Source organism: Hydra vulgaris, chromosome 03 (assembly GCF_038396675.1).
Source record: "Hydra vulgaris chromosome 03, alternate assembly HydraT2T_AEP".
Lineage (NCBI taxonomy): Eukaryota > Metazoa > Cnidaria > Hydrozoa > Anthoathecata > Hydridae > Hydra > Hydra vulgaris.
In genome coordinates, this window is record NC_088922.1 from 67,557,501 (window position 1) to 67,620,000 (window position 62,500).

The 62,500-nt window shown below is 28.2% G+C and overlaps 2 protein-coding genes across 2 annotated transcripts; both read left to right on the forward strand.

Moving 5' to 3' along the window:
* Positions 1-35,693: 35,693 nt before the first annotated feature.
* On the forward strand, positions 35,694-39,700 carry LOC136078356 (uncharacterized). Its single transcript, XM_065794057.1, has 3 exons — positions 35,694-39,151; positions 39,311-39,419; positions 39,564-39,700. Exon 1 carries the CDS (start codon positions 36,367-36,369, stop codon positions 38,242-38,244), a length of 1,878 nt encoding a protein of 625 aa, XP_065650129.1. The 5' UTR covers positions 35,694-36,366; the 3' UTR covers positions 38,245-39,151; positions 39,311-39,419; positions 39,564-39,700.
* Positions 38,953-40,924, forward strand: LOC136078863 (uncharacterized). The gene is made up of 5 exons (XM_065794679.1): positions 38,953-39,151; positions 39,643-39,906; positions 40,063-40,116; positions 40,209-40,432; positions 40,768-40,924. The coding sequence occupies exons 1-5, from the start codon at positions 38,953-38,955 to the stop codon at positions 40,912-40,914; spliced, it is 888 nt and encodes a 295-aa protein (XP_065650751.1). The 3' UTR covers positions 40,915-40,924.
* The last annotated feature ends 21,576 nt before the right edge of the window (positions 40,925-62,500 follow it).

Genomic DNA, 62,500 nt, shown 5'->3' on the forward strand with positions numbered 1-62,500 from the left:
ATCATAGAGCAACTGCCTCTGCTTCAATCTGTTTTTTAAATAAACAACTCAAGCCCAAGATTGTGAAGTCATTGTAATAGATCATCTAAAAAAAAGGCATCATTTGTTTTATTTACATATATATATAAATATATATAATTATAAATATATATATATATATATATATATATTTATATATACGTATTTGTTCATATTATATATATATATATATACATATATATATATATATATATATATATATATATATATATATATATATATATATATATATATATATATATATATATATGTATATATAATGTATATATTTCTGATATATGTATATATATATATATATATATATATTTATATATATATATATATATATATATATATATATATATATATTTTATATATATATATATATATATATATATATATATATATATATATATATTTATATATATATATATATATATATATATATATTCATAATTACATGCATTAATACATAATATTAAAACAAATAGAAACACATATCAAAGGTATGTGATAAATAATAAATGTTAGAATTATATATACAACACCAACTCTAAAATTAGGACTAGAAATATAAACATTATATATACATATATAAAATGTATATATTTCTTTTATATATATTCATAAATTTACCCATATATATATATATGCATAAATACATATTATTAAAATAAATAAAAATGTTTGATAAAGAATAAATGTTAGAATTAAATATATAACACCAACTCTATAATTAGGACTTAATACTTTTCCTATTAAAATTAGAAGTATTTCAAAAAAATGGAAATAAAGTTTCTTATCCAAACGTGTTTTTATATAAAAAAAACTTAATAATGCACACTTTTATTATTGGTCGAAGATTTTATACTGAGATTTATGTATATTATATACAATTTGATGCAAAATCTAAAAGTTTTAAATTAGCCGCAATAAAAAGAAGTTATAAAACATAACTTTATCAAAATATTTTTTTTATACCATCTGCATGAATTTTACTTAAGTTTTCGTTGCTTTTTCTTTACAGCAAATTATTTTTGTAATGGCTAGTTAATGAGACAACAATTTTTAATGTGTCACTTCCTCAACGTTGTCAATACAACGTAAATTAACGTTGGCAAAATAACGCTTTTTCAACGTTTTTTAACTAACACATTTTCAACGTTGGTATATGTAACGTTGAATAAGCGTTGTTTCATAAATAGCTTAAATACGTTGAAAAAGCAGCTAATGTCTAACGTTGATAAACCTTCAACTTTGCGACGTTTTTACAGTGATTATTTGCGTACTTTTATTTAACGTTGAATAAACGCGGTTTTTTGAGAAGATAATATGAGTTGATATTTATACGCTTATTCAACGTTGAAAATGTGACGTTTAAAAAGCGGTTTATTTTTAACGTTGATGAAGCATAGATTTTGAATCGTCTTTAAAATGGCTTTTTGCGTAAGTTGATTCCACGTTGAATAAACGTCTTTTTTTGAGAAGCTAAATTACGTACAATTTCAACGCTTATTCATCGTTTAAATTTACCGCGATTTGGTATACAATAACAAACATTGATTCAACGTTGAAAGCGCGTTGTTTTTGTGACTGTAACGCTTTTTCTACGCTGCGACTGGTTTACAATGTTGATTCAACGCTGACATGTTTGCTGGGATGGTTTTAAGCAACAACGTTTTACCGCAAACTTTGCGGTAAACTTTACCTAAAGCTGCAGATGCATTTATTACTTCCTGTTTTATTTTCCCCGAGTTTCGAAGCAGATAAATATTTGTATTGTAAAATTCATCAACTTTTTTTAATTTAGAGATCTCGGAAAAAACCTCTTTAACTGCCAGTTCGACTCTGTGGTTGACACAATGAACTGGAAGTAGCCATTCCCTATCTGCCTTTATTTGCCCTGTGACAACGCGATATTTTCCAAACTTTACAATTGCATCATCGGATGTTATACTGACTAATTTATTTTTGTAATCATTGGAGTCTAGTTTGAGTTCCCCGGTTTTTAAAATGTTATTGATTTCCTTGACAATGAAGTCTGCTTCTCCTCCGCCAAACCTATTAATATCAACTAGATCCAGAATCACATAAAAAGGAGAACTATATAAAAAGGAGAAGCGCATCTTTCAATTCTTGCCAAAACTAACTCTTTTTCTTTCTTTGTTTTTCGAGCTTGGCTAGCATCGCACAAAATTGAGAAGAATTGAGCATCTTTCAGGATAATGGCACATTTTTCACGCACAGCCATCGTAATACATTTTACGAATTCACGCCCGCTAGCGCCATTTTCGTTACATTTGATCAATTTAACACCATTGATCTTACAGCTCTTTACCTAAATATTTTTCGTAATTGATGTATTATATTTTTCAATTTAAAGTTAAATTTACAATAGATTAGTAAAATTTACAAATTTTTATTTGAACCAACTATTCAATACTTTATCTAATATATTTAAAATAGTCAACATATCGATAGTTACAATCAGAGGCGGATGCAGAAAAATATTTGGGTACAATCAAAAAAAAATAAAAAGTCCTCTAATTCTAAATTTTCTGAATTCTAAGAACATTTAGGACTGATGATAGGTCTATATTGGAAAACTGCGTTCAGAGACCTGCTCTCGTGAGGGGCGCTTCATAAAAAATTTAAGAGACCTGCCCTCGTGAGAGGCGACTAAAAAAAATTAAGAGACCTTGTTAGGAGGTCGAGAAATTTATTTAATGAAGCGCCTCGAGGGTAATAAAAAACAAATAGGTGTGAAATTTTTATTAACAAAAAAACAAATAGTGTTACAACCAAGTTATAATAAAAATTGTTTTTCTCTGAAAATAGGGTAGTCCTTTTTCACAAAATTTTCAAAAGTTATGTTAGGTACAAATCGTTTTCCAATGACGATATAGTGATGATAAATGTCGAGTTCGTCAACGAATGTTTTGTTATATTTTATTTCTCTTTTATATTAACGACTTATATAAATTTTCTAACATTTTAAACTTAATTTTGTTTGCAGATGATACAAACTTGTTTTATTCTAGTAAAGATATCAGTAAATTATTTCAAACAGTAAACAAAGAACTTGAAAAATTAAACCAATGGTTCAAATCAAACAAACTATCTTTGAACATCAATAAATCCAAATACACTTTGTTCCATCGTCTTCATAAAAAACAAGATATTCCATTAAAACTTCCTGATCTTTTTATTGATAACGCATTATTAAAAAGAGAGCAATCAATAAAATTTTTAGGTGTGGTTCTGGATGAAAATTTAACCTGGAGGGACCACATAGGTCTAATTGAAAATAAAATATCAAAAAATATAGGTGTTTTGTATAAAGCCAAGCAGTTTTTAAATCTATCTTGTTTAAAAAACTTATATTTTTCTTTAATTCATTGCTACTTAAATTATGCAAACGTTGCTTGGTGCAGCACAAACGCAACAAAAGTAAAAAAACTGTTTAGTAAACAAAAACAGGCTATAAGGATAATTACAAACGTAGACCGTTTCTCTCACACTCAAACATTATTTAATAAACTTAATATTCTAAATGTATATAAACTAAACCTTTACCATATTCTTATCTTCATGTTTAAACTTGATAAAAAAATATCACCAATGTTATTTAATTCACTTTTTGAAAAAATAAACCACATATACCCTACCAGATTTTCAAAAAACAATTGCATTCAATCCAAAACACATTATTCAGCAACCAAATTCTCAATTGCTAACCGAGGTCCTAAGCTGTGGAATACAATATTAAATAATGAGCTGAAATCTAATTATTCTTTAAACCAGTTTAAAACAAAACTTAAGCAATTACTGATGATACATGAAAATGAATTAAAGTTCTTCTAAAAAGCTTTTTAAACTAGCAAACAAAAACAAAAATTAACCTACTAATTACTCTTTAATATTATATTTAATATTCTAAACAACAGTCTGCTATTGTAAATGTATTTCTTATCTTATAAGTTTTGAATTTACAAACGATTTTTTTAAGTTTTATTATTTGAAATACTAATTACTAAAAATATTGTAAAATTTTATAATTTCAATTTTTATTAAAAAAAGTTATTGTAAATTCTTTTTGTAATATTATTACTTATATATCATCTTATTTTACTAATCAGTTCTTAAATATAAATACTCTTTGAATTACTAAATATTTTAAACGTTATATATTTTATTTTTTGCATTTTGTTAAAACATTTTATTTGATGAATATGCATTTTTTTAGGGGGGGGGGGCTTAATGATAAGATGAATTTTGTCTTCTTCAAGCCCCAGTCATGTAAATATTTGTTTTTATAAATTACGAGTGTAAATTATTTTCAATCGGCAAATACGATACTAAAATAAAATAAAAAAAAATAAAAAAATAAAAAAAATTATATTGTTGTGCCATTTCCAAGACAAAAAGTGCTTCTTTCACGGTTAAAACGATTAATTTTTTAACTTGACAATGAGAATTTCCACACATTGTATTAGTTAGCTAAAAAATAAAAAACATTTTATTCATAGAAAATTTACAATTTAATTCAAATGGTGGCGTGATGCATATCCATTCTTTTTCTTTATTTGCTTCTTCTACTTTTTCTGGTTGTTTTATATTTAAGAACTTTAATTTAAGTTTATTTGGATTAGCAAATTATGAAGTTTCTGTAAAAAGTAAATGAAATAATCTGTGGAAGTAGCGTCTTTGAAGATAAAAAAATAACAAATGTTTCTTTTTTTCTATAATGTATTCATAAAAAATGTGATTTCGATAACCATCATATAATTTTCTAATAACATCTCTATTTTTCTATTTGGTGAGTGGTAGTTTGGTTCTATCAAATATAGAGAAGATTTTATTTTGTAATTGTTTAAATTCAAATAGGATTCTCTGATGTGCCAGGTCCTTTTACATAAATCTTTCAAGGTTAATTTAGTTTTACTTTCGTTAGTTAATTTTTTCATGTTATCTAATCTATTATCGTATTGAAAAAGATAATAAGAAAAATGTCGTTCGCGTGGTTCAAACCAAATCAGTGTTTCGTGTTCAAAGTTTTCAATGTGAGAATGAGCGTTTTCCAAATAAGTGTAACGATTTTCAGTTTTTTTGTCAATCTTTTTGATTCTTTTTTCTTGTTTCATTTTTTTCCTACGTTTATAAAAAAAGTAGTAAAATGAACAAAATTTATCTTCAATTATTCTGCCAATGTTACAGCAGTTGCTTCCCATGATCAATTTTTTAAAATTAGTAATCTAAAAAAAAAATATAAATAAAAAAGATAACAAAAAAAATACTAGTTGAAATCAGGTTCTTGAGCACATTCAGGTGCTTCAGGTGGTTTAGGTAAAGGGTTATAAAAATTCAACGCGAACGAAGGTGTTTATGCAGTGTGGTTGTTTTGAAGTTTTAAATTAATTTTTTTTTTATATTCAAAATTTTTGATTGTATGGAATTATTTAAAAATGTATACATAAATATACTCGCATAAATATTCTTAAATAAAAACGTATTGGTATTTACCTTGTTAATGGATAAAAATAATAAAATGGATAAAAATAAAAATACTGATAAAAACGAAATGCAATCAAATACAGAAGCTACAGAAATATCTGTGAAATTAGTTCGTGAAATATTCTCTGAGATGTTTAGGAAACAACAAAAAGACATTCTTAAACTTATAAGTGGAAATTTAAAAATTGCAAATGACAGAATCGATGGACTTTTGAAATAAATTAACGAAATTAAAGAAACGTGCAAAGCTTTGCAAGCTGAAAGTAATTTGAGGAAATTTGAAACGGGAAAAAGAAATGACAGACTCTCAAAATTAGAACAGACTCAAAAAGATATTGAAAACAGTATCACTTTTACACAAGATACACAGGAAGAAAAAATTAATAAAATTGAAGAAAAAATTGTTACAAAAGTAGCATTTAATGCGGAAGAAAAAAATAAGCTGCGACAACTGGAAGATCGACTGAGAAGAAATAATTTGCGTCTCGAAGGAATAGCAGTAAGTGAAAATGAAAGTTGGAATGTATCTGAAGAAAAAGTTCTTAATATCTTTGAAAACAATCTAAATGTAAGTGGCGTAGTTATTGAAAGGGCACATAGAACCGGAAAAACTGGGCTAAGCAGACCAAGATCAATCGTGATAAAAATCCTGAACTATAAAGATAAAATTAGCATATTAAAGAATTCAAAAAAGTTAAAAAGAACAGGAATATTTATAAATGAGGACTACTCCTTAGATACCCTAACCATATGGAAAAATCTCTTTGAAGAAATGAGAACTCACAGGAACAACGGTAAATATTCTGTTGTTATTTATGATAAATTAGTAGTTAAAGATTTTAAAAAATCACATAAGAATGCTTAAAGTATATTTATTTATTATATTTTTATGTCTTAAATAATATTCTTAGTTTTTATAGTTAAAATGACGGAAGCCAACAGTTTTAATGTTTTTGACATATCAGAAAGAAAAAACGCTCTAAACCGAATTAATGACGATGATAAAAACATGAACTTTTTTGACGAAATTTCAGTAGATACGACTTATTACAATGTTGACGATGTTAAACATATTCTTAATTCTTCATCATCTTATTTTTCATTATTACATATAAACATCAGAAGCATAAATAAAAACTTTGAAAATTTAAAATTGATGTTAAATAATATAAGTAACAAGTTTAGTATTATCTGTCTGACAGAAACTTGGTGTCATCGAGACGCGATAAATTCTAACTTTCAATTATCAGGGTATAAACCTATTCATCAACCGAGAGAAAACGGCAATGGCGGGGGCGTATCTATTTTCGTCCTAAACTCATTGGTTTTTAAACATGTTGAAAACCTCAAAGTAAATGACGCTAATTGTGAGTCATTAACTATTGAAATACTTAATAAAACAAATAAAAATACATTTATAACTGCAATATATAGACCGCCAAACGGTAATTACAATCAATTTAAAAACCACTTAAACTATTTGCTACCAAAGCTTATTAAAAAAAATGTGTAATTATTAGGTGATTTTAATTTGAATTTATTGAATAATAAAGCTAATAACCAAGTCGTGAATTTTATAAATACACTTTTGCAATACAGCGTTTTTCCCATGATTAATAAGCCAACACGTGTGACTAAAACAACTGCATCTATTATCGATAATATTATTACTAATAATTACACAAGGACTGAAATCCAAAGTGGTATTATTAAAACAGATTTAACTGATCACTTTCCAGTTTTTCTGATAATAAATTCTGCAACCCTAGAGAATAAAATAAAAACAAAAACGGTATACGTAAGGAAAATAAATAATGAATCAATCGCCACGTTTCGTGATCTCTTACATGAAGTAAACTGGGAACTTTTAACTGATTCCAATGACGTTAATGATGGCTACAATTTTTTTATTCGCATGTTTACAAGACAATACGAAAAGGCCTTTCCAAAAATAAAAAAAATTGTTAATTCTAAAAATTTGTTAAGTCCGTGGATGACGAGAGGACTCATTAAGTCGTCAAAAAGGAAATAAAAACTTTACCAAAAATTTTTAAAAAAAAGAACTACAAAAATGAAATCAAATACAAAAAATATAAAAATTCTTTTGAAAAATTAAAAAAGCAATCCAAAAAACATTACTACTCTTCGTTACTTAATAAAACATTTGGAAATGCAAGGAAAACATGGAATGTAATTAAAGAAATAACAGGAGTGGGAATTGTGAAAAGTGATAATCTTCCAAAAAGCTTGCAAAGAGATGATAATAGAGGAGATGCTTTTGTTAATAAAGAAATTGCTGAAACATTTAATAGCTTTTTTATAAATATAGGAAAAGAGCTTGCTGGTGCAATTCCTGAGGGAAAATAATCATTTCAATTTTTTTTGAAAAAATCTGATTCCTTCATGGAGGAGTCGGAGCTTTTAATTGATGAACTTCGACTAGCAATTAGTATGCTGAAAACAAATAAAAGTGCGGGTCTGGATGAAGTTAACCTTGATGTTGTAAAAGCGGTCTCAGATATTATAGAGAAACCTCTTTTTAAAATTTTTATTCTTTCCCTAAAAAACGGCATTTTTCCTAACCAACTAAAATTAGCAAAAGTAATTCCGATATACAAAGGCGGTGATGACTCAATAAAATCTAACTACAGACCAATTTCCATACTTTCTTGTTTTTCCAAAATACTAGAGCGTATTATGCACAACAGACTGTACAATTATCTTGAAAAAAACAACATTCTTTATCATAAATAGTTTGGATTTCGCAACAACCATTCCACGGAACATGCAGTAATTGATCTTGCCAACCAAATTTTAAATGGTTTTGATAACGACAGTTACACACTCGGAATTTTTCTAGATCTATCAAAAGCATTTGATACTGTCAACCACAAGATTCTAATTTATAAACTACACAATTATGGAGTAGTTCACTCCAATTTAGAGTGGCTGCAATGTTATTTACAAAATCGTAAACAAGGAGTACCATATGACTTAACATGTTCCCCAATTTGAATCAATAAATTGTGGAGTTCCCGAAGGATCAATACTTGGACCCCTGCTGTTTTTAATTTATATTAATGATATTTATTTGTCTTCAAAAATACTTAATTATATTATTTTTGCTGATGACACAAGTGTTTTCTTTTCTGACTCAAATTTAAAAAATATTTTTATATTGTAAACACAGAATTAATATATCTTAATGAGTGGTTTGAAGCAAATAAACTTTCATTAAATATTGAAAATACGAAATATATTTTGTTTGCTAAGTCATCTAATACCGAGAACCTTCCACTCAAATTACCTGAACTAACAATTAACAATATTAAAATAAAAAGAGTTTTTTTAATCAAAATACAAGGAATAATTTTCGATGAGAATTTAAATTGGAAAAGCCAAATAAAGCTAGTCGAGAACAAAGTTTCAAAGACCCTGGGGATTATGTGCAAGACAAAACATCTTTTAAATAATTTATGTTTAAAAAATTTATACTTTTCATTTATACATAGTCATATTAACTATTGTAATATTGCCTAGGCAAACAATCATTTATCTTTCCTAAAAATTATTTATACAAAACAAAAGCAAGCAAGTAGATTAGTTTTGGGCGCAAGTAGATACAAAAGTGCCGAGCCGTTACTCAAGGAAAAAAAGCTTATACAGAAATTTACTTCCTCTAAATCTTAAATTTAATAACAAACAAATTGTAAATAAATCCTAAGTCGCTGAAACACTTAACCAGTTTTTTGTAAATATAGGTCCTACTTTATCATCTAATATAGCAACTACTCAATCACACTTTAGTTCGTACTTAACCTCAACCAACCTTAATGTTATGTCTAATTATAAACTTACAGAAAAAGAATTACTAGACGCAGTCTCTTTATTAAAACCCAATAAAAGTTTAGGATTTGATGATATAAGTAGTAATGTCATTATCAAATCAATAAAACAAATTACAATTCCATTACTACATATTTTTAATTTATCTCTAAAACAAGGCGTTTTTCCAGATAACCTAAAAATTGCAAAAGTCATTCCAGTGTTAAAATCAGGTGATCCTTCCGATGTTACGAATTATAGACCAATCTCAATTCTTTCTTGTTTTTCTAAAATATTAGAGCGGGTTATGTATAATAGACTATATTCCTTTTTAAATGTTAACAATATTCTTTTTCATAAACAGTTTGGATTTAAATCTGGTCATTCAACTGATCATGCAATCACTCACCTTGTTCATGATATATTTAAAGGGTTTGATGAAGACAAGTATACCCTAGGTGTATTTATCGATTTAAGTAAAGCTTTTGACACTGTCAATCATCAAATCCTTCTATCCAAACTGAAAAGTTATGGTATAATAAATACTAATTTGTCCTGGTTTGATAGTTACTTGTCTAATAGAAAGCAGTTTATTTCATATGATAGCGGAAAAACGGAATATAAGTCAATCACCTGTGGTGTTCCTCAAGGATCAATTTTAGGACCACTTTTATTTCTCGTTTATATTAACGACTTATATAAATTTTCTAACATTTTAAACTTAATTTTGTTTGCAGATGATACAAACTTGTTTTATTCTAGTAAAGATATCAGTAAATTATTTCAAACAGTAAACAAAGAACTTGAAAAATTAAACCAATGGTTCAAATCAAACAAACTATCTTTGAACATCAATAAATCCAAATACACTTTGTTCCATCGTCTTCATAAAAAACAAGATATTCCATTAAAACTTCCTGATCTTTTTATTGATAACGCATTATTAAAAAGAGAGCAATCAATAAAATTTTTAGGTGTGGTTCTGGATGAAAATTTAACCTGGAGGGACCACATAGGTCTAATTGAAAATAAAATATCAAAAAATATAGGTGTTTTGTATAAAGCCAAGCAGTTTTTAAATCTATCTTGTTTAAAAAACTTATATTTTTCTTTAATTCATTGCTACTTAAATTATGCAAACGTTGCTTGGTGCAGCACAAACGCAACAAAAGTAAAAAAACTGTTTAGTAAACAAAAACAGGCTATAAGGATAATTACAAACGTAGACCGTTTCTCTCACACTCAAACATTATTTAATAAACTTAATATTCTAAATGTATATAAACTAAACCTTTACCATATTCTTATCTTCATGTTTAAACTTGATAAAAAAATATCACCAATGTTATTTAATTCACTTTTTGAAAAAATAAACCACATATACCCTACCAGATTTTCAAAAAACAATTGCATTCAATCCAAAACACATTATTCAGCAACCAAATTCTCAATTGCTAACCGAGGTCCTAAGCTGTGGAATACAATATTAAATAATGAGCTGAAATCTAATTATTCTTTAAACCAGTTTAAAACAAAACTTAAGCAATTACTGATGATACATGAAAATGAATTAAAGTTCTTCTAAAAAGCTTTTTAAACTAGCAAACAAAAACAAAAATTAACCTACTAATTACTCTTTAATATTATATTTAATATTCTAAACAACAGTCTGCTATTGTAAATGTATTTCTTATCTTATAAGTTTTGAATTTACAAACGATTTTTTTAAGTTTTATTATTTGAAATACTAATTACTAAAAATATTGTAAAATTTTATAATTTCAATTTTTATTAAAAAAAGTTATTGTAAATTCTTTTTGTAATATTATTACTTATATATCATCTTATTTTACTAATCAGTTCTTAAATATAAATACTCTTTGAATTACTAAATATTTTAAACGTTATATATTTTATTTTTTGCATTTTGTTAAAACATTTTATTTGATGAATATGCATTTTTTTAGGGGGGGGCTTAATGATAAGATGAATTTTGTCTTCTTCAAGCCCAAGTCATGTAAATATTTGTTTTTATAAATTACGAGTGTAAATTATTTTCAATCGGCAAAAAAAAAAAAGGAAATAAATGCTCTAAATGTATACAAACTAAATATATACCATAACTTGTTATTTATGTTTAAACTTCAAAATGAAATGATTCCAAAATATTTTTTAAAAGTTTCACTCGAATTAATCATAAATATGAAACAAGACATTCAATGAGTAATTACTACATCCCACTAACATCACTCAAAAAATCTGACTTCTCGACTATATGCCGGGGACCACGCTTGTGGAGTTCGGTTCTTGACGAAAATATGAAAAAAATAAAATCTATCGCTACATTTAAAAGAACTATAAAAAAACACTAACTAAATTTAAACATTACGTACATTCTCTCATTTTTTTGAAAAGAAAATCGAAATAGTTTTGTATTTTTAATTTTTTATGTACTTTATTTAATTGTAATATTGTATTGAATATGTATATGCATATGAAGCGAATTAAATTTTTTTTTTTTTGTTCATTGTCTTTAATATGTATACGAATATGTACAGATTTGTAATTTTTTATTTGTTATTTCATATTTTAACTTTATCTTAAATTTCTTCTTTTTTTAACTTTAAGTTCTTTTTTTAAGTGTAAGTTCTTCTTTAACCTTTTAAAATTTCTAACCAATTTTTTTTTTTAAACTTAATAATTTCACTCTTTTATGTAATATTGGAAAATCTAAAATTTAATTGTATTTTTTTTTTTTGTATTTTACAAAGGGGCTTGATGATAAGTCATTTTGACTTCTACTTGCCCCAGTCAGCTTGTAATTATATATATTTGTTTAAATTTATAGATAACATTGTAAAATGTGTAAAATGACAATATAAATAGAAAAAAAAAAAAAAAAAAAAAGTTCTTCTTGCTTGGCTTGAATGACTGCGCTTGGATAAAATTCGTTTGGTGGAGAAGAAACAGGTGGTACATGCTTTCTTCATAAGTAGGTAGACGTGGTATTTTATTTTTATATTTGTTAATGATGTCTATTCAATGAATAACTTCGCACATTTTAAGTAAAAATTTCAATTTGCTTTCCAAAGTTTCATAAGTATGAACCTGCTCATCTTCTATAACGTTATCTTTGATATACTCTATGATATCCATCGCATTTTTTAATTTTTCTTTGATTCCATATAGTATTTTTAGCATGAATCAAATACTTCTCACGTTGTCAGAACTGAGTTTGAGAGTGATTCGTCTAAAAATCTCTACTGAATTCATTTTTTTTTATTAGGTAATCTAAAAAAATAATGTATAAAAAAAAGTCATTATATGAAAGAAAATTTACATAAAAAAAAGAAAAATATGACAATTTTAGACATATATTACTCAATAGTAATCGTAATAAATAAATTATTGTTAATAATTAATTGTTGCAGTTTTTCTTGAGAAATGAAATTAGGTAATCCAACACCAAAATTATATTCTTCTGAAGGTTTATTAAAAGAACTTTCATTTGAACTTTGGATATAACTTTCACTAGCGATAGTGTGAGCAAAAAATTTATCTGTATTTTTTAGAGTACAAATTACTTTTTTGGTAAAAGGCCATTTTAAAGCGTCATCAAGGTCTCCTCGCAATATTGAAAGTAAATAGCTACATTGTTTACGTTTGTACTTCGAGTATAAATTTTCATACGATAACGATAACCATCCGTTGAGTAAACGGGTTGTGAATAAAAAACTTAATCTGATAGTAGTCTTAGATTCATTTGGTCGAGTTTGATGATTTGAGTACCATGACAGTTAAAGATGTGTTGAATAACTTTTGAATGATGAGTAAATTTTTTTATTGCTAAGAATTCTGTACTGTTTTCTTCGACAATTTGATTGAGTTTTATTATTTCTTGTATATTTAGATTGTAGATTCTTGTAGATTTTGTATATCTTCTTGATTTGCTAACATGGACATGTTGTCATAGGCGAGATTTTTTAATTCTAGAATTTCTTCGTTCATTTTTTTGTTAGTTTGAACTAGTTTAGTATTCTCTTCTTTCAGTTTTTTATTTTCTTGGTCGCCTTCTCTTTGCTTGTGCAAAATTTCTTTATAATCAGTGATTTGTTTTGCTATAATTTCTTGAAGATTTTTCATATTATTCATGTTGTAGTTCATTGAAAGATTTGATTAGTTTAAATTTTTTTTTCCATCTTGGATAGTTTGCTCCATATATTGATTTTGTTGTTCTTTGTAAAGAGGAAAACATATGACAGAGTATTCATAGTAGTTATCATCGACAGCAGTATTACAAAAAAAGCATATTTTAGGTCCAATTTTGAGAAATTCGTAATCAAATTCATGGTTTATTAAATCTTTCACTTTTTTCTTACATCTAAAACATTCATGACCAAAAGTGTCTGCTGCCTGTTGATCGAATTTGTCTTTAGAGCATTCTAATTGATGATTCATGAGTTGATCCATAGCAAATTTGTTTTCACAAAACCAACATTGGAATTTGTTTTCAGCCATTTTTTTTATTAGTTGCTAAAAAAAAACATTTATTTATATAAAACACCATAATAAAAAAAATATACTCTTTCTTTTTTAACATTAATGATTTAATAAATATAAAAAATTAATAACCATAACAAGTAGATCCAGTCAAAGAAAAAAATCGTCCATTTCAATGTCCAATTTTTTCATCTAGTTTTTTTATAACACGTGTTCGTTTAAATTATCGTAGAATAATTCGTTAAATATTACATTTTCAACTTCTTCTCGTACATCACCAAAACCAGGAAACATATTATCAAAATGATCATCATTATTATTCATTATTTTTTAGTTAGCTAAAAAAAAAGAATTTATATTTATTTAAAAAAAGAATAAAATTATATATACAGTTCAGGTAAATTGTCCATTTTATTGATCACTTCCATTATATATTGTTCTAAATCTATTTCATTTATAATTTCGTGTATCTCTTTTTCTACTTGTTCAATTTCTTTTTCCATTTTTTCATCTAGTTTTTTTTATTTCGTTAATGTATTCGTTTTCCTCCATCTCTTCTACATATTTTTCACAAACTTTTTGGAGTCTTTCTTCTAAATATTTTTTATAATCTTCTTCACTCATTTCTTCCATATCCATAATTTCTTCAATCTCTTTTTCTTCTTTGTCTTACAAAAATAAGTATTGATAACAAATGGTTAATTGATTTATAAATTTTCCATAACTAAGAAAATAATAAATGTATAAAAAAAATATATAAAAAAAAAGTACAAGTTAACTTACCATCCGCAAGCTTTGATACATTGAATCATTTTTTAATGTATTAGTTAGCTAAAATGTCTAATAACCAATACCAAAACATATCATGTTAAGCTTTTACTGCGTCTATTTCTGAATAATGTTTTTGAAATAACAAAGTTAATACACGATACAATCTGTCCTCTGTTGTTTGATAATCTTGACGAATAATTTCTATATCTTGTTCTTTATATTCGAGATATTCAGCTATTGTTTCCCATCGACTTTTGAAATCTTTTGTGATTTTGAGTTTGATTCGTGTAATATTCATTTTTTTTATTTTTTGCTAAAAAAATTATTATTACAAAAAAAAAACATTTAATAATAATTTAATTAAAGTAATTTATAAAATGATATACTATATAAAAGTTTATAATTCTTGCATTCTTTCTCCCATTTTGTTAAAATGAAATAGATATGATTTATTGCTCTTTTTTTGTTTGCGTGTGATATTATAAATAAGGATAAAATTTGTTTCAATTTATCAAAGTTTTTTATGTATCTAATGTCGATTTTTTTAATGTAAGTTCTTTTTAAGTTTAAATATATCGCCATTTGTTCCCATTCTCGATTATGTTGTGTTTAAAATATTGTTTATTATTTCTTTGTACATTCTTTCTCTATTATATTGTATTAAAAGATAAAAATTTGAATATAAACAAAAAAAAAAATATAAACAAAAAAAGACTATAAACAAATTTTTCTATAAAAAATATATATACAAAATTTCTAAAATATATATATATAAAATAATTATTCATTTTCTGGAACATGATCTGGACTCTCTAAAAAAAGCGAGAGAGAATATTAAAAAAAATTTACACTTTTTTTATAAATAAAAAAAAATAGTAAAGTTAAACTTACGTGGAGAATAATCCCTGTGAATAGGACCGATTTCTCTATCTCCATTCATCGTGATTTCGTGTCTTTCGCTTATAGGTTCTAAAAATCGCTCCATTCTTTCCATGTTTTTATCTATAAGAAAAAAAGCTTTCATAAAAAAAATAATTTATTATTTTTTTATAAATTATTATAAAAAAATTACCTATTGCACTCGAATAAGGTCGTAGATGTTGAAATGGCATTTTTTTTCCATTTTGGATAATGTACTGATTTTTAAAAAAACCATCATGAAATACTTCGTATTGTATTTTATTAATTGATATATATTTCATTTTTTTTACTAAAAAAATTATAAGTTGTTTTATATAAAAAATGCTATGTTATTTTTTGTAATAAGCAAAAAATATATATATAAATAAAAAATATCATTTTTTTGTAAAATGCCTAAAATAGGGTATACTCCTAGATCCTAAAATACTGTAAATATGGCACGTACAAAAACAACAGTTCCTAGAACAAAAAAACAGTTCAAACACAAACTGGTACAAAACAGAGTTCAATATCGACACAGACTGAAAGTCAGTGTTTAGCGAGCAATTGTAAAAGAATATTATCTTGTTTACGAAGAACAAATAACAGATATAGGCCTACTAGACAAAGTAAAGAATAAGTAAGGTTGTGTCAGGGTGACACCATGTTTTTTGTTTTGTAAAAAAGAAAGATATAAAAAGAAAGTAAAGTCAAAAAAAGTTAAAAAACACAAGTTAAAAAAAAGGCAAGTCTAAAAAAAAAGTTTAAGACAAAAATGAGCGCAGATGACATTGACTTTTTGCGTGCGATTGTAAGACGAAATTTATTTTCAAATCCTCCATATTATAAAAGTAGTTTAAGTCCCAAATATACATCTAAATTACCCAAATATACGGTAGATGGAAAATGGCTTTTTCATAGAGATGCTTTTTTTGAAATTTTTGATAGGATATCATTTAATGAGATCGAGTTAACAGATCCTAATAATACGGAAATAAGAGCTCTAAGACGTAGAAGACCTAAGAAAAATTTGAAAAAAATAAAGCGTCAATATTGTAGAAAAGCACTGATGTGTTATCGAAAAACAAAAAGCAAGTATATAAATAATAAACAAAATCGAGAATTGGATCAAGTAGGAAAACCGATGTATCATTTTGTTTTATTAAAAGTGGATCGTGATAAACAAAGAAATATTTAATAAAATGAGACATAGAAGACACAGGAGACATAGGGGAGCTTAGAGATATATTTTTGTCCACCGAAGACATTTACCTCACCCTAGATCTCATCATCCTTTAATTGGTAGAGGGCGAAAACGTATTTTTAGAAAGCGTGGTAAAGGTATCCTTGGTAACTTATTAGGAGGTATTCCCTTAATTGGTGGTTTATTTAAAACAATATTTTAATGGGATTAAAAAAACAACTATAAAAAAGCTAAACTCTGCAAACGTTTATTTAAAAAAATTAACTCACTGCAAGCGTGCAAACATATACATAGAAGAACGCATAACAAAAAGTACTGCAAGAGATGTTTTATCAAAAAGTTTCATAAACACGTAAAAGAAAATTGGAAGGATTATCTTCTATTGCTATCAGAAGTAAAAAAGACAAAAAGAAACGCTTTTAAAAATTTAAGAACAGATACAAGTGAATATGGAGATTATATTTTAACTATACAATATAAAGATGGAACGGCTGAAATTATCAGTGGTGATAAAAAAAAGGACATGCAAAAATATCTACTTTTTTAGGTGGACTAGTTTTAGATTATGTTGTAAATAAATTATATTCTATTTCACATGTAAAAGACGTTGTATTTTACGTCGGTAAAGAAATAACGAAAATAAATTGTTAAAAAAAAAGATTTAATAGTGTTTTTTCTGTTGTTTTTTTTTAAAAAAAAACTATAAATTTTTTTTTTTTTTTAATATTAAAAAAATTCATTTGAAAAAAAAAAATTGGATTTTAAATCTTATTTAAACGAATTTTATGGTTCACTCATTAATACAGAAGTTTCTAAATTCAATGCTAATGATGGTTTAAAAGAGGTCCAGGGAAATTTCAAATTACTATTTCGTTTGGATGGTGTGACAGAAATTAAAGTAACTCGTTCTAATGAAAACGCCAATATTGATTTTATTTTTCATGAAAAGAAACACGAATTTGAAATGTCATATGAAGGTTTTGTAAACGAAATGAAAGAAACATTTAACCTTTGGTTGCTGAAAGGAGAAGATATTGTTCAACATAGTCATCTTATGAAATGAACTAGTTTAAAATAAAGACTTGTTTTTTATATATGGAGAATAAAAAAAAATATTCAGATTTTTCACTTATATAAAAAAAACATGGTTTATCGTCGTAAAAGACGTTATAGACGAAAGTCTCGAAAAACTCGAATAAAAAGCCGTCGCGAAAGAGGATTAGCTGATTTTTTTTACCCCTAAAAATGTAACCAAAACCTGCCAACCCTTATATGGCTCCTGATAAAGTGTTTGAAGTATATTAAAAAAAGACAGTTGTAAAAAAAATATTATATAAAATCTTCTAAACAATAAAAATATACAATCAAATGATAATTTTGTTTTTCTTCAATTTTTTTCTTTTTATAACGTTTTATAAGTATAGTCTTTTTACCATTACAAGTTAAATAAGGCGAACGATGAAGATGTAATTTTGCTCTTCTTTTAGTGTTGATGTTGAAAATCCATGTTTCTTTGTTTATAATATATACAGTACAGTTTTTAACAACTCCTTATTTTTTTTTCTCGAAGAATGATAAAAAACAGTTCCCCATAACCGTTGCATGTTGCGCATTTTTCTTCTACAATTTCATGCAAAAGCGTGTGTGTTGATCGCTTCATGATTTTGTTTATAATAAATTCAGAGCAATCTGTCTTTTTATTTCTTTTTTAGTCATGATCTCATCAATAGGATTATCTAAAAATTGATTGATTGTCTTTAAGTGAGTGTATTTGTTTGCGTACATGTTATCGATTTCTTTTTGGATCGTGTAATAAATATTTTCCTCGTTCATCACAGAAGGAATAGCCTTTATATTTAATATGGATTATTTATCCCATGTAGCTTCATAATTTGTTCTTATGAATCCGGCATCTTGTAAAAATCTTTTAATTGCATTTTGAGCTAATATTTGTTTTTCATAAAAATCATAATACAAAGGAATTTCTTTTATTTTCATAGACAATAGATCTTGTTCCAGTTTTTCCTGTTTTCTCATATATAAATGCAATTGAATGTCTTTTTCAAACAGTTGTTTAGCAGTTTCATCGAGATAGTGAAATAGTTGTTTTTTACAAATTGAAAAAATGAATGCAAATTTACTTGAATTAGTTGCGAGGCATGAAGACCTGTTACTTCATAAAAATAACGATTTATCAACTGCACAATGAAGGTAAATAAATTTGTTCGCTATATAAAACATTTTCACTGCGAAATACTAGAGCAAAAAAAAAGCTGCAAATGCTCCACACAAACTACTATCATTCCATTGAAAAGGAAATTTGTTGTATGAAAAGAATACGTTTTGATTATTAGTCATTTCACTATATTTTAGAATGAATTTAGTAAACCAATAAAACTCATGATTATCTGCTGTCCATTCTGTAGGAAAATGATTTGTTTGCCGTATATAAAATATAATTTTAATTTCATTTTAGTTAATGTTAATAGTGTTGATTTGTATATTACTATTTATTTCTTCTATTGCTTCAAATAACTGTCTATTATATCTTAAATGTTTTGGAATTTGTTGTAATACACCTTCTTCTCCTAAACTATCAAAACAAAAAAAATGAGCTTTGTCTATTTTCATCAACATTCTCCAATGTTGACCTGCTTCTTTTGTGGTTTCATTGTTATAAATGATAAAAGCACCATTTTTTTCATATTATTAATAAAATGCTTATGAGTTTGCGTTTAACTCAGCTCGTCAAAAGCATAAACTCCTATAAAATAATTTTTAAATTTAGAATATTTAAAAAACTGAGACAAAGATTCATCAGCAGCCATTTTTTTTATTCTTCTTTTTCTAAACTAAAAAAACTCGTAATAAATATAGTTACAATAGCGTGTAATATATTAACAAATAAAGTTTTTTTATCGCTGGTTCCTTCCTTTATAATTCCTTTAATGTTTCTTTTAACAGATTTCTTTTTTAAAGCTCCGTCTTTTTTTTCTATCAAAGAAGAGACGGTAGGTATTACTTTTGTAGTAAGCGTATCTACGAAACCGTCTGTTTGATCCATAGTAGGTTTGGTATCTCTGTCTAATAGCAAAACAGTAAGCTTGGCTTTATATAATTCAGCTATATAGTTATCACCGAGTTGTTCTTTCAAATCATCAAAGTGGTTGAGATGAATAGGACAAAGTTGAGGATTTTCGAGTAAATTATTAAATTGACTGTTTTTAAAACATTTTTCAATACTGTAAGAATTTAATGTTATTCTTTTAGTACATTTTCATCGAGTACATTTTGTAGAAAATCAAATGATTTTTTATTCGTATAATGTTCCTCTGCTACATAAACAGATGAGGGTGAAGAATTTCCAGACTTGTTTTCGTGATGTTTATATCTTTTAGACACTTCATTAAGGGCGCATACAGCGCAATTGTTATGAATTTTTTTAATAATGCTATCAACGCGATTCATTTTTTTTTTTTTAAATTTAATATAAAAATTTTTTCTGATGATTTTTATACTTTTTTTATCATTTTATTAAAAGAATACGCTTCTTTATTAATAAATTTTACTTTTTTTAATTGTGGATGTTAGATATTGAGTACATTAGCAACAATAATAATCATCCTTTGAGAAGACATTGTATTCGGGAATTAAGATCGCTTAATGATAAAAAATATTATCACGTTCAAGTCATACTGTGTATAAAACTTGAAGAATTACCTAAAAAATACAAAAAAGCTTATTATTATTGTCTAAATAATATTCATGGGTTATCATACTATCCTACTTTTAAATATACTGAAGAGATTATATTTTGCAGTTCAGTAATTCCATATTTGAAAGAAAAATTTGATAATGAATTTAATTTAGTTTTTTATAAAGGTGGTCATATTGAGAAAGATGTTTTGGAAACTATAAAAACAATAACATTTAGACTTTTGATTTATTACGTTTTTTCTTTCCTAAAATCGCCAAACTACCTATTTACGCAAACAACGAAGATTTGTGTTTGGAAAATTTTCAGCACATTATTTATAGAGAACATCCTTACGAACATTGCGCCAAATACGAAACGCTTATGTTTTTGCTGTATTTAGAAAATTTTGTGAATGGTTTCATAAATAACGGATGTGTTGATCAATATACTGAGTTATGCGTGAAAAAATATGCAAATTTAAATTCGCTTATAAAAGTAAACATGCAATGTATGAAAGTTTTGAATAAAGACACTTGTGAATGTTTTAACAATATGTTTCATATTAATAATCTTGCGTATCAACTTTTTGATATAAAAAAAAACAAAAAAAAAAATAAAAAAAATGTCTTATTTATAATCCTTCTTTTGCGGTGACATAATATTTGGTATAATTAGTGTTTCTGTGTATAGGTTGTTTCGATACTATTTCGTTGGTGTTATAATTATAAACTTCGTCTTCTTTTCTGTATAAAACGATTGAAACGTTAAAGTTTCTTTTAAAGAAAAAAAACCATTGAGCAGTAGGAAACATTTCTATTAAACTTTTATCCTGGAAGTAACAGCGATCAAAAAATTTATAAATGTAAACTTTATCTCCTTCTTCGCAAATTTTTTTTTTCATAAAATATTTGTAAATAGGAACAGGTGTATAAATGCTAAAATAGCCATTATGGAAAACTTTATCGTTGAATGAAAAGCAAGGCGGTTGCTCTATACAAGCAGGATAAACGTTTTTTAATATTTTACAATTTTTCTTCAAGTTACCGTATTCCCATTTGTTAGATATATAAGGAAACAAAAAATAATATCTCAAAGTCTGTTTAAGTTTGCTTTTCCACGAAGTACATTTCTTTTCAGGATGTTTTGATTTGAAATAAAGTTTATACACTTTAATAAATTCTTCTAGTTTTTTTCTAAATTCTTCGTGTTGTTTTTCCACTATTGTTTTGGTTACATTTAAAAAATCATCGTTAATCATGCGACATACTTCAAACATGCTAGTCCTAAAAATTAAAAAAACGAGTACTAAACAAGTTTTTTTTAATAATATCGTTCCTTACATAATGATGATGTAATGATGATGTAATGCAAGTTTAAAGTTCAAAGTGTGGTATGATGATCTTTAAACTTTGTACTTTGATACTTTAATTATGTTTTAATGAAATGGTTTATGTGGTTATGAGTACCATTTTATATAAAAGGGAAAAAAATTTTATTCAAACATCAGTATCTTCAGTTGAAGTTAGTGCAACAAAAAATGTGTTTAGATTGCAAGAAAATGGAAAATATTGAGATTTGCTATTATGAAAAAACAATATTAGTAATTGTAAAATTGAAATACAAATATTTTGATGGAAGTCTTAAATTAAAAAAATCTTTACTTGTAGAAGATTATGATAAAAAGTTAGTAAAAAAAGTAGACGACTTATTTTATAAAATGTGGATAGATACCGAGTTTTATACAAATATACCTTTATTACCTTATATAAATGAAATTTTTATTAGAGAATTAAATGAAGTTTTTTAAAACAATTTGACTTTATTATCGATGGTTTGGACATTGCAAACTTTGTGAAAAAAAATTTTATTATGTTTTAATTGTTTTTATTGTAAATTAAGTTTTTGTAAAGATTGCATTGTTTCTCATAGAAAAAAAAGGACCATGTAGTATATTCTTTCAATCTTAAAAATAATGTTTTTATTTTAAAAAAATTTTTAGATGATTAAAATAAGAGATGGACGCTCCAAACGCAAACAATTTTTATGATTCAAAAGACATTAAAAGGGTCGAAATAAGAGATAGTCATGAATGGACTTTTTATGAAACAAAAGATAGCGCTTGTTTTGATTTGAGAAGCACAAAGGATTATATACTTCAACCTGACCAACGTATTTTAGTAAGCACTGAAGTCTATATCGATTTAATAGATCCAGACTTAGTAGGACACATATATTCAAAATCAGGTATGGCTTTTAAATATGGTGTTGTTGTGTTTAATTCTCCAGGAATAATAGACGCTGAATATAAAGATGAAATTAAAGTCATATTGATCAATCATTCAAAAGAAGATTATAATATTAAACGTGGAGATGCTGTTGCTCAAATTGGATTCGTGAAAACATTTGAAGCTATAAAAATGTAATAGAAATTGATGGATGTTCTTGTCGTGAAGAGAAAATGGCAAAAATTAAAGATGTAGAAAGAAATGGTGGTTTTGGTTCCACTGGAAAATAAATTTTTGTAATATTTTTTTATAATTATTCACAGTTTTTATTATTTTTTTAGATTAGTAAAAAAAATTATGGCTAATGGGATTAAATTTGACGGTTTTCGAGTAAAAGAAAGAACGCAAGAAGAAAATGTGAGACCTGGTTTTACCATTTGTACTGACAATCCAAGTTTTCTATTTAGCGGTTTGTATAATAGTAAAATAAAAGATTTGGATTTTCGTTTGTCCATTTAGACGAAATGCATAATAATGGTGGTCATGGTAGTCAGATATGGATTTTCAAGAATTTTCACGAACAATTAAAAAATGAGAGTAAAGCTTATTAGAGCGTACCATTTTATTTTAAAAATTTTCATATTTTAATGAAATTATCAGTAAATACGAAATGCGATCATCACAATGAAGAAGAAATAGGATTGTATATAAAGATGCGATCTACACCTTATGATGCCATTTTAAAATGGCCTTTTTTAAATCATAACATAATATTTAAAATATGTGGACTACATGGAAAACAAATTAAAAAAATTTTTCTTACAGATAACAAGGTTGCTTTTCAAAGATCTCTAAAAGATGGACAAAATTGTGGTTATGGTTATTGTGACTTTATGAAAAAATCGGACATTTATGATTATTTAGTTGAAAAAAATTTATATATTAAATGTAAAATTAATTATTTTTTTTTAATTTTTAGTCAACTAATAATGTTTGCTATATTATGTGGAATATTTGGTGTTTTATTTATTTATTATGTCGTCAGAGTTAGGGTTAGGGTTAGGGTTAGGGTTTTGGTTAGATTAAATGAATGAAGAAAAATTAAAAGAAATGAGAAATTGTGAAATTGAAGAAATTGTGTTCGTGATATAGATACAGGTTTATTGTCTTATGTTTGGGATGATATCAAATACACAACTATTTAAAAGTTCTTACAAAAATATTTATAGAGAGCAATAATTCCATAAAATAGTTTCATCGTTATCAAAAAAATAATGTCATAATAACAGCAAACGATAAACAAATTTTAGAATGTAGAAAATTTTTAAGAAAATATTTTAAACGTTTAATACTAAGAACAATGTTAACAACTATTAATTTTCATGATATTGTTTTGTTTATTTAATGATTGTAATTTTTTTAGACAACTAATTAAAAAATGACTACTTGTATTTAAAATAATAGTTGGAAGGAAGATAATATTATTTGGATTACCAAATACTTTGACCGAGAACATCATTCTGAAAACGAATTATGGCAATGTTTGGAAAAAATATCTCAAGATTTTTGTTTTCATTTTGTTATCCTTAAAGAATTTTAACTATTGATGAACATCAAGATGAAATATTAAAGGAGATTGAAAAATTAATGGAAATTATTAACGGAAACAGTAAACACAAAAAAAAATATAAATCCGCGAAATTTGTTAACAGAAATGTTAACTTGTATGATTGCGATTTCCAATCTCGCAATTGAAGAAAATGATTTTATTGTATCGAAAGAAAAAGAAGAATTTATGAGAGGAGACAATTCAATGTATATGTATATGAAAACAGATGTAGACTTAAAAGATTTTATCTATTTATCTAAGCATGAAGAAAGATTAATGTTAAAAAAACAATTAAAAATTATTTTATCACAACTTTTATAAATATTCTTAATTAGTCATTTTTTATAAAACTTTTGTATACTATTTTTTTAAATTTTTGTATCATGTTTGATATTTTTTTAGGTTAACTAATAAAAAAATGGATTTCCTTCATGAATTTAAATATAGAAAATATGTCTCATATTTACAAAAAGTTGGATAAACATAATGCAGATATTGCTTTTGAATATAAAATAGTAAAGTATTTTGTTGAATATGGTAATGATGTTGAACATATTATTAAAAACTTTCATGTCAACAGACTAAAAGAAGCTATGGACGAAATAAGTAAACTAATTCGAGAAGAAATGAAAAACAGTATTCATTTTGCTGACTTGTTTCATAATTTTTTAATTGGATATATTATTGTTACTTTATGTTGCAAATCGATTAAAGATGGTTATTTAAAATAATGAAACGTTCTTACAATTCGTCTGTTTATTTTATAAAACCTTTGGAAGGACCCACAAATTTACGTTTTATTCAAGATGCCAATCTTCGTGGAGTTTTTACTATTTTAGAAAACGATAGCGGATGGAGGTTGATACGATTATGCAATATCAAAATCAAATCACTATATAATTTAACAGAAAGATCAATGATGAAATTACGAAACCTCGAATTGTCAGAATATAAAAGAAAAATGCTCATGTCAGATGAGCAAATTCAAAAAAAGAAAAAACATAATAGAACATGCTACGAAAAAAAACGAAAATTCATTTGTTATAAAAAAAAATCAATAAAAGAAATTGATGTAGACGAATGGTTTGGGGAATGGTATAGACCTCATTCTACAACACAATGGCAAAATTTACAAAAAGGTCTTTCTTATATTAAATTATCTTACGAGCAGAAAAAAAAGATGTTTTTGGAGTATAGTATTTTGTTCGAACCTGGTTTATGTCTTTATTCTACTTTTCTTATCTCTTTGTTGGGTCGACAATGGAATGTCACTACAATTAAAGAATGGATTAAAAAAATTTTGGAAAAAAATACAACTGATTTACAATCTGAAAAAAACATTTTACAGCTCCTTTTTGAAAATTAATATGAAGAAAATGTTCTTGCTTGGAAAAACATTTTACAAAATTTAAAAGAAAAATCTAAAAATGTGTCATTTCAAACTTTTATTGATTTGTGTCACTGTTTTGCTTAAGAAAATACTTTTGATCGTATAAGCATTAAAATTTTTGCCGTTAACAAAAAAAATACCAAAATTCGTTTATTGCATTCTAAATTAAAATCACAATATAGAAGTACTCTTACAAAAGTATTAAAAGTGGTATTCGAAAGCGCAAACATTACCAAAGACGATCAAGATTCTCAAAGAGTTTTTATTAATGACGAGGAAAGAAATAAAGCAAATTAACGGAGAAAAACAATCAACACAATAAAAATTTGTATTTTTTAAAAAACAATTCTTTTCATGCTATAAGCATGTTGAATGAAAAATTTTCTACTGTACATTTTTCTGCAAACAAGACACGTGTTCTTTTTCAATGTTCAGAATGTGGACAAAAATTTACTACAGTCTTGAATGTGACGGTTATTTTAAACCTGACAAATTTACATACAGCGATTGCATTATTCATTATTGTCCACAAAAATCATTCATGTGTACAAGTAGAAACTTATTTCCTTTTTTAATGACGTTTGATTGTGAAACTAGTATTGCAAAGTCAAAAGAAAATGCTACTTTGAAAGTCAAACCTTTATCCGAGTTGAGTTATCATTGTCACAGTATCGTAATTCAATGTATTCATGAAAATTAGCAGAAGAATGTTTTGGTTTGGATGAACAAGGACACGTTATCACACAATGGATTTTTTATTATGAAAATACTATTGAAAGTTTAGAAAGAAATCATTTAACGTGTTTACCTCCATATTTTCAGCCAAGAATTTCTTTACTTCACAAAACACATAGAAGTATATTGTGGGAAAAATTAAATTCTGCTTGTGAAAATATAGAAAAATTAAAAATGGAATTGAGAGTTTATGATTTAACAGCTTTAGCAGATACTTTAGTTCGATTTGCTTATGAAATATGTTTACCTCGTTTTTAAAATTTAAATATAACATTAGAAGAAAGAAATTTAATATGGCAAGAAGAAAATTGTTTATGTTCTATTTGTAGATATCCGGCAGATAAAGTTCGTCAATCTGAGATTTATAAAAATAAATTTTTTTGCTATAAATTTTATAAACTACTCATAATAGCAAGATTAAATCATAACGAATTTCGTATTTACAATGACAAACGAATTCAAGTTGTTAATATGATGTTTCAAAGAGTAGGTTGTTTAGAATTGTTTATGTTGCCTTCGAATGTGCAAAATTATTTAATCAACAGTAATTCAGAAAAAATAAAACAAGACTTATTTAAAGTATCAAGTTTGCTTTATATTTGTTCTAGATGGTGGGAAAAATTTGAATACCTACCTGCCACTAACGGTTTGTTAAGTGATTATGTGAGAATAACCAGTGGAGATCTTGTTGAATACATGAAACAATTGACACGTATAATGAGCGAAAATCAACCTAATACATATTTTGATCAAGACAATATTGAGTTGTTAGATGATCCATACATTTTAATCAAAATCTTTCGCAAATGTATCAATGAAGTATGCACTCAAAATAGCGATAACCTATTTTTTTGTTTCTTATGAGAAAAATGAAGCAACCTGTCTACGAATTATGGTATCATTGCATGTTGTTTTCTTTTAATAATCAATTTGAAAAGAAATTTAGTTTATTAGATTTTATTCAAGATGGAAAAGATAGAGAAAAAATTTTATATAAATGCAATGCTTTACTAAACGCTTTTGAAGATTATCTAGTTATCGACCACGATCATTTTTCAGGACAAATATATGGATTAGCTCATTTTTTTTGCAACAGATTTTTGAAACAAAAATTTAGGTAGATATAGTCAACATTTATCTTGTCCTACTTTTGCACACAACGCTTCTTTTGACAACCGTATTATGATTGTAGAAGGTTTAAAAAAGTATTTGATATTCCTTTATACGGCTATTTAGGTAAATCTGAAGAGTTGCCTTTTAACGCTTTTATACAATATAGCAGCATGGAAGATGTTTTTGTTACATCAAAAAATATGAGCAAAGTTATTATTATCTGCATTGGCAAACATATTAAAATTGTGGACAGCTCGAAACTTTTAAATTGCTTGTTAGAACAAGCCAGTAGTATGTTATCACAAAAAGCTTAAAATCAAATTGTCAACACCAAATTATTAACTTAACCGACAATTAAGAGTTTAAAAACTGTTTTATTAAAAAAACATTATTTCCTTACTCGCAAATAACAGAGGAACTTTTAAACATTGAATATAAAACAATTCCACCTATTGAATTATTTGCTCAAAACGATTTTATGAAGTCTAAAAATTTACAAGAAGAAATTAAAAAAATCAAAGAAGCTTATGAGTGTGTTCAAAAATTGTGGAACTTTTTAAATTTAAAAACTTTAAAATCTTTATTACATATTTATACTGCGCTAGATGCAGTTTTATACGGTTCTGTTTTGATTGATTTCGACGAAAGAACATTTGAATTTACAAAGTTTTATATTCTTAATTATGTTAGCATTTTTATTTATACAAGCAAATTAAATTCTGCAACAAGTTTAATTCCTATTCAATTTCCTCCGACCAACGAACATCAAAAAATGATTGAAAAGAGTATTCGAGGAGGTGTGTCAAAAAACGGTACACAAAAAAACGCCATCTATACCGATTACTTTGAACCTAAAATAAAAGATCTGAAATTAAAAAATAGCTTATTAAGAAGTTGTTTATTTTTTTATGGACGAAAATGAACAAAACGGTAGAGCTCAATTAAAACTTTTACCTTTCCATATGAAATATTCTTTTGATTTATACTGAAGTACTGTAGATAATGTTATTCAAAATATCATCGCGTTAATTTCAACGGGTTTTCAACTAGCGCTTTAGTTCATTGTCAAATAACCATGAAACCAGAATATTAAGATCAAGTGGGTGGTTTTTCACCTATGGTAGAAAAATAAATAATATCATTACAGGATTATTCTCCTACTAAAATTGTATCTAAACGTTATCTAAAAAACAATTGAAAATATACTATAGAAAAAGACAAAACAATTAAATTGGTCATGAAATTAAGTTCTCATGAAACCTGCAAATTTTTAGACACTTTAATATAATTAACTACGTGTTGTGAATGTTTTGTTGAAAAAATTTACTATGTAAATTTTTTCAACAACACATTCACAACTTTTTTGCGTTATCTGTTAGCTCAAAAAATGGTAAAAAGAAATATGGAAAAAAGAAAAGAAGCCATTAAAAAAGGAGACAAAGTAGTTGACGCTTCTTGCAAATTAAAAATTAACGGACATTACGGAATATTAAGTCAACAAATTGCACAAAAACTAAATACTACTTTTATCAATCACGAAGAAAAAGCTTTTCAAAACATCATTGAAAATTTTTAAAACATTCGTCATGTTTTAATTCGAGAAGGACAAAGTCATGAGAATATTAAATTATTACTCCCTTTTCATTTTCAAAATTTATTATATAACGGATCCCTATTTATTGGTGTTGAACCAGAAAGATATAAATTGGACGTTTTTGAAAAAAAAGTATGTTTAGATTATTACGAGACTGTTGATTTTAATTATGATGATTCTTTTAAAGAAAATCTTCTCAATTTGATTAGCGATGTCAAAACAAAAAGTATTTTATTTCACGATGAAAACAATCATCAAGAAATGAAAGATGTTTTTGAACTTTTAAAAACAAAAGATCATAAAAAGCTTTCATTTTAACTACCACCGAAAAATGCAAATAAATTAATAAATCTTTACGTATTGTGGCTTCGCAAATTTTGTCTTATGCAAAACTCAATGCAGGACGTTTTAGTTTGGAATTGGGTCAAGTATTAAGAAATCATGGAGCAGAAAAACATTCAGTAGTAACAGATACTGATTCTGGTTGTTTTTTTATTACGCAAAAGAAAAACAAACACAACACACTTTCCTCGACATTTCGTGAAAAAGTAGAAGAATGGATTTATTTTTCAAAATTCGGAGATCGTTGGATGGATTATTCCAATTATAAAAAAAACTGATCCTTTTTATTCCACTCTTTACGCTAAAGAAATAGATCAATTTCAAAACGAAATACCACTTCCCTATTACATAGCTCAAGCTTTTGCTATGGGACCTAAATGTTAAAGTGTTCACAGCGTCAACGGTGACAAAGAAAAAGAAAATGTTTACAAAAATAGAGCTAAAGGAGTACCCAATTCTAAAATTTTATTTTCAAATTATGTTAACGCTTTTGATACTTTTGCAGGTACAGAATTGTTTAGTGAAATCCCTTTTGCAGTAGTAAAGGAAAAACAACCTATCGAACAAAATAGAATGAATGTTAATTACAAACAAGTTAAAATACAAACACACGTTATTGTTTTTTTAAAAAGATTTACACAAAAAAATTATGTTTTTGATGACGGAGTCATGACTGAAATTCGAGATCATTATCTTTTAGAACCGATACGATAAGCATATTCAAAAGTTTTACCTAATATGGAAAAATTTTGTAGTGATGAACACATCCAAACATTACTTCAAATTGAAAAAAATATTATAAAAGAATCAGAGCGTTATCATACAATGGCAATGTTTAATCGAAAAGCATTGATACCTTTATTATACGATATTAAAAAGTATATAAATTTGTAAAATTTTTTTTGTAAACAAAAAAAATGTAGTATTGTTTTTTTGATCAAAAATTAACAATCCCACAACTCGAAAAGAAGTTGAAAGAAGTTGATTTGAAAAATTTTTATTTAGTAGAAAATACAGAAAACGAAGTTTAATATTATGACGATAAAAAAGAATTTTTTACTTCTCGTTTAATTCTAATCACTCTAAACAGACGCGAGTTAATCCCTGAAGCATTTTTAAGTTGTTGTACAGAATTTTTATTTGAATGTTTGAGTTTTGTATGTCATCTAGGCTGTTATGAAGAAGATTGTGAGCATTGTGAAGATTTTAATAGAATACATTATAATTGTTCTTGTCTTTTAGAGAAAAAAACGAATCATAACTTAATAGAGGACACTATATTACTAACAGAATTAGCACGACGATTGGCGATCAATTGAAAACCTTGTGGAAGATATTTAAAAGTGCACAAAAACTAACTCGATTTTATTGACGACGATTATAAATATATCGAAGAAAAAAGTTTTCAAATGTTAAAAATATGGAATCGTAACGGGACAAAAGAACAATTTCTTTACGCATTGGATAAACATTGGAACATCAAAAGAAACTGAACTCAAAGACGAAGAAACCAATTCACAAGTTTAATTTAATATTTTTAAACCTACTCAAATTGTATATCCTGAAAATACAATTATTCCAGGACCTACAAACAGAGGAAAATCGACTATGGCAAGAGAATTATTACATTGTGGAAAATTTTCTGATGCTGAAATGATGTTTGTAATACAAATGAGAGAACCTAGCAAATCTCAACACAAAACATGGAAAAATACTATCAAATCTTCTAAAACTAATTTAGAAGGTTATCATATTATAACAGTTAACAGTCCAGAAAATTTAGACTCAATAATACGTAGAGCCATTGATTTTTCAAAAGACAAATACGGTATTTAAAATAGCGATCATCAAATATTAAAAACAATACTTTTATTCGATGATATTAGTGCTTTTTGCTTAAAAGTCAACAATATACTAGCGCATGTTCTAGCGGCTTTCATCACGGAGTAGGCACCAGTACCATCTTTTATTCGGTATCTTCTAAAGCCAGTCAGTGTTGGAGCAAGTTAGTGTCCCATTACAAATGTATTATTTCTTTTGATAACAATAGCGAGATTGAAAAAATATTTAAAAATGATTTTCCTTCAATTGGCAAAATGCATCATCACGTTATAAGCGATTGAATAAATAAAGAAACTTCTAATCAACACAGACATTTGGCTTTATTTAAAAGAAACTGTTCTGTCGCACGCTTAAGAACACAGATTACGAGTAAAGAACAAAAAGTATTTATTCCAGTAGACGCTCAAGGTAGTTTGGACTTTGATTATAAAGACATGAGCGTTAACAAAAAAAATTGTTAGTTTTCAATCCTTTCCCTATGTCAATGCGCCAAATTTAAAAAATCATTTTTATCTCAAATCGCATCATAATAATTATAATCAAGAGAAGCAGAATAGACCACACAAAGAAGATGAAAACGATATAAATAATGAAAAAGAAAATCCGATAAAAAAAGTGGAGTGAAAGCGAAAGAGCAACCCAACTACTCGTAAAAACTAAAAGACAAAAACGATATGGATTGTGCGAATCTTCAAACGAATCTTCAGACGAATCTTTATACGGTAGACCCAGTTCTGATTCTGAATGATTGGGAAAGTGAAAAATTTTTACGAATTTTACAAAATGATTACGACTTATGCAATTCTACAAACAAAGCAAGTAAACGACAAGCGAGGAGACAAAGGTTGGCTGTTCGAGGACAGTTTTTTTTTAGTCAAGTCATCATATAACTTTTGTTTTCTTTTTGAAGATTTTAGTAACCTGTTAGACATCCATGGAGTTAAAACAATTTTGGTTTTTACAGTTTTTTTTTTTTTCAGGAAATGCTTTATCATATTGCTTGCAGAATTGATTTAAAAATAGATCATATACGTTGTTAACATCATGTGACTGCAATACCAAATTCCAATCAATGTTGTCTTTTAAAAGATTTTGAAATTTTTTTACCGAGTTTTGATTGATCTGTCGCCTAAACATAATGGATTGAGAAGGAATACTGTTAAATATATTGTTAGTAACTAGAAATGTTGGGAAATGATCTGATAAGTCAGTTTTGATTATGCCTGTGTAAAGACGGTTATTAAGATGGTTATTAGTTATTATATTATCAAGAAGTGTAGATGAGTTGTTAGTCACTCTCGTTGGCTTGTTTATTGACGGAATTAAATTATTTTGAAGAAGAGTATTAATAAAATTGTTAACATTATTATTTGAAGCATGGTTTATTAGGTCTATGATAAAATCCTCAACTAAGTAGGCATGACTTCGGGTTTTATTAATATTTGTTAAGAATGGTTTAAGATGAGTTTTTAATATTTTTAAGCTAGAAGATGGAGGTCTATATGTGACATATATAATTATTTTTTTTGTGGTTTTATTTATTATTTCAATGCATAATGACTCACAATCTTTTTCATTTACACAAAGAATGTGAGGTAAATTATAACTAATTGAGTTGTGAACAAAAATACATACACCCCCACTAACACCAAAACGATGTGGTTGATGAACTGATGAGTAATTAATTAGTTCAACTTGGGCATTTGTTTCACCAAGCTTACACCAAGTTTCCGTTATACAAATAATTTTAAAATCGTGTTTTAATTCATCCAACAAAAACCTTAGATTTTCAAAATTTTTATTTAAACTTCGAATATTAATGTTTAAAATTGAAAAACTATTTTTATTTTTTTGAAGATATTGAGAAGATTCAATAACTGTATTGTATTGGCTTTCAATTTTTTGATTAAGGTTATTAGAGTCATCGACGTCACTGAGTGCGACATTTTTATCTAGAAATTCAATCATAGAGTTTTCCTCCATTTTAAAGTAACACATATATAATTAAACGCAAAAACAGTTAATAAAATAGTTAGGAATAGTTTAAAGATAGTTAGGAATAGTTAAAAAAAAAGTAATAAACCAAACTCTTAACGACACGGTTTCGGGATTTCTTTCGTTTTCTTAGACACCTACTCGCGTATAATCAGCTTATCATATGATATGTATGCTTATCAATCAGCTTATCATATGAAATTTTCCCAGCTGCCGCTCAATTTTCATTTTTTCTCTAAGATCTTTTCTTATTAAGTTCGTTTCGAAGCAAAAATCTTCGTTTATGTAAATATTTTCACCCTTTAATTTAGAAGAATTTTATCTTTGTAGTCTAACAACTTAATAATAATTGTGCGTGGTGTTTTTGCATCTCGGCGTCCACAACGATGCGCTCGTTCAATTCTCACATTTTCCACCCCTAGAGTCTCCTCAAAAAGTTTTATCACTTTTATTTCACTTTCAGACCATGTTTCATTTTCATTCTCTTTGATGCCATCAATCCTAAGGTTATTTCTTCGTGACCGATCCTCTATTTCCCTAAGTTTTTTTTTAAAGTCAATAAACTCATCGTTTTTATGTGCTTCGGTTTTACAAAATCTTTTTTTTTTCAATAGACTCAATATTATTTTCGACCTTTTTTTCGATAAGTTCCTCGTGAATCTTTAAACTTTACTTTATATCAAATACATCCTTTTCCAATCGTTTAATTTTTTCCATGCTGTCAATAATGTTTGTTTCAGTTTTTTGTTGTCGATCACTTGTTATTTTTGCGTTTGCACTGATGAGTTTAAGAATATTTTCTTCTAGTTGTTTATTAGTAATACTATATCTTTTTTGTACTCCGCAAACATTTCCTTGAACATTATTCGAATTTCACTAATGGTTACTGCCATATTTAATAATTAATAGCAACTTGTATTTTTATTTTTAAATTTGTATTATAAAAATAAAAAAAAATAAAAAATTTCTTCGATCAATAAAAACACGTCTGTTCAATGTAAAAGTAAATAGTTTGTTACAATAGTTGTCTTTTTTATATCTTAGAGTTATGAAAGCCATTAGGAAAATAAACTAATTTTTTTAAATCTTTGTTTTTAAGAAAATATTCTGAAAATCACGGATGTTTTGAGTTGTGAGGTTTTGAGTTGTGAGGTTTTGAGTTGTGAGGTTTTGAGTTGTGAGGTTTTGAGTTGTGAGGTTTTGAGTTGTGAGGTTTTGAGTTGTGAGGTTTTGAGTTGTGAGGTTTTGAGTTGTGAGGTTTTGAGTATTATTAAGTATTGTAAAAGTAAAGTAAAGTACATTTTGTACAAAATTGGATAAAAAAATCATACATATTTTTGTTTTTATTACTATTTGGTTTTTTATACAATTACTCAAATTTACTTTAATACTTTTATTATTCCATGGCGCAAAAGCCTCTTTCAAAATTAGCGAATCAGGTTGCGCATATCTCTGCCTATTCTGATCCTGTATAGGGTTTCAAAATATGCCTAGGGGTGTTGGTACTTCAAACGATGAGAATACTGCATGTCGTGTATTCCAGCAAGCTGAAAAATCTGCTGAAATAATGGGTGTCATTTCTGTTCTTATAAGAAAACTGCATGCAATATTGTCAGTGATATCATCTGGATTTAATATTGAATCTAAAAAATTTTAAAAATACTGTTTTGAGATTTGTATACACAGTTATATATATTATATGGTATCCTGTCACAGACTTTACATTAAGTTCTGATTCTTGGACATCTTGTGGGAGAATTTTTTAGCTTACCATTTGGCATGCTGTCCGAGGAAGCCCAAGAAACCTCAAATAAGTACTTAAACAAATACAGGGAGTGCTTCACTTGAAAACGTGACAGAAAAAAAACTAATTTGGAAGTGTTTTATCGTCTTTTGTGTCATTCAGATCCTTTTACGGTCCAATACCGATAAAACAACACCAATAAAACAAACAGTTCAAAAAAAGCTATTCTACTTACAGTTGCAAATGCTTTATTAAAAGAGCACAGCATCTTGTGCTCTTTGTGACTTTTTTTTATGACATCTTTCTGATAAATATTTTTTGTATATTTTTTGGGGTTTCCTCACGGTAGAGGAAAACATGACTTTGGCAAAAAAAAAGAACTACAATTTTAGGCAAAAAAAAACTTGAAATAATATTCTTTTTGCTAATTTTATTGCTTTCCTCAAAACTTTTTTTATAGGGGAAAAAATTGCAACTTTTCAAAATCGTGCCATGAAAATCAAAGTGTTTTTTAAAACTAAGACATTTTTTGTGCATATTTTGTTTTTCAATATAACCCCATAGGCAAGCCCACTTAGAGCCGATTGTTGGCAACCTCATATGGGTCCTAAGTGCGTCTGATGTTTGGTTTATTTGCGGGACCAATACGGACAAACACAATTAATAAATAGTGAGCACAACTTTACGGGACCCGTCTGGTTTTGATATGGGCTTCCTATATATAAATTTAGAAGAGGGCAAGTCCACATAGGGCCTATTATGGGCTGACTCATATAGGTCATAAGTGTATTTGATAGTTGGTTTATTTATGGGACCAATGTGGGCAAACACAACAAAAAATATGTTAAAAAGCAAGATAATAAAACTCTACTGGACCCGTCTAGTTTTAACGTGGGCTTATCTATGTTTAAAATTTAAAAATAATTGACATAGAGGCAGATATGAAAAAGGTCAAATTGAAAAATTAAAAATGGCTAATCGCCTCGTGAATTTAGAGTTTATGAATCATAAAATGATGTTATTGATGATGTTAGGTTATTTTTATTTTGTTGTATTTTATTTAAAACATAACAATTTCTTTAAGGTATAATGCCTCAATGCAGTTTTAGTATTAATAACGATCATTTAAGAAATTGCTTTATTAAGATTATCTTTTATAAATAAATTTATAAAAGTAAATTTATCACAATGATAAATTTACTTTTTGATGTGTCATTGTTTAATGTTAATAACTTTCGTGAATGGCATTATTTATAATGTTCTATTGCATTAATATATTAATGCGATACAATTTTGTGGTTTTAAGAAACATAAGTACTCTTTTTTAGAAAAAAATTATTTTTATAACATGGAAAGATGTTCCAGAACTCAGCGTCGTAAAGTACAAAAAATTGTAAGCACACTGCTAACTAATTTAAGTCAAGATAATTTAATGAATGAAGAAGTGATATTAAACAATGGGATTGAAACTATATCTACACATGGTTCACATGTATCCTGTAATTGGGGTGATGAAATAACGGAAATCGAATTGCCACAAAATGCATGTACAGAAATTCCATCATATGGAACTTGTTCAACTTTAAATAATGATTTTGTCTACAATGAATTAACAGAATTTAGCAATGATTCTGATAATGAGTCAAGTTCAAGTTTATTGAGCAGTGATGACTACAATATACAAGAAGAACTTCAACAATGGATAACAGAATTCAATGTTTCACATAGGGCTGTTAATGCTTTGTTAAAAATATTTCAAAATGTGGGCGTTCATGTTCCGAAAGATGCTAGAACTTTATTAAAAACACCATCTAGTGTTGTACAAAAAGTAGTTGCAGGCGGTGTGTATTATCATGTTGGAGTTGAAAATGCCATTAGAAAGCTCCTACAAACAAAGAAGTTGCCTGCTGATTGTCTAAATCTAAGATTAAATATCAATATTAATGGTCTACCACTTTTTCGTAGCTCAAATGTGCAGCTATGGCCTATTTTAGGTTCTATAATTGAAGTATCTTTAAATGATGTTTTTATTATTGGACTCTATTCAGGTATAACGAAGCCATCTTCACTGTTTGATTATTTAAACGATTTTGTTACAGAAATGAAACAACTGGGTGTTGAAGGTATACATTTTATAGATAAACACTATAAAGTAACTATAAATGCTGTTATTTGTGATGCACCCGCAAGAGCCTTTATAAAATGCATTAAAGGGCATTGTGGTTATAATGCCTGTGAGCGATGCACACAAGAAGGTGTTTATTGTTCAAATAAAATGACTTTCCCAAAATTAGATGCACCTTTAAGAACTAATGAAGATTTTCTTGCACAAAAGGATGAAGAACATCATACTTCCAATATGGTATCTCCGCTTACTGAACTTAATATTGGGATGGTTTCTCATTTCCCTTTAGATTATATGCACCTAGTTTGCCTTGGTGTGGTTCGCAGAATGATATGTTTATGGATTAAGGGTGAATTTCATTGTAGGCAATCATCTAACACTATTAGCATAACATCAGCAAATTTGTGTTCATTAAGAGAAGCAATGCCTAGTGATTTTTGTAGGCGACCGAGACCTTTATTTGAATTTCGAAAGTGGAAAGCTACCGAGCTTCGACAGTTTTTGTTATATTCTGGAGCAGTTGTACTTCACAATGTTTTGCCACAACTCATGTATCAAAACTTTTTGACACTTTCCATAGCAATGATTCTTTTGTTATGTCCAAGATATGCTGCATGTGAACACTATCGTGATTATGCAGAAAAGTTGATGATAAATTTTGTTCAAAACTTCCGTATAATATACGGTGATAATCAACTGGTGTATAATGTTCACACATTAATTCACTTGGTTCAAGACTGCAGAATATATGGAGCACTAGATAATGTTTCAGCTTTTCCTTTCGAAAATAAATTGGGTATTATTAAAAAACTCATCCGTAAACCACATAATCCAATAGCTCAAGTTATTAATCGATGTGAGGAGAAGGCATTTGCTACACTTCAAAATAGAAAGTCAATGTCTGTTGAACAAGGAGCTGCTAAACTTTTACAAAGAAAACATTCAACAGGTATGATGCCTCCAAATTTGCCTTCAGGATATTATCAACAATATAAAAACTACAATGGAAAAAAGTATTTTGTTTCAATTTCTTTACGCGACAGTTGTTTTAAAATTCATGGGATGTTATCTTTTGTCAAAAAATATAATTCTATCAAATAATAATGAAATTCTTGTTGTTTACAATTCTGTTGCGGAATGCAGTTCCTTTTTTAATTATCCACTCGAGTCGTCTCTATTGGAAATAGTTGTTGTAAAAAAAATTTCCTGTCTTTTAAGGTATGCCAATATATTAGATCTTGAAAAAAAGTTTGTCATCATGCCTTTAGATAATAGCAGCTATTTAGCTATACCATTGTTGCATCAGAAGTAAGTAATGCAAAAATTTGATTGAAACTTTGACTCTTAACGCAGTCAATAAATTTATTGAATATGTTGTTAATAGATTTGTATTTTTTTGTCTATGTATTATACAATTAAATTTTTTTTTTTTTGTATATAAATGTAAATTTGAAAAAAAGTTATATTTAAAATCAAATTAACATAAATGATAAAAAAAATACTGAAGTTTTAAAATTAATTATATAGCTTTTGTGTCAAATTTTAGTATAACAACATTATGGTTGAATATTTATTCAACCACATCAATTTGAGTAGATCATATGAACATTTAAACCAATTTTAAAAACAGCAAAATTATTGTTTAGTGGTTTCACCTTCTATTTTTTTATAATAATGGTTTAACGTTTAATCTAAATTTGTTTAAATTTAACAATACTTTTAGTTTAAAAAGTAAATTTATTATTACATACTTCTATCTATAAACAACTTTGAATTTAGTTCAAATATTTTACTTCAAAAAACTTAGTTATGGCTTATGCTGTAATAGAATTTTGTGAGACAAATCAAGTAGAAGTTATTTCTACAAATTGGTTTGTTTCAGACCAAGAAGAATTTTGTTTGTGGCCACCAAAAAAATTATCAACAAAAGCGCAAAAGATGGCAAAAAATAGAGTGGCACCTGATGCTCAATGGGATGAGTTCGAAATTCGTGTCTTGGGAAAAGCTGGTATGGGACATTGTTATTGTTTTGTGAATTTTGCCAATGTTGTTTATAAAAGTTGGCAATTTTTTGAATAATTTGAATCCCCAATATTAGATCAGTTAATGTCATGACCAGGCCAATAAATATTTTGGTACGTCTTTATCATTATTTTAACTTATTTAGCAACTTACACAAGAGCAAGAGAAAAGCTACAACATGCAGAAGATACTTCTGATTTAAATTTTACGGAACAGGAGGCTGAAGAAAAAGATGTACCTATTAGGCGAAAAAGGTAATAATAAAAGTACTGTCTGCTCAATAATTTTACTAGTGTAGAGTGTATTGGTGTTTAGTTTTATAATTTTTAATTGAATAATTTCAAATGTTTTCAAACTATTCTAGAAAATATTTGGTGATAATTACATTTATTGTTTAGGATTGCAACTAGAAAAATTTCATCAGATTTTGAATCTGAAATAGTATTTGAAAATGACATTGATTATTTTCCTCTTAAGAAAAAAAATTAGCTGGGAAAACTCAACTTAGTGCCACAACTCAAATTCTTCCCCCTTCATTTTCTGTGCCATTTTCTGTTACGGCATCAAATTCACCAACATTGATAACAACTTTACCCATTATGCCAATATCTTATGAAACACCATTTTCATCTCTTGAAGTAGCAGCATTGATGACACCGACCCCATGTACTCAATTATCAAACACGACAACAGGTTGTATGTCAAGGACGGTAACAACAACATCACCAGTTTCAAATATTGGTGAGTTACATAATTTAAAAAACTTGATGTTTAGTTTTATAATTTTGGATGCGTACCTTGCATATTTTTTAATGTACTTAATCTCAAGCTGAATCAGTTGTTAGTAATTTGATTTTTATTATTTATGGTGTTATAGTTCAGTTAGCACTATTTTAGATGTTGTTACAGTACAAAACATTGGGAGTGCATTATCTTGCAATAATATATCTAGTAAGTGATTATTGATTGTTGATTATTTGGTTTTTTTCAGATTAAATGACTATATATGTGATAATGTAAGTAATTATTTACACTTTTCCAAGATCAAACAATGCATGGATTGGTGGTACAGTTGCTGAAAGTGTGTGTGGATATTCAGCAAACCCAGGCTATCCACACCAACATGCTAAATGCTATGCTTAGTCAAGGCAATGTAGTGGTGCAAGCTTCACGGTTACCAGACGGAATAATATTTCCAATGGACACCATAAAAGCTTTTGATGCAATTGAAATGAAGCTTAAAGATATCAACATTGCAAACATAATTGTAAGATAATACTTATGACTTAGGACATATTAGTTTAATGTACAGTTCAATATAAAATAGGAAAGCAATATAGATAAGTAGAAGCAACTATTTATATATATTTCTTTCCTATTTTATGATGAACTTTATTTAAGCTTTATTAATTTTAGCATAATATTTTTAGTCTATCGTATTTAAATATTGCAATACCAGTATTCTGGTGTTTAGTAAATATCATGTATCATTCATATATACTGTATATGCATTTTTGCTATTATATAATAAATTTTCAGTTTTTATATTGTTTAAGATAATCTTTTTTAAATTATCTTAATATGTTTGATTAAATTTTGAAGGTTAACTTTCTAGCCGGTATCGGCGGGAGAAAAGTCGACGAAGCTATTCGCCGTATGATGCAGCAGTTGTTAAACAATAACTTAGCTCTGCAATTTAATTGTCAGCGAGGGCAGTCAAAAAGAGTGTTAAAGGGTACTGAGTTTTAAATAAATTTTGGTAATATTTTTCTGCTATTTTGTCAGATATTAAATATAATTGAACATAAGTAAATTTTGTTTGGTTAGTATTAAAAATTGTGCACTCTGTTTTTATGTTTAGTAAAAACCCTTATGCTTTAGATTTTCAAAGACGATAATAATATTGTGTATTTCAGATTCATTAACTATTGGAAATGTATTATTTTTTATAGAAGCCTTAAAGCTTTACAACCTGACGTCGACATGAACGATGAAAAATTTCGAAATGTCCCTTGCAAAATGGTAATAAGATGGTAATAGAGCTAAGCGTGGCGAAGCAAGAAAACAGTCTAACAAGCTCTAATTTATTTATAACTTTTTTTATGTAATATAATATTTACATTAATAGGAAATATATATTATACTCAGCATATTTAATTTTAATCAGCATATATAAATTTAAAAAAGTTCAATATAGGTCCCAAAAAAGGGAGTTTATTGGGTCCAATATGGGCTAACCATCGAATACGCCATTAGGTCATAAAATAAAATAAAAGTATAATAAAAGAAAATAGGAGTTTATTGAGTCCAATATGGGTTAACCATAAAAAATTATGTATGGGTCAAAGTAAATAAAATAAAATAGGAGTTTGTTGGGTCCAATATGGGCCAACCATGAAAAACTCTGTTAAGAAAAACAAAATAAATACATAGGAGTTTGTTAGGTCCAATATGGGCTAATTATATGGACTAGCCCATATAGGACCCATTGATAAACCGCGGACAAATTTTTATGGGTCTCAGATAGGCTTCCTACATAGGGCCCATAAAACAGCCCACATAGGTCCGATATATGACCCATGTACTATTGTTAACTGGGTAATGTATAAAATATATTTATTGAAAATATATGGGTGTTGTATATGCTGATGACATTATAGCTCTACCCTCTATGACCTTCGAAAACTTAATAATACCTGTAATATATACACAAAAGAAAAATGCATAAAATTGAATCCTGAGAAAACCGAGTTCTTGCTCACCGAAAAAAAGAAAATTAAAAACTGCACAAAAACACTTAACAACCAACAAATAAAACTTTATGATAAACTTAATGATCTAGACTATTTATGGCCGTCCATGGGGTTGGTGGCGCCTGGGGCAAACATAGTTGCGGCGCCCTCTTCCTTTAGTAATAGTCGCGTATTTAAACTTTTTGTGCTGCCACCTATACTTTAGTTCTTACATAACCTACTAATCTACCATAAAGATAAATACAAATAAATTCAAACAACGTCAATTTTTTTCTGCGTCATCGATGAACGTAGGTAGGTTTAAATTAACTTCAGCTTGCTGCAACTACGCTCACTGCTGGCCACTGTCATTAGAATTGTTAGCAATAAGCGTAATGCTATACACAGGTTAGTAAAAAAAGTCTTTTCTGTCGGTGTTTTTGATTATATATTTTTGAAGATGATTAAATTGTGTCAATTAGGGGCAAGAAAACATCATTTTTGAAGGACTTTTTTGTGCTTGGGAAGTGGTCAACATTTGATTGATGCAGAAAAATTTGTAAAGATTCTTTGAGAAATTCCAAGCAGAAGTATAACCTTTACCAAATAATTTAGCCCGTCTGATTTAACTACGCTCTAGCTGTGGCAACCACAGGGTGTAAATAAAGCATAAGGGTTTTTTACTGAAACTCAATCTTGAACACCTTTTCGAATTGCAACCATATTAGCCCCGTAGTTATAGCATTGACCTTTACAGTTGTTTAGATCTAGCCTACAAGACTTTATTTCTTCAATTAGAAGGTTAAAATGAGCTTTACGAGTAGACAATTCACACACTTTATATAAAATAAATCTTTCTTGGACGATGACTATTGCTTCATTTTCTTTATGAATATAGTAGATAATTAAAGAAGTTTGGCCTTTGTGACTAAGGTCTGGAGTGCAATTTATAATAACTAAAAAATACTTTCGACACTTTACCTCATTCACAATAGCTTCTTTTACATGCGAAACTAAGAGGTTAATTATCTCGTTTTAAATATTGACACTTAGCACTTGTGAACGTGTCCATTTTCTTGGATAAAACCAAGGATGATCCCATTAACTTTAATGTACAGCTTTAATTAGCTTTCACGGAATGCAATATTATGCCCGCTAAGTACATAAAAGTTGTCACAATTTTCTTGAGTATGCTTCTCCGCCGTTCTGTTTCATTGTTAAGTTTTTGGATAAGACATTGATCAACAGCTTGTTCTTTTTTTATCCTGATTGTTGTTTCGATCCATTTCTCATAACAACTGAAATGAGATGGAGATGTCTCTTTTAGCCTCGCTCTGTGAACTTTTTCCAGTTGTTGAAACCTTCTTATTTTCTCAAAATATGATTTTGGAGTTATGTTAAACAGATGACAAGGAAGACAATAAGCTGAATCAATTTTTAGAGAGTATATTAGCCATTTCCTTTTACTTGTTCATCATTTCTTGCTACCATGTATCGAAATTCGCTTAAGAAATGGCGGTTTTTGGTTTTCAGATATTTTTTTATTGCTCTTCAGGAAGGTATTGGACTCATTTTTATAATGCAGTCTCTCTCTCTCTTACAGCTCTGTTACACCCGTTCTGGCCAAGTGGACGGGTCATTAGATAAGAATTTGCAATTGTCGCTTACGTGCGGAAAATCAGTTGTAATTGTAAAATCATCATCTTTTTCAACTATTATAGGCTTTAAATTACATTCAGGTTTTTTGTTTTTCTTTGATGCTTCTTGGGTGAGAATATTTATATAATAGTTTTTTGTTTATTTATGTATTTTTACACATCAACCAAAAAAAGAGTACATAAACAAATAAAAAAACAATAATATAAATAATTTTAATTAAACATTAAAAAAATGTTAAAAGATTTTTTCTAAATTCTCCTAATATAAAAATTTCAGTTAGAACCTTGTCAAATCAACGCGGCAAAATGTCGAAGGATGAAGTTGATAAACATGTTGCAAAACTAGCAGAAGAAGTTGAACTACACAGCAGATGGTTACTCGCACTATCTTCCTCTTGGTTAGATTATTGTTTGATTCACAAGGTTGTGAAGAATGAAAAGAATGTGTTAGTTTTGGCGTTTTACTTAAAACAGCTTTATGGGCTGCTGGCTAATTTTTTTATTATTTTGAGAACCTGACAGTTTTTTTTAACATTTTCAATAAAAAAATAATCAAATTCAAATTAACAGTGTAAAACTTTGTTTTCGTTTCTGGAAATTCTTTTTTTGAGCGGTCTCCATAACTTCATAAAATATCTTTACCATTTTAATTCTTGGGCGCCCAACATTTTTAGTCATTGACTTTAATGGATATTTCAGGTTCTGTACGTACACAACCTGCGGCGCCCGGGCCAGCTTGCCCCGGTTGTTCTTTCCAGGGACGGCCCTGATTACATAAGATACAAAAAGTTTACATATTGCCTCGTTTAATTGCTTAAACGCTGATCGCCGAATAACTAATTTCCAAGCAGTAATCCAAACTTGAATTCAATCAGGAATCCGTTTTGCTCACCCAATTATATAAAACTTTGGCTGTTACAACTCTAACTTATGGTCTTGAGCTTTGAGAATATAAAAAAAAATAATGCAAAAGCCTAATATAGTTGGAAAAAACGCACTAATTTCACTCTCAACGTTTCAAAACATAGCAAAAATTAAACTTATTCATTATTTTTTATTGAGAATATATCAATAAATAAACAACAAAACAAGCTTACACGGCGTTAATATTTAGCTAAAAATTTTTCAGCGCAAATTGTTTGCGCGACTATTAAAACTAAATGTCGTGTAGACTGGAATATTTTTACGTTTGGTTCAGTCTACACTTACATATGCAGTTAAGCAAGCAATGATCATTGCTTAATTGGTCAAAAGTTGAATGTTTTAATGTGTTTATATGTTGAAATAAGAGTTCTATTTTTTGTTCATGGAAGAATATATGTATTTTTATACATTCTTTGTTTTATTTTAATCGAAATAAATAAGTCTACAAAAAGATGCTCGTTAAACCACTATATTACCTTTTCTATACACACAGTTTTTCATTTAAAATTGATACTTGCATTAATATTGAATTATTATCTTTCTTTTTAGCTGCAGATTTTGAAAGTTAATAAATATATCTTGAGATATCTTATTTTTCTTGTAAAAGTTGACATTTTTGATTTTCAAAAAGTCTTAAAACCTAAAATAACGAATAAAATTTAAAATCTCTAACTAAATATAGACCTAACACACTAAGAACAATTTGCGGAATTTTTTCATAAATGAAGTAAAAGATAAGTATGAGTTTATCTCTGATGTTTCTATGTGACTTTTTGATTAATTTTCAGCCATTTTTGAAAAATATTTTTTTATTATTTGATTAAAAAAAAAAACTAATTTAAAGACTACATTGAATGTTAAAATGTAAATGTTATACTATTTTTTTTATTTGTAACTTGACATTCAAAAAAAAAATTTTTAATTTTATAGTTGATAAAATATATTTTGTAGAAATAATATTTTTTAGTAGGTATAAATAGTATATATATATAAAACAGTATGAAAAAATGTTTGCAAATATCTTAACTTGCAACGTGTGACTGGCTACACATCAGTTTTGTCCGTGTTTAATCAAAAATGTAGTCAGATCATTCTTTGAATTAAGTTTATGTTTATTCTACATTATTGTGTTGTTAGGATATTTAAACTCACTAAGTATTACTTTTTATTTTATTTAGGTGAGGTAAGCAAGCATTGTGAGAAAAAAAAATGCTTGAAAGTTTTTGAAGTTCCAAGTTTTTTTTTTTATTATTAGATCTTCATAAATGTGTATATTATTTGTTATTTTTACTTTTATATTTTTGTTTTGTTTTCTATTTTATTTCGTATTCATGAATTTCAAAGTTATGTTTATTAAATTTTAAACTTGTCTGGATTTTAAACTGCATCTTTTTTTGTATACTTGTATTGTAATTTCATTAAATACTTTTATGAAGGATAGATTTTTTACTTAATTACATATTATTAACTTATCATTAAGTTGTTATTAAACTAAAAAACATTTTTATTATTGAAGTTTATTATTAATTACAACAGTTTTATTATTGAAGACCTCCAGGAATATAAAGACTGGTACTACTGTGAATAAAAAGTATAAATAGCAACAAAAAAGTATTTTATGAATTATAATTAGTATATTCAAACGACTATTTGAATATATTACATTTTATAATTAATTAACTGAAGTGTTCACAAATTTTCTATTTTTATAGATTTAAATGTTTTATATTACTAATTTTTCATACAAGTGTTGTAGATCTTAAAAAACTGTGTTTCTCTCATTTATATTCATTAATATCCATTTATATGTTGCATGTTCAAAAACAAAAACAATTTGTAGTTTTTTTTTCAAAGTTAGTAAACATCTGATTCAAGGTATCAGATATACTTTGTATGAGGTTATAGTAATCTGATACATGGTATCAGATTTTCAAAAACCTTGATGTTTGTGTTAAGCTTATCAAAGTGGTAAAAGATTACTACATCTGTCCAACAACATCTGTGGAGTAGTTCAAGATCATCTGTACACTTTTATCCAAGATCATCTCTATTTTTCTTTTACTCTAATAAAATCTGTCCAATATCATCTGAAAATTCTACGATCCCTAAGTCCAATAACATCTGGAAAAATTTTCTCCAGATGTAGTTACATCAGAAAAAATTTCTATTTGTAATTACATCTGATTAATAGTTCATTATTAGTTTATTCTTAATCTTAAAAACAACTTCATCTTAAAATCTATAGATGTAGTTGCACAGATGTTATTACACTTTGATAATTTAGAAGATGTTACTACATCTATAGTATTCATTTAATTTTTACACATATGCTGTTAGACATTAATAAAATTTCAGATGTTGTTGGACAGATGTTATTATACCTCATTATATTTACAGATGTTGTTGGACATGTTATTAGACATCTTTAAACAAGATAAGATATTCAAAATAAAAAATTATTTTATTTCCATTAGTTTTTATAAATATTACCTTTTATAAAAATATCAATAAGATGACTTTCTTAAAGATCTTTCTTAATGTTATGTTTTTATTTATTTTTTAATAAATTAAGGTGCAGATGTATATAGTAGTTCTATTGGTTTAAGTTTAAGTTATTAAATTGGTTTAAGAATAAATTATTCTATTGGTTTAAGATTAAGTTAAGGTTAGCTATTTAATCCACAATATATCTTAAGCAAGGCTGTTCAACAAGTTATGCAATATTGCTATGCAATCACAGTGTGTGTAGATTTTACAATTTTTAGAAACTAGTTTTTGTGAAGCTTATATTGCAACTTTGACTTTAAAACTGTTGACAGTTGGAGAACCAATTACTGTATCTGGTAACATGTTCCATGCATTGGCAATACGATTTTTTAAAAAACGGAAACAAGCTAAAATGTTGCTGTACTTCTCTCGGTGAAGTCTTTCTCTGTGATTTGCTCTTGGTGGAAAATGCCAGTTGACTATGTCGATATTATTAATAATTTTAAATTTTTGGATGAGGTCATCTTGTTTACAACGTTTAACTAGAGAAGATAGACCAAGTTGTAAACATCTGAACTTAAAGTCTAACTTTTTCAGTTTTTCTGGTATTTTTGCGACTCTGCGCTGTATTAATTCAATAGTTTGTTCATCTTTCACCAAATGAGGGTTCCAAGCTGGAATTGCAAGCTCAAGTAAAGGACGGAAGTTGGTGGAGTAGAGTTGTTTCCATAAAGAAGCGTCACGAGACTGAAAAGTGTGTTTTAGGATGCTTCGCATTTGATTTGCTTTATATGAGGCAATGATGGATTGGGTTTCTACTTTAAGATCATTGGTTATTTGAATTCCCAAGTCACGTTCAGAGGTGGTTGCTTCCAATGTAGTTCGAGTCGTTATTGAACAAGGGTCTAATTCCTCCATTGAGTACTTGATAGGAGTTAATTTTTTTGGCCAAAGTGCATGTATTGCACCAATGTAGTTCGAGTCGTTATTGAACAAGAGTCTAATTCTTCCATGGAGTACTTGATAGGAGTTAATTTTTTTGGCCAAAGTGCTTGCTTTTCTTAGCGTTTAGCTCCATGACCCAAGATTCAGTCCAATGAACAATTTGGTCAATATCTGATTGGAGTTAAGTTATGCAGTATTTTAGGATTTTAATGTCATCAGCGTAGATCTTACAACTGTTTTCTTTGCTTATTACATCATTGATAAAATGTCAAATAAAATTGGACCAAAGACTAATCCTTGCGGAACTTCACTTGTTACAAGTAACCAATTCGATTGAGTTTCACCAAGGATGACTCTTTAAGACCTGTTGAGTAGAAAAGCTTTTATCCAATTGAAAAGATTGCCTTCGATTCCGTACATTTTTAATTTGTAAAGCATTCGTTGATGTGTGACTTTGTCAGAAGCTTTTTGCAAAAATCAGAAATATGACGTCAACTGGTAGCTTTCTGGCTATATATCCAGAAAAGAAGTCCATTGTTTTAAGGAGATTTGTAACACATTCTTTTTTCTCTAAAAATCCATGTTGACTATTTGATAAAAAATTGTTTGGTTTTAAATGCTGCATGATTGTCTTCTTAACTGGTTTTTCCATTATTTTACACAGAATCAAGGTGAGGGATATTGGTCTGTAGTTTGATGGGTTGATTCTGGAGCCCTTCTTAAATAAAGGTGTTACATTTGCTTTACACCATGAGCTTGGAATTTCACCATTGTCAATGACTTTTGAAAGATGAGAGTAAGTGGAGAAGTCATTGAGGTAGAACAAAAGCGTAAAACGTGAGGACTGTCATTGTCTACACCAAGTGATTTAGATTTACCTAGTGCTGAGAGTTCCATTAGAGTGGCCAGAGCATCGAAAGATATGCTATTGAGGGTTGTGTTAGTTCTACGACCAAAACGGGGAAGATTGTCATTGGATGGCTCTTTGCTTAAAACTGATTAAAATTGATTGTTAAGTGAGTTGGCTATTGTAATTTTGTCAGAGCTAATGATCTCACTGTAACTGGTGATTCGTATAGATGAGATTTGATTTATTACAGAGCATTTACTATTTTTGCATGAAAACAGTCTTTTAGGGTTACGCTTATCATTGGCAAGGAAAATATCGAAGGATTTCAGAGAAGAGCAACTTAATTTTTTAACAAACTTTTTAGTTTCTCTATATTCCCCAACAAGGGATGTGATTTTCCATTTTGAACTGACGTTACGAGCCCAGAGCGATTTTTTAAGACGAATAAGAGATAAAAGTTCTTTTATCATCCATGATTGTTTTTTGGGGGATGGTTTGTTCGGCATACGAGGGGTGAATTGAAGACAACATTTGTTGTATTTGTTGAGCCAAAATTGGTAACATTGTTCTACGTTTAAGTATTTAAAAATAGATGACCAGTCAACCTTATTGAATTCTTTGTTGATTTTTTCGCAGCTATCAAGCTTGTATATAAATTTAAAGCTGTTGAAATGTGATAATTTTACGTTGGAAGCCAGTTTGTAATGCCAGGTGGTAGAGCAATGATATTGATCAGACATATCGAGTGGAGGACCGATGTCGATTTTGCTAGCACGATATGGAGAATTACATATGATGAGATCAAGAGTGTTTGTCATAAGTCGATTAGCAGGTTTGAAAGTAGGGACAGTGACGATTTGCTAAAGATGAAATCTTGAAAAAGAGAGACAAATGAAGAACTAACACCAATTTTACTAGAGGAAAAGACCAAATTGGAAGTCTTAGTAATCTCTGGGAAATTGAAATCACCGGCAATGATGATACCATTGTATTTTTTGGTCAATACTAGAGTTTAGGCATGGAAAATAGCACTTGAAATCTCTGAGAAGGCTTCGATACTGTAGGATGGAGGTCTATAAATGCAGCATAGGAGCAGAGTTTCAATCAGAAGCATTAGTTCGACCCATAATCGTTCTGAATAGTAACGAACAAAATCTTTATGTCGTAGGGATTCCTCTATTTGGTTTGAAATGATTTTATTATTTGTGTATATAGCTACATCTCCTCCAATTTGGTTGCGACGGTCTAAACGATAGAGATTGTAGTTTGGAAGAGAGGGAGTTGATTGGTCATTGAACCATGTCTTGGTGATAAAAATAATGTTTAAAGAGTTGTTTTCAGCAGGTAAGGACAGTTCGATAAGTTTAACTGGATTTAGGGGGGTTGCATTGGTGTAGAAGCACGAAAGATGAGATAATTTAATAGAAGAACTAGCCTTGTTAAAGAATGTTGACCTGGTGAGATGCTGAGAGCGATTGAATGACTTCAGCAGCTGATTTCCAGCTGATTTTGAGGAATGGGTTCCTCTCACTTCCATTGATGTTGACTGTTTTGGATGTGTCAATCCATTTGATTTTGTTGCTGCGGATGACAAATCGAAAGGGTTTGTCAAGTAAATCTTTTGCCAATAATTCTGCATTTTCGGTAGTACGCTTTTTGTTTAAGTTGTTGAATGTTTCTTGTTCGAGAGGTGTACAGTCTGGGCGAATGGAGTTATTTATTCGTCTATTGAAGCAAGTCGCTTTGCATTAGATAAGAGATCATTGGGGTGCTCATTTGAGTCAAACTCAATGATAATTCATTTGGTTTAGTAGCTATTGTAATTAAACTGGTGGTATTATTGATCTTTTTTTGTGAAATACCCAAAAACTTTAAAAGCAACATTATAGTTAAGTATTTTCCCTAATTTTGAACTGAAATTAGCCTCTGATTATTGTTTGAGGATTTATAAAGACCGGCAACTATAGCTCTTTTTGATTTTGTTTCTACAATTTTGGCATTTTCGTTGACTGCTGTAAAAATTACTTTATTAGCTTCTGAACTGTGTTTGACTGTGCTTATCCAGTTAAGAGTTGTGGTCAAGCTCGGAGATGCTAGCCTTGCCTGTTGAAAAAGATTTGCTCTTAGAGTAATATTTTCGTTTTCAAGAACAGATACGCTGGTAAGATTTATGCTGACTGCGGCTATTAGTTTTGATATCGTAGCATCAAGCTTTTGAGAAGCAGCTGAACCTAGGCCTAGCACCTTGAACTAGGCCTGGCCAGTTGGCTGCTAGAGTTGCAAGCTGTTTGGTTAAATAAGATGTGTTTATTATTATCCAGTGATTTATAAATTGCTCAATATGATATTTTATATTTGATGAGAGGGATACCACTCTGAATAACAGTATATTATCTCTTGGTCGAGAACTTTTGGAGCTTTTTATTCTTTTTTTGTAAACACAGTATTGAACTATTTACACAGGGATTAAAAAGTTTCAGTGTGTGCTTTTTTCCAATCAGGGTTATAGAGTGCTCAATGTTCAAATTGAAATGATGTCGTTTTCCGAAAAATTGATACTTTTTTTTTCTGTTACCCGAGCTTGTTTGAAAAACTTTGAAAAATAAAAAAAAAGTAGTAGTTTTTTACTTTTTTTTTAGGAATTGGCAGGCTTTACTTGACGACTTATTTTCCTGCAACAAAATCAAAAAGAACCTCCAACTACAAACCAATACTACAAAAGAACCTCCAACTACAAACCAATTTAAAATAATTTTCATAGCAGCATTTTCTAAGAAGAATTTTCCTTTTATTTTATTTAATAATTAGATTACTTATATTTCATAATTTCTTTAAGTTATTTTTGGAGATGTTTGATTTTGGTGTTTTACAAAATTTTAAGTTTAAAAAATTATTTTACTTATAGATTTTTAGTTTTTTAAATAATTAACTTTTCTTCATAAATACAATTATAATTGTAGTGTCCAACTTTTGTAATATATTTTTGCAAATATCAATTTGATATTATGTTATCAATGTAAAAGTATAATCTCAAGATATAATTAAAACAATGGTAGGATGAGGTACATAAACATACGCTTTGTTTTCTAATAAATAAATTTCAAGTTTAGCGCAAAATGTCTGTACCGATAAAAACCACTCGCAAAACCTTTTGATATTGATTGGTTTATTAAAATTTAACTGTTATTTTTACATGGTTTCCACTTACTATGACTGTAAGTGTGAAAACACGCGCAAACCATAGTCATAATAACACAAAGTCCGACCAGTTGGGCCGTTTTCGCAAGATTCTTTTGTTTTTTAACAATAAAAATTAAAAATTTCAGTTAATGTTGAAAATGGTTTATTTATCGTGCCCAGACTACCAATAAATGCCTAAAAATCTAAAAAATGGCAGTGGAGCAGTCCATTGATACTCTTATATTAGATATATAATCAGACGTTTTTTTTGAAAAAAGTAAATTTTTTAATGATGCCGATGCTTTTCTTACAGAAATTGAGAATGGAAACGTTTCAAACAACTTTAACTGCCAGCAGTGTGTGAAAAAATGCAAATCAGAGAAAGGACTCAAACGCCACATAACAACACATCACTCTAAGATTGACTCTTCAACACTGCAAACAAATGCAACAACTGATTTTAAACGTGCGTATACTGCAGACGAGTTCATAACTTTCATTTAAAAAAGTATTAAGTTTGTGCAAAACGATCTTTGCTACCCTCCATATATCAGAGATGAGCTTTCAAGGTACAGTTTTTCTGAAGATGATGCAAAGCATTCATTTGATTTATATCCCTTGTTGAGAAAATGGGGCAATATTTAGGTGTGATTTTTTCTAACATTCCTCACCGTATTACTGTTGAGCAAATGGCCCGTGAGCTAGGCAGTATTGCTGACCTGCAAGTAACAGAATGGGCTTTTACTAATAATCACCTTACATTAGGGTTTGATGCAAAAACGCAAAAAGACGTTCATTCACCTGGCATTTATTTTTCAATAACCTGGCATTAATTTTTCGATGTTTAGCATTCACCTAACATCGAAAAATAAATGCCAGGTTATTGCTATTGACCAATTACCAGGTGGGACAGCAGTTGGTTATGCAAACCATATATGTAATAAGGTAGATCATATTGCTTTAGTTTATTCTAACTTTCATTTGCAACCCTTTGAAGAGTGTCGTAATTTGATTATCTCAAATATATCAAACACAATGTCCGATAGAGTTTCGGTTAACCATCTTACAATAAGAAAACTCGGTGCAATCTGGGCTAAAAATCTGAATGAGTTAAACTGCCATTTGCACCCTCTTGATACAATTGCTATTTCATGTCGTTCAGCATTAAAGTCTCTGGAAACTGAAACTTGTCAATTATTTGGATATGATAGTATGGCAGTCAAAATTGTTTTAGCTATGAAATAGATGAGGTTTAAAGATGTGAAAGGGAACCCAAAAGGATTTGTAAATTTATTTAGAAAATAACAAACTTCAACAAGGTATCATTCCAAGGTATTGTGGTAACCGGCTTCACATTCTGTTTTAGCAATGAAATAGATACTTGTTTCATTTTTATAAAGTACTATACTCAAAAAAAAGTAAAACAAATGTGCATGCTTGCATTATTTGGAAAACTTCTTACATGACCCTGGATGGCTACGTTTTATGTATCATCCGAAAATGCAACTTTTGATCATGTTGGTGGTATCACTATAGTTAAAAAAATTGTGCGAACAATTAAAAGTTCAAAAAGTAATTCTACTGCCCTATTTACCAGAAAAACAGATTTCTTTGGAAATTTTCTCAAACCAAATACTTTACAATTGATATAAAAGACATGCACAATTGAGACCAGCTTATCGCCATGACTAAAGCTAGTCTTGTTACAATAGAAGAGGTTTTAAATCTTCCGTAAAAGCACTATTTTGCCGTTACTTTTACAATGACACTTAAAGAGGAGACAGCAAGTGCAAGACTTCATAACATAGATAGTGAAGAGTTAATGGGAATGTTCAGTGCTGCAAAAGGAAGATCCCCTAATGCATCAGTTGATTATATATTTTTCAAATTAAGAACAAAAAAGACTAGGACAGTGGATTATCTTGAAAATCTTGGTAACTATTCAAGAGAAAATGTTATTAGGTGGGCTATGCAGGAGGCAAGAAAAAAAGATTAAAAAGTCGTCTGCAACATGCTGAAATTAGGGCTGAGATTTCTTAAAGACAAACTGAAAAACGCCAAAAAAAATAGATGAAAAAGAAAAACGAAATTTAGAGCGACATTTATCTATATTTACTACAAGTGAAATTTTGAATTTACATAAAAACTTGTCAACAAAGCAAGTTGCTGATTTAAATGATGTTATGTTAGACAGAATTGTTGGCAGAAATCTCTGCCATCAATGGTATGATACTGAATCAAGAATGACAAACATGTATGATGGCAGAGTTGAAAAACTTAAAAAAGCGCAGACAGATATCATTTACTCTATATCATACTGGTCTAAAGATTAAACTGATTCTGAAGCTGTTGATTATTGCATGAAAAAAATACAGTTAGTTGCTGATATTGTATCAGGTGAGTTAATATTTTCGTAATTCAAATTAATTGCTGTATGTGAGCATATTAATTGTACGATAGCAAAGTATGCAACGCAAGGCATAAATTGGTTAAATATTGCTAATCTGGGTCATATCAATTTCATATTTTGAGCATTCGGAATTTTCAACAAGTGGAACATCCAAAATAAATGTACAGCAAGTACTGGAACCTGCATAATAAATGTACATCAATTAGTGGAACTTGCAAAGGCAGTGTACAGGAAATCAATGTATAGCGATTAGTAGAATTTGCAAAATAAATGTACAGCGATTAGTGGAACTTGCAAAATAAATGTACAGCAAGTAGTGGAACTTGCAAAATAAATGTACAGCTAGTAGTGGAACTCGCAATTTTTTTGATAGACGGCTCTGGCTTATGTTCATGTCGTGTCTATTGTTAACAATGATTTATATTTAGTTTGATTATTGGAATTTAATATATTAACTACTAAATAAAAGCCAAGACTCAAATTAATTCAAATATTATTTTAAAACAGACAAAAAAATATGGTCTGCGGGGCACACCCAGCTCTCCGTATGAAAAGTCCAACTTGTAAGGTGGTAATGTGTAATGTGTTTTGTATTTCAATATATTATTTAAAGTCATTGTTTTTTTTCTTTTTCTTTTTTAAACAAAATTTTACATAAAGTATTTTATGTTTTTTTAGGTTGGAGGGGGTGTGGCCACGCCCCCTTCCCCCGAATCAATGAGTGTGCAGCTTTGTTTGTTGTAATGTTGTAAATAATAAATTTTATTTTGATGATTTTTAAAAAAATCTTTTTAATAAGAATCAAAATATTTATAATGAATCGTTTTTATTAATAGGGTGTGTTAAATCCAGGGTTGTTATGACATAATATGTCTGGCAGATCTGTCGACATACTTTTAGACATATTTTCTTCCGACATAAAATATGTCCAACATATTTTCTATCGACATATTTTGACATAATTTTATGTCGGAATTATTTTCTGCTGACATAAAATATGACAGACATATTTTCTATGGACATATTTTGACATAACTTTATATCTGAATTATTTTCTGCTGACATAAAATATGTCAGACATATTTTTTACGGACATATTTTGACATAATTTTATGTCTGAATTGTTTTCTGTTGACATAAAATATGTCAGACATGTTTTCTATTGACATATTTTTACATAATTTTATGTCTGAATTAATTTTCTGCTGACATAAAATATGTCTGACATATTTTCTATCGACATATTTTGACATAATTTTATGTCTGACATATTATTTTATTTCAATCTAACAAATTTACTGCGCATTTCAGCTTAATTTAAAGAGTAAAGTGAAAATAGTCAAACAAATTTGTTGCTTTTTTGCAATCAGTTATGCTTTATAAAACTTTTATTTTAAACCCAATAAGCAAACATCAGTTGTTTTATAAAGGTCTTTTTCTGCCCTTTATAGCGATGCATCATTCAATAGTATTGACCAATATTGAATAGTATTGATGCATCATTTGATAGTATTGATTAGTATTGGCGATTTCCCTTTTAAGAATGTAAAAACCATCTCATGCTGAGTTTTTATTACTAAAAGTGGTTTTTATTAGTATGACTAAACTTAAAATTATTCTTTTGATTAAAATAATAATAGAAAAAAACATTATCAGTTATTTTTAATTAATAGTTGATTTTGAAAAAGGTTTCACTATGTAAAATTGAATTCATAAGATTCTAATAATTTATAACTAATTACGAATAATATACTTATAGTTATAATAGTTATCATATATTTAATAATATTATCATAAAAAAACTGACAATTGCATTATAACTGCCTAGTTAACTGCCAAAAACTTACATAAAATGTTTTGAGTGAAATATATATTTTAATAATTATTTTTTTCGTTTTCTTTACGATTTAAATTCAAAAATGGAGAATAATTTATTAAATGAACAAGTGAAAATTCAATTTGAAATTAATAAAGAAGGAGGAAAATGTAAAATGTGCAAAAAATTTTACAAAGGCAAATTAAGTAACCTCAAAGATCACCTTCTTTGAAAACACAAAGAAAAAGCCGAAGAAATTGAATTAGTTTAAGCTACTCCAGCTCAAGGCATCGAAATAACGATGAAATTCAATTAATTAAACGAATCAAGCTAGAAGTTGATGTAAATCAATTAATTAGAGAAATGATTTGATGCGCCGTAACTTGTCTTTCCCAGTAAAAAAGCGCACATGGGATACGCGTGGATTGTTTCCATATGTAACCCGTGTGGGGATTATTATTTTGTCCCATGTGGGTTTCATATGGTAAATCCCACATGGATTCCATATGGTAAATCCCATATGGGATACGCGTGGGTTTTTACCATATGTAACCCATATGGGGATTATTATTTTGTCCCATGTGGGTTTCATATGGTAAATCCCACATGGGTTTTATGTGGTAAATCCTACATGGGATATAGGTGGAAAATACTACATGTTATAAATCTTAAATGCCACATATTTTAATCCAAAAGGTATAAAAGTAGTCAATACTAGACAAATGAAAGTCTGAATGCTTCTATGATAATTTTAAAATTCTTTTAATTTAAAAATTACTTAAATTAAGTAATTTAAAATTAATCATCGAAGCTTTCAGAGAGGCTTGACTTAATCTGGTATTTGTTACTTTATCCCATTTGGTAATCAAAATGTGTAGCATTTTTGATCTTTTACATGTGATGTTTTTCACCTATAACCTATGTGGGATTTACCATAAATTATTATGACGAAATTTTATAAAATTAAAAAACGTGTTGCAAAATGAATTTATTTTAAAATAAATGCTATTAATCAATACATCCAAAATGAATATTAAAAATTTATTTTTTCTTTTGCGATTTACACGCCGTTTTTTGTCGATTGAATTAATTAAATCGCTTCGGCTTGCATAATACCAAGGTTTTTAGTATCTTCTAACTCTCTTCAAACATTTTCTAAAAAAAAAATATAAATACAAATATATATAAATATATATATATATATATATATATATATATATATATATATATATATATATATATAAATAGAGAGAGAGAGAGACAGAGACAGAGAGAGAGAGAGAGAGAGAGAGAGAGAGAGAGAGAGAGAGAGAGAGAGAGAGAAAGAGAGAGAGAGAGAGAGAGAGAGAGAGAGAGAGAGAGAGAAATTTTAATAATGAACCTTATTAGTCGAGCAATTTTAATTAGTCAGGTTGAAGTCATTAATGACTACAATATTTCACAAATAATTATTTCTAATATATTATCCTAATAATACGTCTATTTGCACAAATCTTAATCTTATTTCTATAAAGAAAGATAAACATTATTCGTGGTACTTACATACTTGCTTGCTATTCTTTATATTAATATAAAATATTTTCACACAATATAAACGTAACGCAATGCAATGTCGATTTAAAAATTTTTATTTAGTTTTTTTTTAAAAGTTTTTTTTTTAGTTTCCAGCCTTCAAATTAATTCCCATGCAAATCCCACATGAAACCCACGTGGGATTTCCCATGTGTGTAAATACCATATGGTTTCCATATGTAACCCAAGTGGGATTTCCCACATGGGTTTAAAGTGACAAATTTCCATACGGATACCACATGGGAAAATCCGTCCCACGTAAATCCCATCAATCCCACACGGAACCCACGCGGAACCCATGTGGGACGCGGTTTTATTTTTCACTGGGTTAGCATCAGCTGATCAAATCGGACAAATGTCTTTAGTAAAAAATGCACTCAAAAAATTCAATATTTTTATAAATCGTCACAGCATAAAACGCTACATTCAACATGCACGTGAAAATATTTTTTCGCTAATAAGAGAAGAAACTAAAAATGTTCTTATGTCGTTGATGTTTGATAGTGCGTCGCGATATCAAGGACGGGGAAATAGTTGACAGAACCTTAGGCATAATTACTCAAGAAGGTCGACAGTTTAGCGAAATTTTGGCTGCTCAATTGTAAAATGTGATTGGAAAAATTGGAAAATGTGCTAATGATATCTACACAACTTGCACAGATCAGAGAAAGAATATGATAAAAGCTTCAAATATTCTCCAAAATGAACAAGATCAAATGAAAGTAATCCTTGAAATTTATGGTAACGAATTTATAGAAATCGAAGACGAGGAAATTGATATTGGCGCTTTAGAGAATGATGAAGGGAATTATAGTGAAGCCCACACTGTTTGCATTGAAAAATCGGTTGGATTGTTCTGTTCAACCATGTTTTGTGGCGCACATGTGTGTCAGCTAGCTGCCAAGGACGTAACGTCAATGTTTGAAGATGCATTGAATAATATAAGAAAGGTTGCTATTGAATCCAAAAAAGTAGCATATATTCAAACATATAAAAGTCTAAAAAAGCCTTGTATAAACATTGCACCTCGTTGGGATTCCGCTTTTTTGATGATAAAAATTTTTCATACCAACGCAGAATCATATCAAAGGATAAGACGCGATAAGTTAAATTTAAATGATGCATCATGGAGCTCAATAAATGAATTTTTTAACGCATTTTTACCAATACATTCGGCCATGATGGATTTTCAATCACCAAAATTATCAATGAGTGAATTTTACGTTCTTTGGATTTAAATGAAAATAGAAATTGAGGACGTTCCAGCAGGTGATTTGGGATTTAAATTGTCACTGACCAACGCAATTAATACACAAAAACAAGTTTTTTTTAAATGTGAAGCATTTATTGCTGCTTTAGTTCTGGATCCTAGATTTTGCTTTACATCGGGTTATCAACTGTTTAATACAAAACTGCTGAATAGAGAAATCACGCAGTTGATCAAAATTCATCAAAAACTTTGCACTCGACAAGAACAGTCAAATTCTTCATCAACAGAAGAATCCATACAATTAAATGCGTCATATTCATCAAATACTTCTGAAGAGATGATTCCGATAAACTCAGAAGCCGAAAAAGTACGCCGTTTTATTGAATATACTGGATGAGAAACAAGGCAAGGTATTGTTAATGCGTCTTTTTTTTTTTTTTTTTATTTCAGTTTACAAAGTCAGTCGTTATACAATAGAATAAACTATTAAAATACTTTTACAAATATATAAATATAGCAGACTAACAATATAAACTAGATTTCCGAAAGAGATCACTAGGATCTTGTCTTCGGGACCTTATAAAATATAATAAAACATATAGTTTTTTACATCTTTTTTAATATTTTTTTATTTACAGTTATTGTGAAGTGCAAGGTATTATGAAGAATACATATATATTAATCTTTTACACGAGTTAAACTGTAAATAATATAAACTAGCAAAATATTGTAAACAATATAAAATACAAAACGTGAGAAAAAATTAAAAAAAAGTTCATAAGTTAAGTTAAAATAACAAGAAATTAAATTCAAGTGATGAGTAATATTGCAAAATGTTATCTTGAGAAAGAATAAAAAAAAATTTTTTTGTTTTTAAAAAGATTTAGAGAATTAGTTAGATCAAAATCAAAATTTGGCAGAACAAGTTTATTCCACAGGTGTGGCGCACGATAGGCAAGACAGAATTGATTAAAATTTAAGTGACAAAAAAGTTTTTTTAAAAAATTTATATTTCTCAGTTCGTATTTGTTGGTTGGTTTTAAATTGAAGAGATCTTTAAAGACGGGAGGAGATTGTTTTACCACATATAAACAAAACATAAAGTTTTCAATACGTTGAGTTCATATATGTTTAAAATTCTCATTTCAATAAAGTAAAGTTTGCAATGAGAAAAACAATTAGCAAAGTTAATTATGCGAATTGCCCGTTTCTGACAGCGATAAAGACGTAGTTTACTTTTTTCAGTACTTCCCCAGGCAATATTTCCATAGTTTAAGTAACAATGAATAAATGAGAAATAGAGTTGTCTTAAATTTATTTTATTGAGATAATTTCGAGCTTTGTATAAAACTCTAATGTTTTTAGAGACTTTAGAGCATATATAATTTATGTGTTGATTCCAAGTAATGTTCTCATCGAGATAAACACCTAGAAACTTGGTGACGGGATCTCTATTATTTTCAATATTGTCAATAAAGATTTGAGGCAAGTTTGAGGGTAAGGAATTTTTTTTCTTAAGCGAATGAAAAAGTGTCCATTTAGTTTTTTCGGTGTTTAGTGTTAGTTTATTAGATTTGAACCAGTGGGATAAATGTTGAAGTTCTTTATTTGCTGTAGCAAAAAGTTCGTTAATATCACTCTAAGAGACAAATAAATTAGTATCATATGCGAACATGATTCTCATCAGACTAGTTGCTTTATTTAGATCGTTAATATAGATTAAAAAAAGGAGTGGTCCAAGGATTGAACCTTGCGGAACCCCGCATGTTATATTTAGACAATTATTTTGATAGCTGTCATTACCAATAACAAATTGTTTTCTATTCGATAAGTAACTTTTGAACCACCTTAACACTTGTTTATTTATTCTATAGTATTTCAGCTTTTCAAGTAAAATGTGATGGTTGACCGAATCGAAGCCTTTCGATAGGTCAATAAAAATACCTAAACTAAATTTTGATTGTTCAAAAGATTTTGAGATTTCGTTTACAAATTGGATGATGGCATGCTCCGTTGAGTTATCATTTTAAAACCAAACTGATTAGCGTATAGTAAGTTATTTTTGTCAAGATGTTTGTATACACTGTTACACATAATTCTTTCTAAAACTTTCGAAAAAATAGAAAGCACAGAGATGGGGCAATAGTTTGTTATTTTAGATTGATCGCCCTCTTTATAAATAGGAGTCAATTTAGCAATTTTTAATTGCTCTGGAAAAATTCCTTGTTTAATTGATGCGCTAAAAACTTTAAAGAGAACATCTTTTAATTGTTCGAAACAATCTATAATCACGTTTCCATTTATTTCATCTGATCTACATGATTTATTTTTTTTAATAGATTTGAATGCCCTTTCAAGTTCTTCAGTTGATAAATCAGAGGACAACTCATCAGAGCATACGCACTTATCCAATGGTAATAAGAAGTCACTAAATAAGGCATTGGTGTTAGGGATCTTAATTGATCTTAATTTATTAAATTCATGTGATATTGCGTTTGGTTCAAATATAACAGTGTTATCAATTTTAATCATTTGTGGTAGAAAACCTAAGCATGATTTTTTTTTCCCGTAATTTCCTTCATTATTTCCCAAACGCGCTTTGTGTTATTTTTAAATTTCTTAATTAATTCTGAATAATAATTTTTTTTAATGTTTTTACGAACTTTTTCAAACAAATATTTATAATTTTTGTAAATTTTTTCGTTTGCAGTTGCTTTTGTTTTAAGAAAAGTTATATACAACTTTTGTTTGATTTTCAATGATTTTTTTAATCCCTTGGTAATCCAAGGAGAGTTGAAACTCTTAGGTTTTGCAATTATTTCGACAAAGGGAAAGTAAGCGTCATATACCGAATAAAAAGTTTTGAAAAAAGTTTCATCTCTCGCCTTATTTGTATAACATTTACACCAAAAACCTACTAGATACCTTACAAAATGAAAGCACCGTAGGTACATCAATCAATGGAAACTATACGGGTGTTGTAGCATATGCTGATGACATTATACTCCTTAGCTCCACCCTTTCTGGCCTACAAAAGCTTCTTAATACCTGTAATATGTACACACACAAAAACTGTATAAAATTAAATGCTGACAAAACCGAGTTCTTGCTCACCGGAAAAAAGCAAATTAAAAACTGCACAATAACTCTCAACAACAAAAAAATAAAACTTCATGATAAACTTAATCACCTAGGTTTTACATGGGATACAAAAAGTTCACCTTTTGCCTCACTTAATAGTTTAAACATTGATCACCGAATATCTAATTTCCGGGCAGTAATCCAAACTTTAATTCAATCAGGAATTCGTTTTGCTCACCCAAACTCCATTGTCCAGCTATATAAAACTTTGGCTGTCCCAACACTGACATATGGTCTTGAGCTTTGTGAACATAAAAAGGTATTAATGCAAAAGCTTAATATAGTTGGAAGAAACGCACTCAAGTCACTCCTCAACGTTTCAAAACATAGCAAAAATTATATTCATCCCTTATTCTTTATTGAAGATATATCAATAACTATACAACAAAACAAGCTCAACTTATTTATTC

Excerpts from the sequence above, each read along its gene's own strand:
- LOC136078863 (XM_065794679.1), top strand. The coding sequence starts at position 38,953 with ATGGCTTATGCTGTAATAGAATTTTGTGAGACAAATCAAGTAGAAGTT. Across the intron at positions 39,152-39,642 it reads TCGTGTCTTGGGAAAAGCTG|AAAAAAAATTAGCTGGGAAA; the intron begins GTATGGGACATT and ends TTTCCTCTTAAG. Across the intron at positions 40,433-40,767 it reads TCAACATTGCAAACATAATT|GTTAACTTTCTAGCCGGTAT; the intron begins GTAAGATAATAC and ends TAAATTTTGAAG.
- LOC136078356 (XM_065794057.1), top strand. The coding sequence starts at position 36,367 with ATGGAAAGATGTTCCAGAACTCAGCGTCGTAAAGTACAAAAAATTGTA.